This window comes from Sorex fumeus, unplaced genomic scaffold, assembly GCF_029834395.1.
Source record: "Sorex fumeus unplaced genomic scaffold, SorFum_2.1 ptg000098l, whole genome shotgun sequence".
NCBI lineage: Eukaryota > Metazoa > Chordata > Mammalia > Eulipotyphla > Soricidae > Sorex > Sorex fumeus.
Genome location: NW_026606155.1, coordinates 73,518,351 through 73,586,216, shown reverse-complemented (window position 1 = coordinate 73,586,216; position 67,866 = coordinate 73,518,351). Strand labels below are relative to the sequence as shown.

Sequence of the window (67,866 nt, the reverse complement as noted above, 5' to 3'; positions counted from 1 at the left end):
GACCTGATGGTACAAGCGCGAATGATCAAGTACGACATCATTGGTCTGACTGAGACAAGAAGGCACGAATCTCACCATGCTGTTTTCGACACTGGAGAAGAATTGTTCCTGGAACATGTGATAAAAGAGGTGCTGGAGGTGTCGGTGTCCTTGTCAACACAAACTTGGCCAAGAGCATTGATTCATTCGAATGCCTAACAACCTGAATCGGACGTTTACATTTGAATAGATGTGGTTCACTGCCTGCAGTTTCTATTTTCGTTGTCTACACACCAACATCTCATTATGATGAAAGAGAAATCAAGAAGTTCTACATGGAGCTAGAGAAGTTCTATAAAGAAGACCACACCTTCTACAAGATCATTGTGGGTGATTTTAATGCCAAGATAGGACCGAGAAGATCAGCTGAAGAACTTCACATTGGGACCCATGGCCTAGAATGGAACGAACAGGGTGAGAGACTGTCTGAGTTCATCATGTCGACCAAGACCGTTCACGGTAACTCACAGTTCCAGAAGGCAGAATCTAAACGATGGACATGGGAGTCTCCCGGTGGACGATTCCACAATGAAATAGACCACATCATGTTCAATCGACGGTTTTGCCTGACTGATGTCGCTGTTGTCCCAAAATTTCGAACGGGATCGAACCACCGTCTCCTTCGTGCAAAATTCTACTTCACAGAGCAGGGAGAAAGGGCTGCAAAGTTCAAAAAGAGAACTCCCAGAATGACCACCAACTGGGAACTCTTTGGTACTATTGAGGCAACATGGGAAGATGCCATTGTTGATAACATTGACGAGGAATACGATTGACTGGTTCAGCACCTCCATGAATGTGCGAGGAACGCCAAGAGAGAGATAGCCACAAAAAATCACCTATCTTCGAAAACTCTTGAGCTAATTCGCCAGCGTGGTTTGGCGCATGCCTCAGGCAACCGCAAGCTAATGTCCGAGCTTGCAAAGCAGTGCAGAGATGCGATCAAGGAAGACCTCAAAGAGAGAAGAGCAGAAGTACTGGTAGATGCGGCAGAAGCCGGGAAAAGTATTCGTAACGCCCGCCTGTTCTTCGCCAACTATAAGACCAAGATGACTGCCCTCCGACGTCCTAATGGATCCATCACATCCTCCAGAATGGCAATGGAGAAGATTATCCATGACTTCTACTCAAATCTCTTCGATAGCCATGTCCACTTGCCGACATAACAAATTCCACAGGATGGATATGTCGTTCCCAACGTTCTCCCTTCTGAAATCTGACATGCCATTTCATCGGTAAAGAAACAAACAGCACCCAGCCCAGACAAGGTCAGACCTGAACACCTGAAGAACCTGCCGTCAGTACTCATCAATACACTGGCTCGGCTCTTCACTCGCTACCTGTCTGAATGCAAGGTTCCGTCCCAATGGAAAACCAGCAGGATTGTACTACTGTTCAAGAAGGGAGACATCCATGACATTGGCAACTATCGCCCGATCTGCCTATTGTCTGTCATCTACAAGTTGTTCACTCGAGTCATCCTAAATAGGATTGGCAGAACACTAGATGAAGGACAACCATGCGAGCAAGCCGGGTTCCGCAAAGGATTCAGCACCATCGACCATATCCACACAATAACCAAGCTCATTGAGGTTTCTCGGGAGTTCAAGATGCCGCTCTGTTTAACGTTCATTGATTTAAAGAAGGCCTTTGATTCTGTTGAGACGGAAGCAGTCATTGAAGCCCTAGCCAATCAGGGCATTCAAGCCCAATACATCAGGATCCTCCATGAGCTGTATTGCGGATTCACTACCAGGATCTCAGCATTCTACAAAGAAGTGATCGTTGATGTCAAGAGAGGGGTTCGGCAGGGTGATACCATTTCACTAAAACTCTTCAGTGCCACCCTCGAGAACATCATGGAATGACTGGAATGGGAAGGAATGGGAGTGAAGATAGATGGTTGGCAACTACATCACCTCCGCTTTGCTGATGACATTGTTTTAATAACACCAAACATCAACCAAGCGGCACAAATGCTGGCCGACTTTGACTGTGAGTGTGGAAAGGTAGGACTACAGCTGAATCTTACGAAGACAATGTTTATGAGAAACAGCCTCATTCCTGACGCCCCATTCGCTCTCAATGGAACGACCATCTCCGAATGCAACAGCTATGTGTACCTAGGTCGAGAGGTCAACATGACAAATGACCTGGCACCCGAGCTGCGCAGGAGGAAGAGAGCAGCTTGGAACGCCTTCAAGAACGTCCAAGAAATAGCTAAGAGGACGATGAACCTCCGGCTCCGGGCACATCTCTTTGATTCCACTGTTCTTCCTGCATTAACATATGCCTCAGAGACCTGGCCCCTACGCAAACAAGATGAGAACGCTATTCAGGTCTCCCAAAGAAGAATAGAAAGAGCTATGCTTGGAATATCACGTTTCACTCAAATGAGAGAAAGAATCCGGAGTTCTGACATCCGTCGACGATCAAGAATCGAAAATCAGATGGGCTGGTCACGTAATGAGATTTAAAGACGACCGCTGGACTAGAGCTGTTACCGATTCCAGGGGATGTCAAAAGACCGCGTGGCCGCCCACCTACCAGATGGTCAGACTTCTTCGTCAAGATCACGAAAGATCGGTTTGAGGCTCTTCATGTTCCCAGAGCAAACAGATGCCATTGGGCTACACTAGCACGCGACAGGGAGAAATGGAGAGGTTACTGGTGCCCGCTTGAGCAAATCAACGACTAACGGGAAGTTAAGTGATTAAGTGATGCCCAGGAATAGATATATTTCAGGATCAATCAACTCCTTAATGTTAGGAGCATAGCATTAAAGTCTTTCTGTGTTTAAGCAAAGAACATTGCTCTATAGTTAAAATATGAAAAGGGAAAATAGAAAAGCAAGTAATTCACTACAAATACAAAAGCCAGAATTACCAGAAAGTTTGGCTTAGAAGTAACCAAGACTGACTTGGGGAACAGTGACTATTAGGTGTAAAACACATAGGAAAGGTTAAAGATAAACTCAGGAGATTAGGGATGCTCACAAGAGCACTGTAAGCTTTTCTGGCAGGAGGAAAAGGGGCAATCCACTGATGAAGCCTAAAACACTTAGGGTTAATATCCAACAAAACCCCACCAAATTTGGTGTGCTACTCTTGAAATATTAGTGGTGTGAGGTATGACTTATTGTGAAGCCACCTTCATGGCTGAGTGGTCCAGGAGAAAGTTCACTGTGGTTGAAGCTCGGCCCGAGCATGTGGAAAGCGGCCATGAGCATGGGAGAGGTTGAGTTCTGGAGGTTTTCAGCTATGAGGTCTGGGTCCCTTGTAGTGGAGAGGGGCCTCACTTCCCCCCTCTGGGATACCGCAAATGAGACAATCTGGTGCTGGGTCCTGCATTATGGCTATGGCAGTGTCATTTTATGATAGCTTCCAAGAGAGGACAATGAGTCTCTTGATCATGGCCATCTTTCCTTCCTTCCTTCCTTCCTTCCTTCCTTCCTTCCTTCCTTCCTTCCTTCCTCCCTCCCTCCCTCCCTCCCTCCCTCCTCCCTTCCTCCCTCCCTCCCTCCCTCCCTCTTTCCTTCCTTTCTTTTCTTTTTTAATGTGTTTTTTCTTTGTCACACTTGACAATGCTCAGGGTATATTCCCTTCTCATTATTTCTGTGCATAGAATAATTATTTACAATGATGAGTTTGTAAACATTTATGACTCATACATTCTTTTTCCTGTGCCCAGGGTGTTATAGTATAGTGTATTATTTGCATTTATTTTTCCTCTTTGGTTGTACTTTTTCTATACCTGATTTGTTATATTTAGAATTATGTCAGTAGTTCATTGGAGCAAGTTTCATACTAGTTATATTATTAGCACAGTCAGTCTGAGAGAATTTATCAAATGAATTATATTTCCTGTAACCATTAACAAAATAATTAAATTGAAAACATTTCAATACAATAATAGAAAAATGAATGTACTCCATTCTCCCTTAAGCCTTTTATCAGGTCTTCTCTCTTTCTAAACTGATTTTCATGTCTTACACACCCGGCTTCTTCTCCCCCCTCCATTTTATTTTGGCAGCATGACTTAAAATAATGTTAATAATAGTGTTTCACGCATACAGTTTTCCAACCCTGCACCGTCCACCAGCGTTAGTGTCCCTTCACCAATGTTCCTGTTCCCCTTCCCTCCTGAGTTTGGCAGACTCAGTTTTTGATGTTTTTAATTCCTTTACTATGTTTTTTTTATACATATGTGAGGGAGATTGTTGTGCATTTGTCCCTCTGATGGACTTCACTCAACATGACAACTCTATTTCATCCATGTAGAGGTACATATATCCTCTATATATGTATGTATATATTTCTTTATCCACCTCATCTGGTCTTGGATACTTGGGTTGCTTTCAAATCTTGACTACTGTGAATAGAGCTTCAATAACACAGGAGTGCAAATGACTTTTTCAAATACTGTTTTGCTTTTCTTTAGATAGATTCTAAGAAATGAAATTTCTGGGCCATATAAAAACTTAATTACTAAATTTTTTCTTGAGATATCTCCACACCGTTTTTCATAGAGGCTGAAATAGAGCACATTTCCACCAAAGTGAATGAGGGTTAGTTTTGCCCCACATCCCTGCCAGTACTGATTCTTTCCATTTTTGTAGTGAGTGTTTGGGCCATACTTTGTTGTTCTAAGGACTTACTACTTGCTGTGTGCTTAGGAATTGCTACTGCTAGTACTCAGTACTATGTGGGGTGCCAGAGATCTAACCCAGGTCAATCACATGTAAGGCACTTGCCTTACCCACTGAACTATCTCTCTGGGTACTCTCTCTATCTCTGTTTCTATATTTTTTGGTGTGTGACAACCTCACTAGTGGGGATGATATATCATTGTTTTGAGCTTTATTTATCTCATTGTTTTTCTCTGATGATTAAAGATAAAGACCATTGTATCATATACCTCATTCTCTAACTTCTTTCTGCACCCTGTTTTTAGAGAAACAAGTGCTCGTGGTAATATATGAGGTTGGCTTTTTACGGTTTGTGTCATAGATTAAAGATCAGCTTCTGAACAGTTAGTCATGAGAAACGAATGTAGGAAAGGTAGTACACCTACAGTGTGAAACATGATGCATCAGAAGAACCTATGGGTGTTCAAAAAGAACAATAGAGATTTACTGGTGGGTTTATCAAACAAGTTACAGAAATGTATGCATAAAATGTATATTTAGTGTTTAATTGAAAACTATAGAAAGTTCTATATAGTTTCTGTTGTTCAATTTATAGTAAAATAGCAGAAGCAGAAACTCTAAATTGATTTAGAAGAAAAGAGAAGAAAGGATCAATTTTAGGAAATGAAGTCAGAAGGGATTTTTGTCTAAACCTGGGTGGTAACTCAAAGGCTGAGGAACCTGCTGTGCCTATGGGAGTCCCGAACTGATCCCTGGTTCCACACGGTCTTACAAGCATAGCCATAGGAGAAACTGAACACCATACCGTGAGTAGTGTGGGTATGAACCTTTAACCAAAACCCCACAAAAACTAAAGCAAAACACAAAACCCTAAAAAATCTGAAAACAAAAGAGATTTTTAAATAAAGTTAGGTTCAAAAGATATAATAAAACATCCAATGTGTTATTATATTAGCACTGCCCTATAGCACTGTCCTCCTGTTGTTCATCGATTTGCTCGAGCGGGTCCAGTAACGTCTCCATTTTGAGACTTGCTGATACTGTGAAATTCTTATATTCATCAATCTCTTTTAGTGCTAAAATAGTCCAAGAAACAATAGTTATCATAAAGCCTTTTTTCTATTTCTTACTTTGTGCTTCAAAGAAGGAGGAAATTATTACTTTCTTACTAAGATTTTGTCTGACCATCCAAGTATAAGTCTTTCCCCTCCTTTGAGAATATATAACTTTTATTTTATACTCTTCTTTGGGGGCTAATTACTTGACTCTGTGTTATAATTACCTATCCTTTTCATATCCAGCATTATATCCCCTTTTTATTATTCTTAAAACCTAGGAAAACTCCAAAAATGTTTGTGAACTTGTCTTGTACCTTGGTAGTGAAATCAAACAGCACAAAGTGAGATTTTCTAAATTATTTTTCTATATAAATCTCTATAAAATATCATTTTATTTATCTATTTATTTATTTTGGTTTTGGGGTCACACTCGGCAGTGCACAGGGATCACTCCTGGCTCTGCACTCAGGAATTACTCCTGGCTGAGATCAAGGGACCATAGCAGATGCTGGGAATCAAGCCCAGGTCGGTAGCGTGCAAGGCAAACGCCCTACCCCCTTTGCTATCACTGCAGCCCTTAAATAACATTTTAAAGGTAGAAACAGATTCATTTTTAATCTTACTTTTTGAAAAATCAGGAATTTTGTTGCCCAACCAAATGCATTTCTTTCTTTAGGAACAAGAGGTTGTGGTTTTTGAATTTGAAATTGTTTTTATTGATGCTCTCATCCCACTAGGGGGCATTCTAAGCTATAAAAGAAACACATGAGCTGTTCAGAGAGGAGACCAGAAAAAAAAAGTGGCTCAATCAAATTAAAGACAGCGGAAATGGGACAGGAAACCAGTGTATCAGGTTTTCAAATCTGCCATTACAATGTAAACTGCAGAACACTGGAGCCATACCTCTATACGTCCATAATGAGGCTGAATCTCTGAGCAGAGGTGCAGGAGTAGGAATATTATTACTAGGTGTTGAGTATAAGTCAATGGAGAAAAAGCAAGAGCGGGTAGGAGAGGCGGATTATAAATAGAAAGAGCCGGAAAGAACAATATTTAGCTTTTCAGGCACTGTGTGAGTGGTGTGAGTGAAGATTGCAGAGCAGATTGTCAGAATCTTAGTTTATTCTGAAAATAAGGTTTACAAAGTCATTGGGAAAATTTTCCTGCCAGATGGCAGTTCTTATGCCCTGAGTTTCTACCAATCTCCTGATTTCAAGAAAATGTACTAACCTCTTTAACTCATAATGAAATATACAAGAGTTTCCCTACATAAGAATTTTTTAAACTGAATTTTAAATTAGATGCCCGAATAAGTTATTTAATAAATGGGGTTCCTCTGTTTCTTTTGAGGTTCCCGTTATGCTAATGGAAACCATCTTCTCCTCTCCCAGCCTCCCCCAACCATCCAGTCAGATATCATCTTCTCTTCCTAAAGGTGAGTTTCAAGGAAAACATCATGGTAACTTCATATACTGTAAAGAGTTCTCTTACCCCCTGCTCAGTTTGCACCCACAGTTCATAACTAATCACTGGCAGGTCTCTGGATTCAGGGGGTGGAGTTTCCTGTCAGGTGAATGACAGCTCAGATAGGGCTTATTGTCAGTGTTTCAGGGAACCCGGCATGGTTCTAAGAACGTTTGCCTGGCCCTGCGTATTGAAACTTTTTAGAGCAGCGTGCAAGTCAACCCAGCACCTGGACAAGCGACTATGACACGCTGGCGAACTCTGCTGGGACTCCTGTGGATCCAGGTTTGCTGTGAGTTGGGGCGTCCCAGATGGAGCTGGGGGAGTGTTCACTGCCAAGAGTGAAGAAGAGGAGAGGGGGGACACGCAGGGAGCTCTATGGGACACGCAGGGTCCCATATCCTCATGGGCATTTCTGGGATATTTTCGAGATTCAGAAGCTGCATCAAGGTCACCCCAGTGACTTCATATGCGTTTTTCTCTTTCTAAACAGTGGTGAGAGGGATGAAGGTGGAGCAGACTCCTCCCTCCCTGATTCTCCAGGAGGGAACCAGCTCTACTCTGAGATGTAACTTTTCTACAGCAGTGAATAATGTGCAGTGGTTCCGACAGAATCCCGGGGGAGGCCTTATCAGTCTCCTTTACATCGCTTCAGAGGCGAAGGAGAGTGGAAGGTTAAGAGCCACAATGAATTTTAAGGAGAGGTTTAGCACCCTGAACATCGCGGCCTCCCAGCTGCAGGACTCAGCCACCTACTTCTGTGCAGTGGAGCACAGTGCTCCCAGGTGAGCTGCAGCCTGAGCGCAAACTGCAACTGAGCCGGCAGCCTCACCCTTCACGGGGCAGAATCCTCACAGTAGCTTCTGCACAGGAAGTTGGGGTAACTTGGGACTCTTCAGGGCCTTAACTAGGTGACAGTAAACTTTATTGATAAATTATTACACATTGAAAGTACATATATCCACGAGTTGTCCCCCCAAAGCAGCTCTCCTGCACGAACATGGCCCCACAGGCACACGGACCTAATTTGGAACCCAGCAGCTATGGGCAGAAATGTGAATGGACTATGCATTAAGCTACAGCACCGTGCCCCCTCTCCCGGAGGTAAAGGGTGTCTGTCTCTTCCACCTTCCCCCACCCCCACCCCTACGGCAAGGTGGCCACTGCCTCTGAGCTTATTGGACAGCCAGGTATGAGCTGGCGGTGATGGGGCAACTGTGGCTTCATGACATGGGGGGCGGAATCTGCACATTCTTCTTGCCCTGCCAAGACCACAAGTTGCCCCCCACGAGCGAGTGGCTCTCTGGCACGGCCATGGACCCAGAGGCACACGAACCAATCTCGGAACTATGCAACTTTTGGCAGAAATCCCTCCAGACTTAATTAGTAAAATATCAGAAATCTAAAATCTAAAATCTAACATCATAACCAGCATAACCAGCAATAGAAAACAAATTATAAGCAATAGAAAACAAATTATTTCATGACGCCTCTTCAGCAGGTCTGATTGTTAGGGGGAAATTCCAAATAATAATGGGTGCATCTTTTGTCGAAGTAATGAATGTAGTCAAAGTAGAGAGAGAGTTAAATGGAAATCATCTGCCTCACAGGCATCGTGAGGGGTGGGGTGGGGGGTATAATAGGATTATTGGTGGTGGAAAATGTGCACTGGTGAAGAGATGGATGTTTGATCATTGCATGACCGAGCCTTAAACCTGAAAGCTTTGTAACTTTTCTCACGGTGATTCAATAAATAAATTTTTAAAAATAAATAAATAAAAGTATCTATAGGTGTGTGTGTGTGTTTCACAATAAAGTGTATTGAGGTGTTATTAGGATTCTCAATAAGTCTAATTACTGGAAGCAGAAATTAAAAGTAAAGATACTAGCTTCAATGAGAAGATACACCATTTTCATGAGAAGTTATGAATATTTGAAGAGGAGGTCTCTGATGGAAGTTGCAGTGTTGGAATATTGCACGTATGAAACTATATCATTAACAATATTGCAAAACTCCATGCCTAACATCAAAGAAGAATGAAGAATATCCAAGATCAAAACAAAAAAGAAATGTTTCAATGAACCATTTATTAATACAAAAGGCAATTGAAAATTATTTTCCCTTGTAACTAAAACCAGTGTGGGGGTTGGAGCAATAGCACAGTGGATAGGGCATTTGCCTTGCATGAGGCCAACCCAGGTTCGATTCCCAGCATCCCATATGGTCCCCTGAGCACGCCAGGGTTAATTCCTGAGTGTAGACCCAGGAGTAACCCTTGTGCATCTCCAGGTGTGACCCAAAAAGACAAAAAAAAAAAAAAAACAAACACAGTGTGCATCAACAAGCATTCCGAATTACATAGAAGCAAAGTGTCACATTTAGTTCTTTAAACACAAGTCCCAGCAAATGTTATGAAAACATTAGAATGTTAGTGCATATACATGCATTTAAAATTCAATGCAGATTCATATGAACCGGTTAAATAGCTGAAACATAGAAACATTGTCTTACTAGAGACATCATCTCTCACTAGGTTAACCAAAATTTATAAGTCTTATTTATCAGTTTTATGCTAATTCAGCAGCATGTAGAATTATCTAAAGAACTTTTATCAGTTAAAACATAAATTTGAATTTAAAAATGAAAAAATACAGAATTAGGCAGGAGAGATATACAGGAGATAAGGCTCTTGCCCTGCATTGACTAGCTGTGATTTGAATCCTGATACACATATTGTTCCTTGAGCACTGTTAGGAGTGCTCCTGGGTCACAGAACCACCAATAAGCCCTGAGCACTGCCAGGTATGACCCACAAACCAAAAAACATAAAGTAAAACAACACAGAAACAAACCTTCAAAATTGATTTGGATCTTGTGCTTATGTATAGTACCTGACATTTTTATTATATTAAATCACTTAATCACTTAATCACTTAATCCCCGTTATTCATCGATTTATTCGAGCGGGTGCCAGTAACGTCTCCATTCATCCCGGTTGCGTGCTAGCGTAGCCCAATGGTATCTGTTCGTTTTAGGAACATGTAGAGCCTCAAACCGATCATTTAGGGTCTTGACGAAGAAGTCTGACCATCTTATAGGTGGGCGTCCACGTGATCTTTTGATATCTCGTGGAATCCAATCAGTAATGGCTCTAGTCCATTATATTATATTAAATTATATAATATTAAATAAAGTTATAAAAGTATAAATTTCAGTAAGCTATTTTATTTGAGAAACAAAAGTTAAATAGCATCCAGGAATATCAGTAACAAACATTAGCTATTATTTCACATGAATTTATGATGTTTCAAATTTTATTATATAATTAAAGTGTTTATTGTTGAGCCTCACGCATGAAAGAACCGGCCAAAGAACCCAGGTGCGCGGGACCCGGGGTTGAGATCTCCAAGCTTGCTCACATTGGGACTGGGCCTCCTCCATCCAGATCCCCCATCTTCCAGTAGCTATGCGTTACACCCACCAACTGCCCTTGGTGTGACCTCTTGTCTAGTTCTCACTCTTGGAGAACCCGACAGGCTACTGAGTGTATCCTGCCCGCACAGTAGAGCCTGACAAGCTCCCCGTGGCATATTCGATATGACAAAACCCAGTAACAATGATGGGTCTCATTCACCTCACCCAGAAGGAGCCTCCAACGTGGCACCTGCTAAAATCTCAGGGCTAGGACGAATGGAGACCTTACTGGTACCTACTCGAGGAAATCGATGAACAACAGGATGACAGTGATACAGTGATAGTGATTGTTGAATACGTATCACCAAGTGTTATGTTTATGAAGATATGAAGAAAATATTTTTTAAAGAGCTTTATGTTTTATTATTGAATGACATGGGGCTGGAGCGATAGCACAGCAGTAGGGCGTTTGCCTTGCACGCAGCCAACATGGCCGACCGAGTTCGATTCCTCTGCCCCTCTCGGATAGCCCGGCAAGCTACTGAGAGTATCTCACCCACACGGCAGAGCCTGGCAAGCTCCCCGTGATGTATTCGATATGCCAAACACAGTAACAACAAAGTCTCCAATGGAGACGTTACTGGGCCGCTCGAGCAAATCGACGAACAACGGGAGGGCCTTTACCTTTACCTTTACCTTTACCTTATTGAATGACACATTTTTTCCTGGGTTTTGAATCATGGACACAAATTTTCGATTTCATTGATTCTGACAAATGTTTATAGTCATCCCTGTCTGGGAATTTTGAATGTGTAAACTTACTTAGAAGGAAAGAGTTAAAATCTAGGACAATCTAGTTGTTTAAGAAAAGATTTATTTTTTTGCTTTGCATTTGAGTGTAGTCATTCATTAACTCCAGTTTCTACAATTTTGTCATTTTATTGTTTTAGTAAACTTTAATTGAAATTACACCTACCAATTGCCCCTCGTGCCATGCTATCCCATCAACGGCCAAGACCCAGGAACTACAAAACCCAGCTCCAGGAAGAGAACAGTGCAGAGTCTCCTGCCCCTGTGCCTGGCTGTCCTCACCGAAGCCCCTTGGAGGGGGTGGGTTGAGTTTCCCTCCCCGCCCCAAGTAGAGCCCCAGTAGCTGAAGACCTCTGGAACCAGCCACAGCCATGTTTAAGAGCACTCTCCACACGTTCGGACAAGCCTCACGCAAGAAGGAAATGGCAGAGGAACCAAGGCAAGTGGATCCACGCCTGCTCAGATCGGGACTGGGCCTCCTCCACCCAGATCCCCATCTTCCAGTAGGTAGGCGTTACACCCACCAACTGCCCCCGGTGCCGTGCTATCCCATCAATGGCCAAGACACAGACACTATAAAACCCAGCTTCCAGAAGCACATGACCGCATTTGAGGCCACACAACCTCTCATTATCTAGTTCTTACTCTTGGAGAGCCTGGCAGGCTACCGAGAGTTTCCTGCCTGCACAGCAGAGTCTGACAAACTCCCACGGCATACTTGATATGCCAAAACTCAGTAACAATGATGGGTCTCATTAACCTGACTTTGAAAGAGCCTCAATGTGGCACTTTCTAAAATCTCAGGGCTAGGATGAAGGAGATGTTACTTGTGCTTGCTCAAGGAAATTGATGAACAACAGGATGAAAATGATGCAGTGAATTGAAATAACATTGTATTGCAGTATTATATAAATTTATGTAAACATCATTATAAGCCAGCACATCACTTAATCACTTGACATCCCATTACTCATCGATTTGCTTGAGCGGGCGCCAGTAACGTCTCCATTTGTCCCTGTCACATGCGAGTGTAGCCCAATGGTGTCTGCTCATTATAGGAACAAGAACAGCCTCAAACCGATCATTCAGGGTCTTGATGAAGAAATCTGACCATCTCATAGGTTGGCGATGTGATCTTTTGACGTTCCATGAAATCCAGTCAGTAATCGCTCTAGTCCAGCGGTCATCTCCAAATCTCATTACGTGTCCAGCCCATCTGATTTTTGATGCCTTGGCAAACGAGAAAGTGTCCCTGATTCTTGATTGTAGGCAGAGGTCAAAACTATGGATTCTTTCTGTCATTGGCGTGAAGCGTGATATTCCAAGCATAGCTATTTTGATTCCTCTTTGGGAGACCTGAATAGCTTTCTCATCCTGTTTTCGTAGGGCCCAGGTCTCTGAGGGGTATGTTAATGCAGGAAGAACAGTGGGATCAAAGAGATGTGCCCATAGCTGGAGTTTCTTTGTCCTCTTAGCTATTTCTTCGACACTATTGAAGGCATTCCAAGCTGCTCTTTTCCTCCTGCGCAACTCAGGTGCAGGTCATTCGTCATGTTGACTTCTTGACCTAGGTACACACAACTGTTGCATTCGAAGATATTTGTCCTGTTGAGAGTGAATGGAACGTCAGGAAAGAGTCCGTTTCTCATAAACATTGTCTTCGTGAGATTCAGCTGTAGTGCAACCTTTCCACGCTCACAGTTGGAAGTCGGCCAGCATTTGTGTCACTTGGCTGATGTTTGGTGTTATAGAACGATGTCATCAGTGAAGCGGAGGTGGTGTAGTTGCCAACCATCTATCTTCACTCCCATTCCTTCCCATTCCAGTAGTCACATGATGTTCTCGAGGGTGGCACTGAAGAGTTTCGGTGAAATGGTATCACCCTGCCGAACCCCTCTCTTGATGTCAATGATCATCTACCTGTAGAATGGTGAGATCCTGGTAGTGAATCCACAATATAGTTCTTGGAGGATCCTGATGTATTAAGTTTGAACGCCCTGTTTGGCTAGGGCTTCGATGACTGCTTCAGTCTCAGCAGAATCAAAGGCCTCCTTTAAATCAATGAACGTTAGACAGAGCAGCATCTTGAACTCCCGAGAAACCTCAATAGGCTTGGTTATCATGTGGATATGTTTGATTGTGCTGAATTCTTTTTGGAAACTGGCATATGATACTGATAAAAAGAATAAGTACATCGTTTCTGTCTTAAAATGTGAATTTTTGCATTACAAATCCCCCAATTTTATTTGAGATAATATGATTTGTAACAATTCCCACACTATTATTTATACTTGGAATGCTGCCTTCCACTCCCTCCACCAGAGTTGGTAATGGAAAACCATCCACCATTGTCCCATTGTCTTTTCCCTTTTTGAACTTTTTCTAAGATAAGAAATATTTAAATTACCAAGGTGAAAAGGAAAATTTCACAGTAGGATGGAGGACAAGATTGTTAATTCAGAACCTTATAGGCAGTTTCAAAGAAAACAAAATATTTTATTTATTTATTAATTTAATTTTTTTGTATTGAATCACCATTTCAAAACGTTCATGTTTAAGTCTTGGTCATACAATGATCAAACACCCATCCCTCACCAGTGCACATTTTCCACCACCAAGAACCCCAATATACCCACCTCCCACCCCTCCCCCTGACAGTGTGGCAAATGTTTTCTACTTTACTCTCTCTCTACTTTGATATATTCAATCTTTTGACAGAAGACCTACCATTATTATTTGGAATTTCTCCCCAATATTCAGATCTGCTGAGAAGACATCATTAGATAATTTGTTTTCTATTTCTAATAATGACGAGCATCTGATGTCACGCGGCCCAATAGCGACTGCGCAATTTTGGATTTTTGATATTTTAGTAATTAAGCCACTAGGTTCTGGGATTGGTTTGTGTGCCTCTTGGATCATGGCCATTCAGGAGCCGGAGGAGCCGTTTGTGGGTGGCAACTCGGGGTCTTGTCAGTTCCAGCCCCCATCCTGTGAGATCCCACGTGTCTCATCACTGCAGGCTCATACCTCTCGGTCCAATAGGCTCTGAAAGATGGAGGTCACCATGCCATCATGCCATCGAGGGGAAGAAAGAAGGGACAATGCACTTCCCCACACCCCCTCCCCGGAGGCGGCACAGGGCCTTAGCTTATTTCACAGTCCAGAAGCATGAGTCACAGTGATAGAGTTACAAAGCTTTCATGTTTGATATTCAGCTATCCAACAATCAATCACCCATCCCTCCACCAATGCAAACTTTCCACCAACAATATCCCCATTATCTCCTCCATTTCCATCTCAGTTCTTACCCTGCCTCTACAGCAGACAATTGTTCCGATACTCTCACTATAGTTTTGGGCATTATATTTTGCTTGGATATTCCCACCACCATTCAAGCCTGCCTTCTTGAGATAGATGCTAGATCATCTATTTTCCATTGCTCACTTTGTATATCGGGAAAGGTCGCATGGCCGCATTAGATCGGAGGAATACTCCTGGTGCCCACATACTGGAGCCATGCTTGTAGAAGCTTATGGTCGCCGGGATTCCATCTGGAGAAGGCTGGGAGACTGCACCTGCTCCATCTGGGGCACCCCAGTGATATGGGCTCAGTTTGGGGCCCAGAGGATTCTCCGATGTCGTGGTGCCCACTGGGTTTCTTCACTGCTGAGAGAAAACTAAAAATATTTGACATCAGATCAAAATTTCAAAAATGGTGTTCTTAGTAAAAACCTGGAAGAGTGACTTTTCTAACTGCATGGGAACAGACAGTTTATAATCACTTTTATTTCTGCTTCATCTTTGTCCAAGCGTTTCACCACTTCTATAATTTAATATTGTGCACTAGATTGTTGTACATATACACAGAATTTTTTTTGGGGGGGGTCACACCCAGCGTTGCTCAGAATTAACTCCTGGCTCATGCACTCAGGAATTACTCCTGGTGGTGATCGGGGGACCATATATAAGATGCTGGGAATTGAACCCAGGTCGGCCACGTGCAAGACAAACATCCTACCCACTGTGCTATCGCTCCAGCCCCCAACACAGAAAATTTTAGAGCATATCATCCCTTAATTTCATTGCATATAATTTTTCTTAGCCGCAGATTTGCTTTTTTTTAATTGGTAAAGCTCAACAATATATTTTCACAATATTAAAAAACTTCCCTTGAATATATTCAACTTAACTTTTGGCATAAGTACTAACAAAAATGAAAAGCAATTCATGAAACCAGCATGACAGCTGAAATATCATATAGAAAGAAATGAACATCATGGGATAGATGTTGGAACTTGGTATGACTGAAACTCAGTCATGAACAACTTAGTAGCTGTGTACGTCAGAGTGAATCAAGTAACACTGTAGCACCGTAGGACTGTCCTCCCATTGTTCATTGATTTGCTTGGGTGGGCCCAGTAATGTCTTCATTGCGAAACCTGTTGTTACTGTGTTTGGCATATCAAATTCGTCAAGGATAGCTTGCCAGGCTTTGCCATGCGGGCGAGATACACAGTATACATATTTGTGCATGTAGAAAATATTTCTTCTAGTTCACGTGAGACAGAAATATTTATCATAGAATATTGATTTCTCCGCCCCTCTCGGAGAGCCCGGCAAGCTACTGAGAGTATTCGATATGCCAAACACAGTAACAACAAAGTCTCCAATGGAGACATTACTGGGCCTGCTCGAGCAAATCGACGATCAACGGAAGGGCCTTTACCTTTACCTTTATTGATTTCATCCAGGTGGTGAAATAGGTTATGTCTGCGTCCAGGTTCTATCACCATAAAACCAAATGGGAGTCATCATTTGATATAAACTGCTACTTTATCAAATATCAGAATTTAGAAGGTGAAAGTGAATACAGAGATCAGTAAGGAAGGCAATAGTTTGTTACAATTTTTCAGTCTTGATGGGACTAAAAACTAAGGGGCAACTCCCGGTATAATGCTCTGGGTTCTGTTCCAAAGGTACTTGGAGATTCACGCAGTGTGGGAGATTGAACTCAGGTCTCCTGCATGCAAAACATTAGTCCTTTGAGTAATCTTTTTGTCAGGAAGGACATTATTTTATAGGAGGCTTTCAATATTCCTCCGAGTTGGCTTAAATGCAGCAAATGTCTTCAGTGTTTTCTGACAATGTTTTGTATTTCCTTCTACTTTTTTGGTTTGTTTGCTTTGGGGCCACACCTGGCTATGCTCAGGGATTGCTCCTGACTCTGTAGTCCTAGAAGTGCTCAGGGGACCATATGTGATGTCGACCATGTGCCAGGCAAGTGCCTTAAACCCTGTACTACCTCCTTGGCCCCATCTGGGAATGTTTTATCCCTTCCTCAAATCTAAATGACTTAGTCCTAGGATAAAGAACTCTAGGCTGAAGGATTTTTTTTCTCTCTAGTACTTTGAATATATCATTCAATTCCTTGCCTGTAGAGTTTTAGGTGAGATATCTGTTGTGAATTTTCTTTTGTTTCTCTGTGACTCAATGTTTTGTTTCTCTCTCGCCATTTTAACTAATCTCTTTCTTTGGTTTTTGCCTCTTAATGAGCAATGTGTCTTGGTGGTGAATTTATTTTGCTTGGTACTCTCTAGGCATCCTGAGTCTGTGCTCAGATATCCCTTCTCAGAATACAGAAGTTCTCAGCTTGATTAGAAAATTATTTCTCTAAATATTCTACTAAATATTTCATATTTTCTTCACTTTTTTAAACATTAAAACATTAAACATTTCCATTGCCTTTTATTTGGGGGGATTTTCTTCTGTTTTGCCTCTTTGCACATGAATTTGGTTATCAGTATTGAGGTTTTCATCTTAAGAAAAATTTGATATGTTATAATTATAAAAGGGCTGGAGCGATAGCACAGCGGTAGAGTGTTTGCCTTGCTCGCAGACAGCCCAGCTGAGCTGGGTTTGATTCCCCCGCCCCTCTTGGAGAGCCCGGCAAGCTACCAAGAGTATCTCAACTGCACGGCAAAGCCTGGCAAGCTACCCACGATGTATTCAATATACCAAACACAGGAATAAGTCTCAAGAAAATGGAGACAATACTGGGCCCGCTCCAGCAAATCGATGAACAACGGGAGGACAGTGACAGTGATATAGTTATAAAAACTACTTGGCTGGAGAAATAGTACAGCAGGTAAGGTACCACATATGATCTTTTGAGCACCACTAGGAGTGATCTTTGGGCTGCTGGGGCTAACTCCATTGGGGCAGGGAGGGGAACTCAGCTGCTCTGCTCTGGGTGGCCCCAGATGAAACAGCCGGGGTTGGGTATAAGGCATCTTTAAGGCATATCTCTCAAAGCACTTTCAGATGATAGCATTCAATGCTGGGTACAGTGATAAAAAAGGCAAAATATTGACCTAAAGTATATGTCTCTAATGAGAGAGAAATCTGTCCATTGAAGGGTTTCTCTATAGAATAATATTGAGGATGGATGATAAATTTAACAAAGGTCATTAAAATAAAGAAGTTTTATATAAACACATTTTTACACAAAAATTGACATTTTGATTTGTCATTCTTTATTAATAGTTTTCCTTAAGTATTGATGTTGTAAAATTGTGAATAAAGAATTTTATTTATTTCCCTTATTTCTAGAAAAGCAGAAAGTACAAATCACAGGAAAGGAGTTCTTACTTATGGAAATGCAACAGTCCTGGTGCCCCAGAGATCATATCTCAAGGTCAATTCTTTAGAATCATTTATTTATTTATACACATACCTTGGAATAGATTTAATCATACCAAATTTCTCGTGGCAAATCATCCAAATCTATTGGTCAAGCTATTTTCTATAGTTGAAATATAAAAATAACGAAGCTATCCCTTTGCTTCCTTATCATTGAGATTTGATCTTTTCCTTTTATCACAGTAGTCTTTATTGAATAAAGAGTCCACATTTTTTATTATTGGATCTAGGTTCTAGAAAAGAGCAATGCTATGTATTGGGCAAGACCTCTTTTCTTCTAAAAAAGAGGATTGGAGATAAAAGACCTTTGAAATATTGAGTGTTTTTAAACACCATACTCATGTTCGGTTATATTTCCATTTAGAAAAATACATTCTTCATAAAACACGAGGCTAAAAGGCTAATTTGACCAAAAGGAAGGAATATATTTTTTTAGTTTAAGTGAATGAACATGACGTTTTTTTGAGTTATCGTTTATTTGTAAACCATATCTGCCGTTAAACACCAAGGGTATTTACCTATTTCCTACTTACTCACTATGACCTAGTAGTGCGCAGATATTTAACTCCTGGTCTCTCCATTTAGATTTTGAACCCAGTCCTAATTTATGCAACCTTTGCTTTCTTTTTGTGTCTGAGTCCCTCAAAGGCGCTACAAAACACACGGGAGCTGCAAGTTCAGTAGTTGTAGATGTTACCACAAGATGGCAGTGCACCCTGCTGCTGCAGGACAATGGCTTAAAAAAACAGGCTGTGGCAGAAGCACTGTCTCATTGGTTGAATAGCTCAAGCTAGAAAACACTGGCTGTTAGGAAAAGGACTAACTTGACACTGGAAGCAATTGGTGTGCTGGGCATTGCAGACCCCGTTTGGTCTCTAAAGGGAGCGACAATGAAGCCATCTATTGGAGCTGGATTCGTGTTCTTGTGGCTGCAGATGGGCTGTGAGTTGAGAGATTGGGAGAATGAGTGAGAAGATAAACTTTAGCAGCCAAAGAAGACTTGATCGAGGTTTTCTCTAGTCCTATAATTCTGGTATATAGCGACCTATTTTCCTAGTGTCACGTTTTCTTTCTCTTTAGGTGTCAGTAGAGGCGAGCAGGTGGAGCAGAGTCCTTCCACCCTGAGTGTCCAGCAGGGAAGCAAGGCTGTTGTCAACTGTAACTATTCGGACAGTGCCTCAAGCTACTTTCCCTGGTATAAGAAAGAACCTGGGAAAAGTCTCCAGCTGATAATATACATTCTTTCAACAAAGCCAAAAGAACAAGACAAAAGATACACGATTTTTCTGAACAAGAATGAGAAACATCTTGCCCTGCACATCGCAGACACGCAGCCCGAAGACTCAGCTGTGTACTTCTGTGCAGCAAGCACACATTGCTTCCCAGGCACCTGCAACCTGTGCTGAAACCCAAGTTTTGGGGGCAGCCCCCTTTTCTTTGGTTCTGTTAGGTTTGTCTGCAATGGAAGCTAATGTATGAGACAGTAAATTATAAAAGAAGTCAGATTCATGCAGATGTGAAAGAGTTAAAAATTTTGTTAAGTAAATGTTGCTGAATGAATCCTTGAAGAAATTTTGTTATGTTTTATTTTAAAATAAAGTACTTAAAGATAATTCTACATTTTTTTAGTCTCTGCTAATTAACTAATCCTTTGTAACAAGGTCTAATTTCTTTATAAGGAAAGGTAAGGTAAGGTAAAGGCCCTCCCGTTGATCGTCGATGTGCTCGAGCGGGCCCAGTAACGTCTCCATTGGAGACTTTGTTGTTACTGTGTCTGGCATATCGAATACTCTCGGTAGCTTGCCGGGCTCTCCGAGAGGGGCGGAGGAATCGAACTCGGGTCGACCATGTTGGCCGCCTGTAAGGTGAACGCCCTACCACTGTGCTATGAATGAGTTTTTATCTTTTGTCTTCAGTAAGGTAAGGTAAGGTAAAGGCCCTCCCGTTGATCGTCGATTTGCTCGAGCGGGCCCAGTAACGTCTCCATTGGAGACTTTGTTGTTACTGTGTCTGGCATATCAAATACTCTCTTTGTCTTCAGTAATGCATGCTATTTAGTAGAACATAAGATAAACATGAACAAAACGCTGTCTCGTTTGCCAATGCGTCAAAAATCAGATGGACTGGACATGTAATGAGATTTGAAGATGACCGCTGGACTAGAGCCGTTAACCGACTGGATTCCACGGGACATCAAAAGACCACGTGGCGGCACCTACCTGATGGTCAGACTTCTTCATCAAGATCCTGAAAGATCGGTTTGAGGCTCTTCGTGTTCCTAGAATGAAAAGACGCCATTGGGCTACCCTAGCACGCGGCAGGGACAAATGGAGACATTACTGGCGCCCGCTCAAGCAAATAGGTGATAAACTGATAGCATGCCAAATATAAAATATAAATATGTTAAATGCATAATAAACTCAGATAATTTATTGCTTATATTTAGTTTTACTGTCATTGCAAATTACTGTACAATTAGAATTTAATTTTTTTCCTAGCTAATATTCTATCTTGAATTGAGTAATCTAAATTTATTTGATTTCTTCTCCAGATTTGTAATGGGTTTGTAAGTACTTGTCAACATAAAAAGTAACTTTTGCTGTTATTTATTTGTGATAAAATTTTATATATTTATAGATCTCTGGTGGGCTGGAGCAATAGCACAGCGGGTAGGGCGTTTGCCTTGCACGTGGCCAACCGGGTTTGATTCCTCCATCCCTCTCAGAGAGCCCGGCAAGCTACCGAGAGTATCCTGCCTGCACGGCAAAACCTGGCAAGCTCCCCGTGGCGTATTTGATATGCCAAAAACAATAACAAGTCTCACAATGGAGACATTACTGGTACCCACTCGAGCAAATCAATGAACAACAGGACGACAGTGCTACAGTCCTTCTTCTCTGGTAAAAATTTGACAGCTCTTCTTGTAAGCTCTGGGCCACTTTCTTGTTAAAATAGGGTCTGTGCTGGCCCAGAGAAAGGTTTTATCAGGTCTTAGTTCCTGTGCTCACAAGGTGGCTTTTTTCAGCCCTGGGGCTATTGGATACTTTACTTCCCAGGATTCACCAGCATTTTCCACTAGATCCTAGTCATGTTTATATTTCTTGTGTATCTGAGGGAACTTACTAAGTGAAACTATGTATTGTAGAACATGAAATTCAGATTCAGTTCACAAATATGCTTTTAATTCTCCATATTGTATTAATACTGTTTTATATTTACTTTAAACATTTAGAAAAGTTATTTGTTTTTTTGAGAATTTAGTCTTTTAATTATGAATACAGAGAACAAAGTTTTAATGTAAGCCTTGTGATTAAATTTAAATTTTTTGTGAATAAGAAACATCTGAAAGTTTGACATTTAATTATTCAAAAAATTTAGCAAGAACATGACCCATAAATCTTTATTACTTTAGGATTTATCCCCACTTTATTTTTATTGTTATATTTATAATATGAAATCATTGTCATTTGTATATGTGAAAATTTTATTCGTATTTGTTGTTCATTTTACTGAACTCAAGAAAATGAATGGAAATTATATATTTTTTTATTAAGATTAATTCCTAAACCATTTTCCCATGCGACAGGAATTAGCTGCTCTTCAGATTCTTTTAACATTCCCTCATATTCTTACTACGCATAAATTGGCAGCTGCTATGCTGAGCTGATACATCTTGGCTGAGTCTTGGCTGACAATTATTTGCTAGTAAATTTAAGCTTACAGGGAAACTTAAATTGAAATGAACACATTTGAATAAGAAAATCAGTATTACAGTCCTCAAACACAATTGGCTTTATATTTCTCTCAGGGTAACAACTAGCACCTGTGACAGAAAACATGATGATTCCTTTTTTTTGTTTTGTTTTTTGGGACACACCCAGAGATACTCAGGAGTTACACCTGGCTCTGCACTTAGGAATCACTCTTGGTGGTGCTCAGGGGACCATATGGGATGCTGGATATAGAACCTGGGTCGGCCGCATGCAAGGCGAATGCTGTGCTATTGCTCCAGCCTGATGATTTTTAGTTAGACTGTTTCTTAGAGAATCCTCACAGAAGGAGAGGGAACCTACACTCAGTTTACTGGTTTCGTCTTTAATTCAAATTAGGAGAGAGAAGGTTCTGATACCATGGCTTTGAAGTGCCTTACCACACTTGGGGAGAATTTATTGTATGCAAGGAAAAGAAAATCTCTAGGGTGAGAATCTAGATTGATTCAGATACAGATAATTTAAGTTTAAACTTCCCCCAGGCCTGATTTTTTTTCTACTCTCTGGATAATTTGCCATAATCTTGGTGAATAAAAGCAATAAAAGGCCTTTCCTGGGTCTGGAGGTCAGGAGTTGAAAATTGTTTTTCTTGTGCTGAATGAAATGGAGGTGTTAGCAGGGATGCCTCTTTCCAGAGGCTCCAGGACAGAACCTGCCCCTTTCCTCTGGCAGCATTTCTTAGTGGGTGGGTGTCATTCCAATCTCTGTCTCCATGATCTTGCTTTGATGTCTGTGGGATCCCTGGGTGACTTAGGTGGAGTGGGGAGGAGAGAGGGGGCAGCCTGTAGAAGGGGATCTGCTACGTCCTCTTGATCTACCTCTGCCCTGTGGGAACAGCTGGAGAAATCTAGGACTGCCAGGAATCAGCTGTGAACCTTGCTCCTTGCAGGAAAGGGAAGTCGGTCCTGGACCTTCCCCAGGCCTTTTCGGTTTTCATTTTCCCCTCAGAGAAAAGAATTTCAGCAGACTAGCAGTAAAGTATAAGGTTTTCTTTAAGTTTTTATGAAGGGGAAAGCGGGGGAGGGGGGAAGGAGAGGGAGGGAGAGAGAGAGCAAGAGAGAGAGAGAGAGAGAGAGAGAGAGAGAAAGAGAGACAGAGACACCGAGAGACAGAGAAAAGGGAGAGAGAGACAGAGAGATACATGAGAGGGACAGGGAGAGAGAGAGAGAGAGAGAGAGAGAGAGAGAGAGAGAGAGAGAGAGAGAGAACATGGGAACCCCAGTACACCCCATCATAACACATGGGCACAGACAGTACATGGGCGTAGGCAGCACATGTGAGTACTTCCTTTGTTCAAGTTGACTATTATAGTGTTTTCCCAACCTGCCCATGTATGTCTTTCTACCTAGGTAAGAGATTGTTGCTAGAGTTGATTGCCAAGGGGGTAGAGTTGGGAGTAGTTGATGGTCTTCTTTGATATTCCTTTCCAGGCCTTTGTTTTGCTGGAGCTTCTCTCTGAGAGGGATCCAGTCTTTTCTGGGTCTGTGCTGGCCCAGAGAAAGGTTTTATCAGGTCTTAGTTCCTGTGCTCACAAGGTGGCTTTTTTCAGCCCTGGGGCTATTGGATACTTTACTTCCCAGGAACTCATTGTCCTGAGGGGCCCTTTCCTAGCTACCTGTTACCTGCTTCAATTTCATTTCTTCCATTAGCAAATCTCCCACTGTGTCCCACTTAAATTATGCATGTCATTGAATTTAGAACAAATAATCCAGGAATTTTCCCCCCATCTCAGGATCATGACTTAATCAGAACTTCATTTACCCTCTTTAGCACCTATATAGTTGAGGACATTTGAAGACTGGGAGATTTAGGATCTGATTTCATTTTATTTGTTATTTTACCCTTCAAGGCTGAGGATTTTCCAAGTTGGAAAAACAAGATAATGTACTTACTGGTACCCAGTAATAAAAATAGATCTCAGTGCCTTATCATCTCAATGATTTCACCTCTCAAAAATCATGTAGAAATTGATTCTATTTCTGTGCAACTATATGTGTGACTTTCAAATTCTCATATAGTGTGTAGGTCATGTAAGCATCACACAATTATGGTACAAAACCCCAGTGCTTGTTCTGGGAAGTTATCCTCATATTATCATTTTCTTTCTCAGGCTTACCTCCTGGAAAGGCATAATTCATTCTTTTTTATATTTTTATCTTATTGAGAATGTCACATTAATGTAAACATAAATTTCTCCCTGCCTCTCCCATATAATTATGTGCAAAGGAGGATGTGGTTAATGAATGTGAGGGGAATGTGGGTTGGAGGAGCTTCTCAGTGCAGGGACTTGATCTGACACACACCAACTTGCTGTACCAGGAACCCCCTGTTTCCTGTTAGGGGGCAGCAGCAGCACAGACTCAGCAGTGTTTCCCTCACCCAGTCAGACTCACCTCACAGTGCAGAGCCCTGTTACTGAAGATATTTTCGGCCTGGTGGAAGAACGGAGGCATGTTGCTCTGCGGTGCTCTGAAGGTGTTCCTGGCTTCCATGTGGCTAGGTGAGCATGGCCCCAGTGGGAATGTGCCTCCTCCATGGCCAAAGGACTGGATGCAGCAGTGTCCTGTGGGTAACCTGGGTTGCAGGGTAGCAGAGTGCAATACGGAATCTCTTTGGCCCACACCTCTTATCTTTTTTCTCCCCTCCAGGATCCAGTATTGCCCAGAATGTAAATCAAACTTCGTCTTCCATACTAGTGCAAGAGACAGAGACTGTGACCTTGGACTGCACGTATGATACCAGCTCCTCCAGCTACGGTCTCTTTTGGTACAAGCAGCCTAGCCATCGGGAAATGATTTTCCTTATTCGTCAGGACTCCTATAGTGAGGAAAATGCAAGAGAAGGTCGCTACTCTCTGGATTTCCAGAAGACAAGCAAATCCATCAAACTTGTCATCTCAGCCTCCCAGGTGGAGGACTCTGCAGTGTATTTCTGTGCACTCAGAGAGACACAGTGAGTGGTGTGCCAGAGGGAGGCGTACCAGAATAGCAGAGCTCTGCTTGATGCATCCACCTGCTGCAGGGACCAAAACACAGAATCGCAGGTTGCAGACAGGAAGTGGCTGGGCTGTGGCAGCTTAAGAGTAGAGTTAAAGAGAAACAGTGAGTTTAAGTGAGAACCTCACCAGAGTGTGAGTGCCCTGATTTATCCTCAGCACCACATGGTCCATCTAGTAATTCTGGGTATGGCCTAGAAGTCTCTGAGCACTGCACTCCATGCTCCTGAATGCCAAGGAGCACTGCTTGAAGTAATGCTTGATACTACAGGGCTGGAGGACCACTGCCTCATCAGGGCTTATACTGAGGTGATTGCTGGTTGGATAAAAACTGACAGGAGAGCTTCCAGGGCCACCTGATCATTTCTGTGAGGCTAAAATAAAACAAAAATACTGCTATCCTGGGTCCATCGCCCATGTCCAGAATTATCATTCACCTGTCACATTCTTACTCTTGAAATCTTGCTTTGATTAGAGATATACAGAATTTTGTACTAGATTCAAGAGCTACCCAGCTGAATAACATTCTAAGAACCTTCACACTTTTTCAAAGGGGCCACTCCATTTCGGATTACTGCCAACAGTACAGATGGGTTCAAATAAACCCATATCTCTAAAAACTGGACTGTAGCACTGCCCTCCCATTGTTCATCAATTTGCTTCAGCAGGCCCAGTAACTTCTCCATTGTGAGACTTGATGTTACTGTGTTTGGCATATCGAATACATCATGGGTAGCTTGCCAGGCTTTGCTGGGCGGGCAAGATGCTCTCAGTAGCTTGCTGAGCACTCCAAGAGGGGCAGAGGAATTGAACCTGGCTTGGCCAGGCCCGTGGTTTGCAAGGCAAATGCCCTACTGCTGTCCTATCACTGTAGCCCCATCCCTAAAAATCACTTGTCTTTTTTACTTTTGATAATAATCCTTTCTGAGAGATATCTCATTGTTTAATCACTGTATCACTGTCATCCCGTTGTTCATCGATTTGCTCGAGTGGGCACCATTAACTTCTCCATTGTGAGACTTGTTACTGTGTTTGGCATATTGAATACGTCACGGAAGCTTGCCAGTCTCTGCCATGAGGGTAGGATAATCTTGGTAGCCTTCCAGGTTCTCTGAGAGCGAAAACTAGACAAAAAGAGGTCACATGGCCTTGCATGTGGCCATGCACTTCCGTGAGCTTGGTTTTATAGTCTCTGTATTTTGGCCTTTGATGGGATTACACAGCGGCCGTGGCAGCTGGTGGGTGCAACTGCCTAGCTACTAGAAGATGGGGGATCTGGGTGGAGGAAGCTCAGTCCAGATCCGAGCAGGCTTGAAGATCTCAGCCCTGGGTCCTGTACACCTGGGTTTCTCTGCTGGTTACTTCATGTGTGAGGCTCGTTGAGCATGTGGAGAGTGGTCTTGAGCATGGCAGTGGCTGGGTTCCGGAGGTCTTCAGCTGCAAGGGCTCTGCTCGGGGCCGGGAGGGAAACTCAACCCGCCCCCCTCCAAGGGGCCCCAGTGAAGAGAGCCAGGAGTGGGGGAAAGAGACTCTGCATTTTTCTCTTCCGGGAGCTTGGTTTTATAGTCTCTGGATCTTGGCCATTGATGGGATTACACAGCGCTGTGGTAGTGTTTAATCTGATTGTTTAATCTAATTTGTATTTTCTGAGATTTTTTTATATTGAGCATTTTGCACTTATTTGTTGGTTTCTGAATGTCTTATGTGGGGGATTGTCTATTTTGTTCCTCATCTGCTATTTGTTTGTAAGTTTAGTGGTCTGTTGTGCTGGTGATCCCAGCTACACCTTGTTGCTGGGGGTCATCACTGGGGAATCACATCATGCTGAGAAATGAACCTGAACTTCCTGCTTGTAAGAGATATATGTGGTTTTTGAGGTATCCTCTGACCAATTAGTCTACTTTTTAAAAACTTGTTTTGCTTGTTTTTGAAAATAATTTTATTGGATGATTTTCTTATATATATATGTATGTTTTTCTTTTGTGATAGCACAGCGGGTAGGGCGTTTGCCTTGCACGCAGCCAACATGGCTGACCCGAGTTCGATTCCTCCGCCCCTCTCGGAGAGCCCAGCAAGCTACCGAGAGTATTCGATATGCCAGACACAGTAACAACAAAGTCTCCAATGGAGACGTTACGGGGCCCGCTCGAGCAAATTGATGATTAACGGGAGGGCCTTTACCTTTACCTTTATATATGTATGTTATTCATAGACACACACACACACATATATACACATATATATATATATATATATATATATACACAGGTTTGCAAATATTCTTCCCTTCCCATGGCTTGATTTTTAGCACTGTTAATGTTTGTTTGAATATATAGAAACCTTTAGTTTCCTTTAGAACTACCACCAGAGTTAGTTCTGATAATAAATCTCCTTTTAAATCTCTATGTATTTATATACATGTGCTCTGCCTAGAAAAGTGTTTATTAATGTGCAGATAGACATAAAAATTGATGGTGGTGTAATTCAGTCTGAGTCAAAAGGTTTGAGAATTGGGATGCTGATAGTGTGAGTCTCAGTCTAAGACTAAAGATCTGAGGACAAAAGATCTGAGTCTAAATATCTGAGTTGTGCCAATGTTTGAACAAAGCATAAGATAGATATATCTTCTCACAAGGAAAGAGAATTCCCCCATTCTCTCTTTGTTCTGTCCAGAGTTTTATTGGATTAGATTATGTTTACCCACTTTGGTGAAGGAGTTGTTTACCCATTCTATGATTCAAATACTAATCTATTCCAGCACACCCAGAAAAAAATTGTTTGGTAAGATATCTGTGTATTCCACATCACAATTAAGTAAGTATATAAAATTACCTATCACAGTTCCTATAATATTTTTGACAGACATTGATCATTAGGTCCCTTATTAAGTGCCTTTATAAAGTGTATTATTGTGGGGTGCTATTAGGTGCTGTGGGGTTCCGACCTGCAGGACTCCACCTATGAGGGGTATCCTGGGCGAGGGAGTCTTGAATGAGAAGGAATGGACGCACCTCTTGGATGGAAGGTATAGGACCAGCCTTATTGTCTGCAAGGCACTTGTATACCTTAAGGTGGTGCAAGCACGAAACAGAATGGGCTGATCTCTGTCATAGCTAAGACTCAGTGGACAGTGGACGGACAGTCAGGATGGATAGTCAAGATAGCCATAAAAGGAGTGGAGACTTAAAGAGGGGCTAGCCAGATTGCATCATTCAAGGGCCACGTGGTGGGATGCCATGTGCTTGTGAGGAATGTACAGGCCCACAAAGCCAAGATGGAGACCTCTCGCTCCCCACATTTGACTTGATCACTTGATTTCCCATTACTCATCGATTTGCTCAAGTGGGCGCTAGTAATGTCTCCATTCGTCCCTGTAGCATGCTAGTGTAGCTCAATGCTGTCTCTTCATTCTAAGAACATGAAAAGCCTCAAACTAATCGTTCAGGGTTTTGACGAAGAAGTCTGACCATCCTGTAGGTGGACGGCCACACAGTCTTTTGACATCACGTGGAATCCAGTCAGTAACAGCTCTAGTCCAGTGGTTATCTCCAAATCTCATTACGCGTTCAGCCCATCTGATTTTCGACACCTTAGCAAATGAGACAGCATCCCTGATTCTTGACTGTCGACGGAGGTCGGAACTCCGGATTCTTTGTTTCATTTGAGTGAAGCGTGATACTCCAAGCAAAGCTCTTCCGATTCCTCTTTGGGAGACCCGAATGGCATTCTCATCCTGTTTTCGTAGGGTCCAGGTCTCTGAGTTATATGTTAATGCAGGAAGTACAGTGGAATCGAAGAGATGTGCCCAGAGCTGGAGGTTCTTCGTCCTCTTAGCTATTTCTTTGACGCTCTTGAAGGCATTCCAAGCTTCTCTCTTCCTCCTGTGCAACTCAGGTGCCAGGTCATTCGTCGTGTTGACTTCTAGACCTAAGTACACATAACTGTTGCACTCGGAGATGGTCATTTCATTGAGAGCGAATGGAACGTCAGGAACGAGACTGTTTCTCATAAACATTGTCTTTGTGAGATTCAGCTGGAGTCCAACCTTCCCACACTCACGGTTGAAGTTGGCCAGCATTTGTGCTGCTTAGCTAATGGTTGGTGTTATTAGAACAATATCATCAGCAAAGCCAAAGTTGTGTAGTTGCCGACTGTCTATCTTCACTTTCCTTCCCATTCCAGTCTTCGCATGATGTTCTTGAGGGTGGCACTGAAGAATTTCGGTGAAAAAGTATCCTCATGCTGAACCCCTCTCTCTTTTTTTTTTTTTTTTTGCTTTTTGGATCACACCTGGCGATGCACAGGGGATACTCCTGGCTCTGCACTCAGGAGTTTCTCCTGGCGGTGCTCAGGGGACCATATGGGATGCTGGGAATTGAACCTGGGTCGGCTGCGTGCAAGGCAAAAGCCCTACTCGCTGTGCTATCTCTTCAGCCTCTGAACCCCTCTCTTGACATCGATGATCACTTCTTTGTAGAATGGTAAGATCCTGGTAGGGAATCCGTAATACAGCTCACAGAGGATCCTGATGTATTGAGTTTGAATGCCCTGACTGACTAGGGCTTCAATGACTGCTTCCGTCTCAACAGAATCAAAGGCCTTCTTTAAATCAATGAACGTTAGACAGAGCAGCATCTTGAACTCCAGAGAAACCTCAATGAGCTAGGTTATCGTGTGGATATGGTTGATCATGCTGAATCCTTTGTGGAACCCGGCTTGCTCGCATGGTTGTCCTTCATCTAGTGTCCTGCCAATCCTATTCAGGATGACTCAAGTGAACAGCTTGTGGATGACAGATAATAGGCATATCAGGCGATAGTTGCCAATGTTGTGAATGTCTCCCTTCTTGTACAGTAGTACAGTCCTGCTGGTTTTCCACTGGGACGGAACCTTGTATTCAGACAGGCAGTGTGTGAAGAGCCAAGCCACTGTATTGATGAGTACTGATGGCAGGTTCTTCAGGTGTTCAGGTCTGACCTTGTCTCAGTCAGGTGCTGTTCGTTTCTTTACCAACGAAATGGTATGTCAGATTTCAGAAGGGAGAACATTGGGAACGACATATCCATCCTGCAGAATTTGGTATGTGGGCAGGTGGACGTGGCTATCAAAGAGATCTGAGTAGAAGTCACGGACAATCTTCTCTATTGCCCTTCTGGAAAATGTGATAGATCCATCAGGATGTCAGAGGGCAGTCATCTTGGTCTTGTAGTTGACAAAGGACAGACAGGCGTTAGGAATGCTTTTCCCGCCTTCTGCCACATCTACCAACACTGCTGCTCTTTTCTCTTTGAGGTCTTTATCGCATCTCTGCACCGCTTTGCGAGCTCATAAATTCGTTTGTGGTTGCCTGAGGCATGTGCCAAGCCACTTTGCTGAATAAGTTCAAGAGTTTTCAAAGACAGGCTTTTTTTTTGTGGCTATCTCTCTCTTGGCATTCCTCACACAATCATGGAGGTGCTGAACCAGTCGATCATATTCCTCGTCAATGTTGTCAACGACGGCATCTTCCCATGTTGCCACAATAGTGCCAAAGAGCTCCCAGTTGATGGTCGTTCTGGGAGTTTTCTTCTTAAACTTTGCAGCCTTTTATCCCTGCTCTGTGAAGTAAAATTTTGTACAAGGGAGATGTTGGTCAGATCCCATTTGGAATCTTGGGAAAACAGTGAAACCGGTCAGGCAAAACTGTCGATTGAATATGATGTGGTCAATTTCGTGTGGAACCGTCCACCGGGAGACTACCATGTCCAACATTTAGATTCGGCCTTCTGGAACTGATTTACCATGGATGGTCTTGGTGGACATGATGAACTCAGACAGTCTCTCACCCTGTTCGTTCCATTCTAGGCCATGGGTCCCGATATGGAGTTATTCAGCTAATCTTCTCTGTCCTATCTTAGCATTAAAATCACCAACTATGATCTTGTAGAAGATATGGTCTTCTTTATAGAACTTCTCCATCTCCATGTAGAACTTCCCAACATACCAGGAATTTGTCAATAAAAACTCCAATCTGCTATATTATATGTGATTATGTAAAATTTGGGTACTGCTTAAGTATAGATATTCAAACTGTGATGTATAACCTGTCACAGTTTCCTGTTACAAAATTAGCTGACAACTGGAACTGGAGTGATGGTACAGTGGGTAGGGTACTTGCATGCAGCCCACCTGCGCTCAACCCTTGGCATTCCTTATGGTTCCCTGAGCCCACCAGGAGTAATCCCTGAATGCAGAGTTAGGAGTCAACTCTTGAGCACTGCTGTGTGTGAACCCCAAACTGAATCACCCTCCACCTGTGTGATCACAAAATAAATGATTCACAGTGCCAGTGGCGACGTGGATTTTTTTTCCCACCATGTGCTTTCAGTGGCCATGAGCCGCTTCCCCACCGAAGCCTGCAGCTGCAGCCACCCAATGCAGGAAGGAGGAAACATGGCCAATAAGCTGGTTGATGATCAGTTGCCATTTATTCCATTTTCCCCATGTGCCTGTTTCAGTCTCACTAAGTTCCACATTCCAGACACAGACTGCCCCTCAATTCTGTCTCCTCCTGTCCCCCATGCTAACCTCTCCAGCTTCCATCTCACAGCCTTGGTCTTACGCCCAACCTCCAAGCATTGGGGGTAGCAACTACACCCAAGTGAGGTAATACAATCAACATATGAAATCCCTTCCTTCCAGGGAAGCTCTCCTAAGATAAGATGACAATTTCCTGCAGCCAGGAGTTCAGTCAAGAGTGAAATACCACCTAGGGATGTGTTTGTCCTTTCCTTAGTCCAATAACCATCTTAGATTTACTTACTTCTAAATAATCTTTCTAGTTGTTTTGTATGGAAAAAGTAAGAGATACATTAAGCTTGTAAGGTGGCTCTCCCGGGGACATCTTGCTATACATCCCAGTGTCTAGTACTTAGGCCAGATTAGTCTTTCCCAACCCTAAGAGCGTCCTAACCCAGTTATTACTCTTTGGATCATGACAGAATTTGTCCATGACCATACTCTTAACTTAGAGTTAAGTATTATTACACTTGGCCTTGCCCATTTCAATGCCAGGGTAGCTCACAGCTTGCCCTGGGTCCATCCATTTCCTTGTCGGGAATGTTTTGAGGTGGTAAGAACTAAGGGCAACTGAGGCTTAGTCGAGAAAATAGATGCCCAAGAGTGAATATGTTTGGCGTCAATTAACTCCCAAGTTGCAAAATCAGATTATTAACTATCTTCCTTTGTCTAAACAAAAAGGACATTGCTCTGAAGTAAACTATGCAAAGGACATAAGGAGAAGAAAAAAGCAATATTTCACTTAAAATTACAAATCAACAGAGTCTGATCTGGGGATAAAGGTAATTGACCAGTTGGGAAAGAGATCACAGAAAAGAGGTTAAAGATAAACACAGAGGAATGGGAGTGTCTAGGTAGCACTGTGTTGGGTGTAACCCAATAAACCTAAGCTCCCTGCAGTCAGGGAGAAACACAAACCAATGTTATCCTACGTTCACCCAAAACAACCACAATAATTAGCTGACAATCTTGGGAATTTGCCTTGTTGATTAGGACAACCTACTTTCCTAGTAGTTGAAGTTAATTTTAACTTGCTTAAGTAAATGATATCTAATGATCTGTGTTAAAAAAAATTTTAATGTAAATTACACATCCTAGCACTTTGGTCCATGCATTCCCAATTGGTAAATAATGCATAGTTACTGTGAAAAATTTGTAGGCGATTATTGCTGAAAATATGCCATTTAACTACAGTTCATTCTAATTAGCTATTTCATGGCTTTTTTAGAGTTTAAAATTTAGACACAATTTGCTCTAAGTGAGCATTAAAATATTAAAAATCTCATTTGGTGACATTAAGACAATTGCACTATTTTATTACTAGCATCAAATACACAATGCATTCTTTAAAATTTCAAACACTTTAGCACATTAAGGAAGCTGTAGAACAATTAGTTTTTCATACAGAATAACAAAAGAAGCAAATGCTTTTACTCAGGAAATAATAAACTAAAACATAAATATAAAAAAACATTGTAATGACAATGTTTAAGATATTTAATTTGTATAGTCAATATTTAAGATATTTTATTTGTATAAGATATTTTATTTTTATTACATATTTCACATTGCAAGATATTAAATTTGATCCTCTTAGAAATGTGAAATTCAAAAACAAGAAAATTGAAGTCCCTGCTGCCTCTATTCATCTTTTCACACTAATTTCTCTCTCCTTTCCCTCCTTCCTTCCTTCCTTCCTTCCTCCCCTTCTTTTAAAAATTTTTTAAATTTTATTTTTATAAAGTAGTTCACGGGGTGTGGGGTGGGTCAACGGCAGGTGAGAGCCCTCTCCACTCCAAGAGACCCAGCCCCAGCAAGCTGACATCCACTACCCAACTATTGTCACGCTCGAGGTCACTTTCCACAAACTCAGGCTGAGCCTCACATATGAGTGAAGTTCCAAGGAACCCAGGTAATGCGGAACTTTGTGACCTTGGACTCTGAATTCAATGGGACCTGGGAGCAGAGAACCTCTGCCTGCTTCCACCAGTCTCCAGTGACCCAGGGATCACACCCATAAGCCATACCCTGCTGGTGCCAGATAATCTCCTCATCAGCCACTCTCCAGAACTTAAGGCTGCTCCTCCCAGATGGGAGTATAAAAGGAGGCCCACATAACCAATCCACTGTACTCCATGCCAGGTTGTTTTTCACTCGGGACGCCCAAGGGGGATTGGGTGAGAGCCCTCCCCACCCCAAGGGATCCAGTCTCGGCAGCCAACCTCCAACTACCCAACCAACATCACACTCCAGGCTGCTTTCCACATGCTTGGGCCGAGCCTCACATATGAGTGAACATATTCCTGGACCACATCATAAGACACTCTACCCATTTTCTATAATTACCACACCATATTTAATAAAGAAATATATATATATATATATATATATATATATATATATATATATATATACCTCTAGAGAGCCCAGCAAGTTACCGAGAGTATCCTGTCCTCATGGCAGAGCCTGGAAAGCTAGCCGTGGCATGTTCGATATGCCAAAAACAGCTATAATAATGGGTCTCATTCCCCTGACCGTGAAAGAGCCTCCGATATGTTGGGAAAAATGAGTAAGGAGAGGCCGCTAAAATCTCAGGGCTGAGACTAATGGAGACATTACTGGCACCTGCTCAAGTAAATAGAAGAATAACGGGATGACAGTGAAACAGTGATACAAAGTAGTTCGCAATACTGTATTTAATATTCAAACAACAATCTCACCACCATAACACCTTCCCACCACCTTATTTGGGATGTTCCCATTCCAATCCCCTACCCCTGCTCTAAAACAGAACCAAAATAATTCATTCTGTATTGTCTGTTACGAATAAACCACTGAAATTGATCCAAGAAAGTTTCCTTAGAGGAAAGTATGGGAAGATTGTTGAATTCACCCATGGATCATTAAGCCCTTCTATGAGGTTATTAACATGTTGTTGAAGGTTAAATCTTGTGTGTATATATATATAATATATTATATGTATATATATATCTGTAAAAATCTGTTTTCCTCTAAAATTGGTTGCCTTCTACTTTAAACCCTGTGAGTTAAAATAATGTGTGGGTGCTGCGACAATGTGTGTGCGTTTGGTGGCCGAGAGCAGCCTCTCATCTTCCCCAGGCCTCCCCAGAAGAGACAGAGAGATTGGGACCACAGCCTGATAGTGAAAACGACGCGTTTAGTGCAGACTGCTAGCTTACTTATAGAACATCTGAAGGGGCCAGAGTTGTAGAACTGCATAACCGTAGAGGGAATTGTCTGGGGGAGATAAACTCAAGGAGACGCTCTGATTCCATGGAATATCTATATTGCTTCTCTCTTTTCCTCTAGATATATATATATATATATATATATATCAAAAAATAAGTTAAACAATTAGTCAAACAGTTAAATTCTACTTCTTACCAATACTTGCATAAACACAATAAGAGATAAAGTTTCCAAAACTTAGTGTTTTGGGTTCTGAGAGCAAGTAAGGCTTTTACTGAAATTCTCAGACCAAGTCCTCAGGTCAGTTCAGCTTGTCCTTCCCTATGGAAGTCCTGTCTCTTAAGTCATAACAGCTGGCAACAAGACCAGGCATTTACCCTTTCTAGACTGTCCCATTACGGTGCTGGGGTAGCTTTGTCATTCGCCCCAGGTCCATCTCCGTCTGACATTGGGACCTCCTTTTTGGGGTGTTAGGCACTACAAAAACCAGAGCCTGAGTCAAATAATTATGACAGATGCCCAGGAATAGATATATTTCAGGATCAATCAACTCCTTAATGTTAGGAGCATAGCATCAAGGTCTTTCTGTGTTTAAGCAAAGAACATTGCTCTATAGTAAAATATGAAAAGGGAAAATAGAAAAGCAAGTAATTCACTACAAATACAAAACCCAGAATTACCAGAAAGTTTGGCTTAGAAGTAACCAAGACTGACTTGGGGAACAGTGACTATTAGGTGTAAAACACGTAGGAAAGGTTAAAGATAAACTCAGGAGATTAGGGATGCTCACAAGAGCACTGTAAGCTTTTCTGGCAGGAGGAAAAGGGGCAATCCACTGATGAAGCCTAAAAAACTTAGGGTTAATATCCAACAAAAGGTAAAGGTAAAGGTAAAGGCCCTCCCGTTGATCGTCGATTTGCTCGAGCGGGCCCAGTAACGTCTCCATTGGAGACTTTGTTGTTACTGTGTCTGGCATATCGAATACTCTCGGTAGCTTGCCGGGCTCTCCGAGAGGGGCGGAGGAATCGAACTCGGGTCGGCCATGTTGGCCGCGTGTAAGGCTAACGCCCTACCGCTGTGCTATCACTCCAACAAAACCCCACCAAATTTGGTGTGCTACTCTTGAAATATTAGTGGTGTGAGGTATGACTTATTGTGAAGCCACCTTCATGGCTGAGTGGTCCAGGAGAAAGTTCACTGTGGTTGAAGCTCGGCCCGAGCATGTGAAAAGCGGCCGTGAGCATGGGAGAGGTTGAGTTTTGGAGGTTTTCAGCTATGAGGTCTGGGTCCCTTGTAGTGGAGAGGGGCCTCACTGCCCCCCCTCTGGGATACCGCAAATGAGACAATCTGGTGCTGGGTCCTGCATTATGGCCATGGCAGTGTCATTTTATGATAGCTTCCAAGAGAGGACAATGAGTCTCTTGATCATGGCCATCTTTCCTTCCTTCCTTCCTTCCTTCCTTCCTTCCTTCCTTCCTCCCTCCCTCTCTCCCTCCCTCCCTCCTTCCTTCCTTTCTTTTCTTTTTTAATGTGTTTTTTCTTTGTCACACTTGACAATGCTCAGGGTATATTCCCTTCTCATTATTTCTGTGCATAGAATAATTATTTACAATGATGAGTTTGTAAACATTTATGACTCATGCATTCTTTTTCCTGTGTCTAGGGTGTTATAGTATAGTGTATTATTTGCATTTACTTTTCCTCTTTGGTTGTACTTTTTCTATACCTGATTTGTTATATTTTGAATTATGTCAGTAGTTCATTGGAGCAAGTTTCATACTAGTTATATTATTAGCACAGTCAGTCTGAGAGAGTTTATCAAATGAATTATATTTCCTGTAACCATTAACAAAATAATTAAATTGAAAACATTTCAATACAATAATAGAAAAATGAATGTACTCCATTCTCCCTTAAGCCTTTTATCAGGTCTTCTCTCTTTCTAAACTGATTTTCATGTCCTACACACCCGGCTTCTTCTCCCCCCCTCCATTTTATTTTGGCAGCATGACTTAAAATAATGTTAATAATAGTGTTTCACACATACAGTTTTCCAACCCTGCACCGTCCACCAGCGTTAGTGTCCCTTTACCAATGTTCCTGTTCCCCTTCCCTCCTGAGTTTGGCAGACTCAGTTTTTGATGTTTTTAATTCCTTTACTATGTTTTTTTTTATACATATGTGAGGGAGATTGTTGTGCATTTGTCCCTCTGATGGACTTCACTCAACATGACAACTCTATTTCATCCATGTAGAGGTACATATATCCTCTATATATGTATGTATATATTTCTTTATCCACCTCATCTGGTCTTGGATACTTGGGTTGCTTTCAAATCTCGACTACTGTGAATAGAGCTTCAATAACACAGGAGTGCAAATGACTTTTTCAAATACTGTTTTGCTGTTCTTTAGATAGATTCTAAGAAATGAGATTTCTGGGCCATATAAAAACTTAATTACTAATTTTTTTCTTGAGATATCTCCACACCGTTTTTCATAGAGGCTGAAATAGAGCACATATCCACCAAAGTGAATGAGGGTTAGTTTTGCCCCACATCCCTGCCAGTACTGATTCTTTCCATTTTTGTAGTGAGTGTTTGGGCCATACTTTGTTGTTCTAAGGACTTACTACTTGCTCTGTGCTTAGAAATTGCTACTGCTAGTACTCAGTACTATGTGGGGTGCCAGAGATCTAACCCAGGTCAATCACATGTAAGCCTTACCCACTGAACTATCTCTCTGGGTACTCTATCTCTGTTTCTATATTTTTTGGTGTGTGACAACCTCACTAGTGGGGATGATATATCATTGTTTTGAGCTTTATTTATCTCATTGTTTTTCTCTGATGATTAAAGATAAAGACCATTGTATCATATACCTCATTCTCTAACTTCTTTCTGCGCCCTGTTTTTAGACAAACAAGTGCTCATGGTAATATATGAGATTGGCTTTTTACGGTTTGTGTCATAGATTAAAGATCAGCTTCTGAACAGTTAGTCATGAGAAACGAATGTAGGAAAGGTAGTACACCTACAGTGTGAAACATGATGCATCAGAAGAACCTATGGGTGTTCAAAAAGAACAATAGAGATTTACTGCTGGGTTTATCAAACAAGTTACAGAAATGTATGCATAAAATATATATTTAGTGTTTAATTGAAAACTATAGAAAGTTCTATATAGTTTCTGTTGTTCAATTTATAGTAAAATAGCAGAAGCAGAAACTCTAAATTGATTTAGAAGAAAAGAGAAGAAAGGATCAATTTTAGGAAATGAAGTCAGAAGAGATTTTTGTCTAAACCTGTGTGGTAACTCAAAGGCTGAGGAACCTGCTGTGCCTATGGGAGTCCCGAACTGATCCCTGGTTCCACATGGTCTTACAAGCATAGCCATAGGAGAAACTGAGCACCATACCGTGAGTAGTGTGGGTATGAACCTTTAACCAAAACCCCACAAAAACTAAAGCAAAACACAAAACCCTAAAAAATCTGAAAACAAAAGAGATTTTTAAATAAAGTTAGGTTCAAAAGATATAATAAAACATCCAATGTGTTATTATATTAGCACTGCCCTATAGCACTGTCCTCCTGTTGTTCATCGATTTGCTCGAGCGGGTCCAGTAACATCTCCATTTTGAGACTTGCTGATACTGTGAAATTCTTATATTCATCAATCTCTTTTAGTGCTAAAATAGTCCAAGAAACAATAGTTATCATAAAGCCTTTTTTCTATATCTTACTTTGTGCTTCAAAGAAGGAGGAAATTATTACTTTCTTACTAAGATTTTGTCTGACCATCCAAGTATAAGTCTTTCCCCTCCTTTGAGAATATATAACTTTTATTTTATACTCTTCTTTGGGGGCTAATTACTTGACTCTGTGTTATAATTACCTATCCTTTTCATATCCAGCATTATATCCCCTTTTTATTATTCTTAAAACCTAGGAAAACTCCAAAAATGTTTGTGAACTTGTCTTGTACCTTGGTAGTGAAATCAAACAGCACAAAGTGAGATTTTCTAAATTATTTTTCTATATAAATCTCTATAAAATATCATTTTATTTATCTATTTATTTATTTTGGTTTTGGGGTCACACTCGGCAGTGCACAGGGATCACTCCTGGCTCTGCACTCAGGAATTACTCCTGGCTGAGATCAAGGGACCATAGCAGATGCTGGGAATCAAGCCCAGGTTGGTAGCGTGCAAGGCAAACGCCCTACCCCCTTTGCTATCACTGCAGCCCTTAAATAACATTTTAAAGGTAGAACCAGATTCATTTTTAATCTTACTTTTTGAAAAATCAGGAATTTTGTTGCCCAACCAAATGCATTTCTTTCTTTAGGAACAAGAGGTTGTGGTTTTTGAATTTGAAATTGTTTTTATTGATGCTCTCATCCCACTAGGGGGCATTCTAAGCTATAAAAGAAACACATGAGCTGTTCAGAGAGGAGACCAGAAAAAAAAAGTGGCTCAATCAAATTAAAGACAGCGGAAATGGGACAGGAAACCAGTGTATCAGGTTTTCAAATCTGCCATTACAATGTAAACTGCAGAACACTGGAGCCATACCTCTATAGGTCCATAATGAGGCTGAATCTCTGAGCAGAGGTGCAGGAGTAGGAATATTACTTGGTGTTGAGTATAAGTCAATGGAGAAAAAGCAAGAGCGGGTAGGAGAGGCGGATTATAAATAGAAAGAGCCGGAAAGAACAATATTTAGCTTTTCAGGCACTGTGTGAGTGGTGTGAGTGAAGATTGCAGAGCAGATTGTCAGAATCTTAGTTTATTCTGAAAATAAGGTTTACAAAGTCATTGGGAAAATTTTCCTGCCAGATGGCAGTTCTTATGCCCTGAGTTTCTACCAATCTCCTGATTTCAAGAAAATGTACTAACCTCTTTAACTCATAATGAAATATACAAGAGTTTCCCTACATAAGAATTTTTTAAACTGAATTTAAAATTAGATGCCCGAATAAGTTATTTAATAAATGGGGTTCCTCTGTTTCTTTTGAGGTTCCCGTTATGCTAATGGAAACCATCTTCTCCTCTCCCAGACTCCCCCAACCATCCAGTCAGATATCATCTTCTCTTCCTAAAGGTGAGTTTCAAGGAAAACATCATGGTAACTTCATATACTGTAAAGAGTTCTCTTACCCCCTGCTCAGTTTGCACCCACAGTTCATAACTAATCACTGGCAGGTCTCTGGATTCAGGGGGTGGAGTTTCCTGTCAGGTGAATGACAGCTCAGATAGGGCTTATTGTCAGTGTTTCAGGGAACCCGGCATGGTTCTAAGAACGTTTGCCTGGCCCTGCGTATTGAAACTTTTTAGAGCAGCGTGCAAGTCAACCCAGCACCTGGACAAGCGACTATGACACGCTGGCGAACTCTGCTGGGACTCCTGTGGATCCAGGTTTGCTGTGAGTTGGGGCGTCCCAGATGGAGCTGGAGGAGTGTTCACTGCCAAGAGTGAAGAAGAGGAGAGGGGGGACACGCAGGGAGCTCTATGGGACACGCAGGGTCCCATATCCTCATGGGCATTTCTGGGATATTTTCGAGGTTCAGAAGCTGCATCAAGGTCACCCCAGTGACTTCATATGCGTTTTTCTCTTTCTAAACAGCGGTGAGAGGGATGAAGGTGGAGCAGACTCCCCCCTCCCTGATTCTCCAGGAGGGAACCAGCTCTACTCTGAGATGTAACTTTTCTACAGCAGTGAATAATGTGCAGTGGTTCCGACAGAATCCCGGGGGAGGCCTCATCAGACTCCTTTACATCGCTTCAGAGGCGAAGGAGAGTGGAAGGTTAAGAGCCACAATGAATTTTCAGGAGCGGTTCAGTACCCTGAACATCGCGGCCTCCCAGCTGCAGGACTCAGCCACCTACTTCTGTGCAGTGGAGCACAGTGCTCCCAGGTGAGCTGCAGCCTGAGCCCAAACTGCAACTGAGCCGGCAGCCTCACCCTTCACGGGGCAGAATCCTCACAGTAGCTTCTGCACAGGAAGTTGGGGTAACTTGGGACTCTTCAGGGCCTTAACTAGGTGACAGTAAACTTTATTGATAAATTATTACACATTGAAAGTACATATAACCACGAGTTGTCCCCCCAAAGCAGCTCTCCTGCACGAACATGGCCCCACAGGCACACGGACCTAATTTGGAACCCAGCAGCTATGGGCAGAAATGTGAATGGACTATGCATTAAGCTACAGCACCGTGCCCCCTCTCCCGGAGGTAAAGGGTGTCTGTCTCTTCCACCTTCCCCCACCCCCACCCCTACGGCAAGGTGGCCACTGCCTCTGAGCTTATTGGACAGCCAGGTATGAGCTGGCGGTGATGGGGCAACTGTGGCTTCATGACATGGGGGGCGGAATTTGCACATTCTTCTTGCCCTGCCAAGACCACAAGTTGCCCCCCACGAGCGAGTGGCTCTCTGGCACGGCCATGGACCCAGAGGCACACGAACCAATCTCGGAACTATGCAACTTTTGGCAGAAATCCCTCCAGACTTAATTAGTAAAATATCAGAAATCTAAAATCTAAAATCTAACATCATAACCAGCATAACCAGCAATAGAAAACAAATTATAAGCAATAGAAAACAAATTATTTCATGACGCCTCTTCAGCAGGTCTGATTGTTAGGGGGAAATTCCAAATAATAATGGGTGCATCTTTTGTCGAAGTAATGAATGTAGTCAAAGTAGAGAGAGAGTTAAATGGAAATCATCTGCCTCACAGGCATCATGAGGGGTGGGGTGGGGGGTATAATAGGATTATTGGTGGTGGAAAATGTGCACTGGTGAAGAGATGGATGTTTGATCATTGCATGACCGAGCCTTAAACCTGAAAGGTTTGTAACTTTTCTCACGGTGATTCAATAAATAAATTTTTAAAAATAAATAAATAAAAGTATCTATAGGTGTGTGTGTGTGTTTCACAATAAAGTGTATTGAGGTGTTATTAGGATTCTCAATAAGTCTAATTACTGGAAGCAGAAATTTAAAATAAAGATACTAGCTTCAATGAGAAGATACACCATTTTCATGAGAAGTTATGAATATTTGAAGAGGAGGTCTCTGATGGAAGTTGCAGTGTTGGAATATTGCACGTATGAAACTATATCATTAACAATATTGCAAAACTCCATGCCTAACATCAAAGAAGAATGAAGAATATCCAAGATCAAAACAAAAAAGAAATGTTTCAATGAACCATTTATTAATACAAAAGGCAATTGAAAATTATTTTCCCTTGTAACTAAAACCAGTGTGGGGGTTGGAGCAATAGCACAGTGGATAGGGCATTTGCCTTGCATGAGGCCAACCCAGGTTCGATTCCCAGCATCCCATATGGTCCCCTGAGCACGCCAGGGTTAATTCCTGAGTGTAGAGCCAGGAGTAACCCTTGTGCATCTCCAGGTGTGACCCAAAAAGACAAAAAAAAAAAAAAACAAACACAGTGTGCATCAACAAGCATTCCGAATTACATAGAAGCAAAGTGTCACATTTAGTTCTTTAAACACAAGTCCCAGCAAATGTTATGAAAACATTAGAATGTTAGTGCATATACATGCATTTAAAATTCAATGCAGATTCATATGAACCGGTTAAATAGCTGAAACATAGAAACATTGTCTTACTAGAGACATCATCTCTCACTAGGTTAACCAAAATTTATAAGTCTTATTTATCAGTTTTATGCTAATTCAGCAGCATGTAGAATTATCTAAAGAAATTTTATCAGTTAAAACATAAATTTGAATTTAAAAATGAAAAAATACAGAATTGGGAAGGAGAGATATACAGGAGATAAGGCTCTTGCCCTGCATTGACTAGCTGTGATTTGAATCCTGATACACATATTGTTCCTTGAGCACTGTTAGGAGTGCTCCTGGGTCACAGAACCACCAATAAGCCCTGAGCACTGCCAGGTATGACCCACAAACCAAAAAACATAAAGTAAAACAACAACACAGAAACAAACCTTCAAAATTGATTTGGATCTTGTGCTTATGTATAGTACCTGACATTTTTATTATATTAAATAAAGTTATAAAAGTATAAATTTCAGTAAGCTATTTTATTTGAGAAACAAAAGTTAAATAGCATCCAGGAATATCAGTAACAAACATTAGCTATTATTTCACATGAATTTATGATGTTTCAAATTTTATTATATAATTAAAGTGTTTATTGTTGAGCCTCACGCATGAAAGAACCGGCCAAAGAACCCAGGTGCGCGGGACCCGGGGTTGAGATCTTCAAGCTTGCTCACATTGGGACTGGGCCTCCTCCATCCAGATCCCCCATCTTCCAGTAGCTATGCGTTACACCCACCAACTGCCCCTGGCGTGAGCTCTTGTCTAGTTCTCACTCTTGGAGAACCCGACAGGCTACTGAGTGTATCCTGCCCGCACAGTAGAGCCTGACAAGCTCCCCGTGGCATATTCAATATGACAAAACCCAGTAACAATGATGGGTCTCATTCACCTGACCCAGAAGGAGCCTCCAACGTGGCACCTGCTAAAATCTCAGGGCTAGGACGAATGGAGACGTTACTGGTACCTACTCGAGGAAATCGATGAACAACAGGATGACAGTGATACAGTGATAGTGATTGTTGAATACGTATCACCAAGTGTTATGTTTATGAAGATATGAAGAAAATATTTTTTAAAGAGCTTTATGTTTTATTATTGAATGACACGGGGCTGGAGCGATAGCACAGCAGTAGGGCGTTTGCCTTGCATGCAGCCAACATGGCCGACCCGAGTTTGATTCCTCTGCCCCTCTCGGAGAGCCCGGCAAGCTACCGAGAGTATCTCGCCCACAGAGCAGAGCCTGGCAAGCTCCCTGTGACGTATTCGATATGCCAAACACAGTAACAACAAAGTCTCCAATGGAGACGTTACTGGGCCACTCGAGCAAATCGACAAACAACGGGAGGGCCTTTACCTTTACCTTTACCTTATTGAATGACACATTTTTTCCTGGGTTTTGAATCATGGACACAAATTTTCGATTTCATTGATTCTCACAAATGTTTATAGTCATCCCTGTCTGGGAATTTTGAATGTGTAAACTTACTTAGAAGGAGAGAGTTAAAATCTAGGACAATCTAGTTGTTTAAGAAAAGATTTATTTTTTTGCTTTGTATTTGAGTGCAGTCATTCATTAACTCCAGTTTCTACAATTTTGTCATTTTATTGTTTTAGTAAACTTTAATTGAAATTACACCCACCAATTGCCCCTGGTGCCATGCTATCCCATCAACGGCCAAGATCCAGGAACTACAAAACCCAGCTCCAGGAAGAGAACAGTGCAGAGTCTCCTGCCCCTGTGCCTGGCTGTCCTCACCGAAGCCCCTTGGAGGTGGCGGGTTGAGTTTCCCTCCCCGCCCCAAGTAGAGCCCCAGTAGCTGAAGACCTCTGGAACCAGCCACAGCTATGTTTAAGAGCACTCTCCACACGTTCGGACAAGCCTCACGCAAGAAGGAAATGGCAGAGGAACCAAAGCAAGTGGATCCACGCCTGCTCAGATCGGGACTGGGCCCCCTCCACCCAGATCCCCATCTTCCAGTAGGTAGGCATTACACCCACCAACTGCCCCCCGTGCCGTGCTATCCCATCAATGGCCAAGACACAGACACTATAAAACCCAGCTTCCAGAAGCGCATGGCTGCATTTGAGGCCACACAACCTCTCATTATCTAGTTCTTACTCTTGGAGAGCCTGGCAGGCTACCGAGAGTTTCCTGCCTGCACAGCAGAGTCTGACAAACTCCCATGGCATACTCGATATGCCAAAACTCAGTAACAATGATGAGTCTCATTCACCTGACCCTGAAAGAGCCTCAATGTGGCACTTTCTAAAATCTCAGGGCTAGGATGAAGGAGATGTTACTTGTGCTTGCTCAAGGAAATTGATGAAAAACAGGATGAAAATGATGCAGTGAATTGAAATAACATTGTATTGCAGTATTATATAAATTTATGTAAACATCATTATAAGCCAGCACATCACTTGATCACTTGACATCCCATTACTCATCGATTTGCTTGAGTGGGCGCCAGTAACATCTCCATTTGTTCCTGTCACATGCGAGTGTAGACCAATGGTGTCTGCTCATTATAGGAACAAGAACAGCCTCAAACCGATCATTCAGGGTCTTGATGAAGAAATCTGACCATCTCATAGGTTGGCGATGTGATCTTTTGACGTCCCATGAAATCCAGTCAGTAATCGCTCTAGTTCAGCGGTCATCTCCAAATCTCATTACATGTCCAGCCCCTCTGATTTTTGATGCCTTGGCAAACGAGAAAGCGTCCCTGATTCTTGATTATAGACAGAGGTCAAAACTATGGATTCTTTCTGTCATTGGCGTGAAGTGTGATATTCCAAGCATAGCTATTTTGATTCCTCTTTGGGAGACCTGAATAGCTTTCTCATCCTGTTTTCGTAGGGCCCAGGTCTCTGAGGGGTATGTTAATGCAGGAAGAACAGTGGAATCAAAGAGATGTGCCCAGAGCTGGAGTTTCTTTGTCCTCTTAGCTATTTCTTCGACACTATTGAAGGCATTCCAAGCCGCTCTCTTCTTCCTGCGCAACTCAGGTGCCAGGTCATTCGTCATGTTGACTTCTTGACCTAGGTACACACAACTGTTGCATTCGAAGATATTTGTCCTGTTGAGAGTGAATGGAACGTCAGGAAGGAGTCCATTTCTCATAAACATTGTCTTCGTGAGATTCAGCTGTAGTGCAACCTTTCCACACTCACAGTTGAAGTCGGCCAGCATTTGTGTCGCTTGGCTGATGTTTGGTGTTATAGAACGATGTCATCAGTGAAGCAGAGGTGGTGTAGTTGCCAACCGTCTATCTTCACTCCCATTCCTTCCCATTCCAGTAGTCACATGATGTTCTCAAGGGTGGCACTGAAGAGTTTCGGTGAAATGGTATCACCCTGCCGAACCCCTCTCTTGATGTCAATGATCATCTACCTGTAGAATGGTGAGATCCTGGTAGTGAATCCACAATATAGTTCTTGGAGGATCCTGATGTATTAAGTTTGAACGCCCTGTTTGGCTAGGGCTTCGATGACTGCTTCAGTCTCAGCAGAATCAAAGGCCTCCTTTAAATCAATGAACGTTAGACAGAGCAGCATCTTGAACTCCCGAGAAACCTCAATAGGCTTGGTTATCATGTGGATATGTTTGATTGTGCTGAATTCTTTTTGGAAACCGGCATATGATACTGATAAAAAGAATAAGTACATCGTTTCTGTCTTAAAATGTGAATTTTTGCATTACAAATCCCCCAATTTTATTTGAGATAATATGATTTGTAACAATTCCCACGCTATTATTTATACTTGGAATGCTGCCTTCCACCCCCTCCACCAGAGTTGGTAATGGAAAACCATCCACCATTGTCCCATTGTCTTTTCCCTTTTTGAACTTTTTCTAAGATAAGAAATATTTAAATTACCAAGGTGAAAAGGAAAATTTCACAGTAGGATGGAGGACAAGATTGTTAATTCAGAACCTTATAGGCAGTTTCAAAGAAAACAAAATATTTTATTTATTTATTTTATTGAATCACCATGAGAACAGTTACAAAACTTTCAAGTTTAAGTCTTGGTCATACAGTGATCAAACACCCATCCCTCACCAGTGCACATTTTCCACCACCAAGAACCCCAATATACCCACCTCCCACCCCTCCCCCTGACAGTGTGGCAAATGTTTTCTACTTTACTCTCTCTCTACTTTGATATATTCAATCTTTTGACAGAAGACCTACCATTATTATTTGGAATTTCTCCCCAATATTCAGATCTGCTGAGAAGACATCATTAGATAATTTGTTTTCTATTTCTAATAATGACGAGCATCTGATGTCACGCGGCCCAATAGCGACTGCGCAATTTTGGATTTTTGATATTTTAGTAATTAAGCCACTAGGTTCTGGGATTGGTTTGTGTGCCTCTTGGATCATGGCCATTCAGGAGCCGGAGGAGCCGTTTGTGGGTGGCAACTCGGGGTCTTGTCAGTTCCAGCCCCCATCCTGTGAGATCCCACGTGTCTCATCACTGCAGGCTCATACCTCTCGGTCCAATAGGCTCTGAAAGATGGAGGTCACCATGCCATCATGCCATCGAGGGGAAGAAAGAAGGGACAATGCACTTCCCCACACCCCCTCCCCGGAGGCGGCACAGGGCCTTAGCTTATTTCACAGTCCAGAAGCATGAGTCACAGTGATAGAGTTACAAAGCTTTCATGTTTGATATTCAGCTATCCAACAATCAATCACCCATCCCTCCACCAGTGCAAACTTTCCACCAACAATATCCCCATTATCTCCTCCATTTCCATCTCAGTCCTTACCCTGCCTCTACAGCAGACAATTGTTCCGATACTCTCACTATAGTTTTGGGCATTATATTTTGCTTGGATATTCCCACCACCATTCAAGCCTGCCTTCTTGAGATAGATGCTAGATCATCTATTTTCCATTGCTCACTTTGCATATCAGGAAAGGTCGCATGGCCGCATTAGATCGGAGGAATACTCCTGGTGCCCACATACTGGAGCCATGCTTGTAGAAGCTTATGGTCGCCGGGATTCCATCTGGAGAAGGCTGGGAGACTGCACCTGCTCCATCTGGGGCACCCCAGTGATATGGGCTCAGTTTGGGGCCCAGAGGATTCTCCGATGTCGTGGTGCCCACTGGGTTTCTTCACTGCTGAGAGAAAACTAAAAATATTTGACATCAGATCAAAATTTCAAAAATGGTGTTCCTAGTAAAAACCTGGAAGAGTGACTTTTCTAACTGCATGGGAACAGACAGTTTATAATCACTTTTATTTCTGCTTCATCTTTGTCCAAGCGTTTCACCACTTCTATAATTTAATATTGTGCACTAGATTGTTGTACATATACACAGAATTTTTGGGGGGGGGGTCACACCCAGCGTTGCTCAGAATTAACTCCTGGCTCATGCACTCAGGAATTACTCCTGGTGGTGATCGGGGGACCATATATAAGATGCTGGGAATTGAACCCAGGTCGGCCACGTGCAAGACCAACATCCTACCCACTGTGCTATCGCTCCAGCCCCCAACACAGAAAATTTTAAAGCATATCATCCCTTAATTTCATTGCATATAATTTTTCTTAGCAGCAGATTTGCTTTTTTTTAATTGGTAAAGCTCAACAATATATTTTCACAATATTAAAAAACTTCCCTTGAATATATTCAACTTAACTTTTGGCATAAGTACTAACAAAAAGAAAAGCAATTCATGAAACCAGCATGACAGCTGAAATATCATATAGAAAGAAATGAACATCATGGGATAGATGTTGGAACTTGGTATGACTGAAACTCAGTCATGAACAACTTAGTAGCTGTGTACGTCAGAGTGAATCAAGTAGCACTGTAGCACCGTAGGACTGTCCTCCCATTGTTCATTGATTTGCTTGGGCGGGCCCAGTAATGTCTTCATTGCGAAACCTGTTGTTACTGTGTTTGGCATATCAAATTCGTCAAGGATAGCTTGCCAGGCTTTGCCATGCGGGCGAGATACACAGTATACATATTTGTGCATGTAGAAAATATTTCTTCTAGTTCACGTGAGACAGAAATATTTATCATAGAATATTGATTTCTCCGCCCCTCTCGGAGAGCCCGGCAAGCTACTGAGAGTATTCGATATGCCAAACACAGTAACAACAAAGTCTCCAATGGAGATGTTACTGGGCCCGCTCGAGCAAATCGACGATCAACGGGAGGGCCTTTACCTTTACCTTTATTGATTTCATCCAGGTGGTGAAATAGGTTATGTCTGCGTCCAGGTTCTATCACCATAAAACCAAATGGGAGTCATCATTTGATATAAACTGCTACTTTATCAAATATCAGAATTTAGAAGGTGAAAGTGAATACAGAGATCAGTAAGGAAGGCAATAGTTTGTTACAATTTTTCAGTCTTGATGGGACTAAAAACTAAGGGGCAACTCCCGGTATAATGCTCTGGGTTCTGTTCCAAAGGTACTTGGAGATTCACGCAGTGTGGGAGATTGAACTCAGGTCTCCTGCATGCAAAACATTAGTCCTTTGAGTAATCTTTTTGTCAGGAAGGACATTATTTTATAGGAGGCTTTCAATATTCCTCCGAGTTGGCTTAAATGCAGCAAATGTCTTCCGTGTTTTCTGACAATGTTTTGTATTTCCTTCTACTTTTTTGGTTTGTTTGCTTTGGGGCCACACCTGGCTATGCTCAGGGATTGCTCCTGACTCTGTAGTCCTAGAAGTGCTCAGGGGACCATATGTGATGTCGACCATGTGCCAGGCAAGTGCCTTAAACCCTGTACTACCTCCTTGGCCCCATCTGGGAATGTTTTATCCCTTCCTCAAATCTAAATGACTTAGTCCTAGGATAAAGAACTCTAGGCTGAAGGATTTTTTTTCTCTCTAGTACTTCGAATATATCATTCAATTCCTTGCCTGTAGAGTTTTAGGTGAGATATCTGTTGTGAATTTTCTTTTGTTTCTCTGTGACTCAATGTTTTGTTTCTCTCTCGCCATTTTAACTAATCTCTTTCTTTGGTTTTTGCCTCTTAATGAGCAATGTGTCTTGGTGGTGAATTTATTTTGCTTGGTACTCTCTAGGCATCCTGAGTCTGTGCTCAGATATCCCTTCTCAGAATACAGAAGTTCTCAGCTTGATTAGAAAATTATTTCTCTAAATATTCTACTAAATATTTCATATTTTCTTCACTTTTTTAAACATTAAAACATTAAACATTTCCATTGCCTTTTATTTGGGGGCATTTTCTTCTGTTTTGCCTCTTTGCACATGAATTTGGTTATCAGTATTGAGGTTTTCATCTTAAGAAAAATTTGATATGTTATAATTATAAAAGGGCTGGAGCGATACCACAGCGGTAGAGTGTTTGCCTTGCTCGCAGACAGCCCAGCTGAGCTGGGTTTGATCCCCCCGCCCCTCTTGGAGAGCCCGGCAAGCTACCGAGAGTATCTCAACTGCACGGCAAAGCCTGGCAAGCTACCCACGATGTATTCAATATACCAAACACAGGAATAAGTCTCAAGAAAATGGAGACAATACTGGGCCCGCTCCAGCAAATCGATGAACAACGGGAGGACAGTGACAGTGATATAGTTATAAAAACTACTTGGCTGGAGAAATAGTACAGCAGGTAAGGTACCACATATGATCTTTTGAGCACCACTAGGAGTGATCTTTGGGCTGCTGGGGCTAACTCCATTGGGGCAGGGAGGGGAACTCAGCTGCTCTGCTCTGGGTGGCCCCAGATGAAACAGCCGGGGTTGGGTATAAGGCATCTTTAAGGCATATCTCTCAAAGCATTTTCAGATGATAGCATTCAATGCTGGGTACAGTGATAAAAAAGGCAAAATATTGACCTAAAGTATATGTCTCTAATGAGAGAGAAATCTGTCCATTGAAGGGTTTCTCTATAGAATAATATTGAGGATGGATGATAAATTTAACAAAGGTCATTAAAATAAAGAAGTTTTATATAAACACATTTTTACACAAAAATTGACATTTTGATTTGTCATTCTTTATTAATAGTTTTCCTTAAGTATTGATGTTGTAAAATTGTGAATAAAGAATTTTATTTATTTCCCTTATTTCTAGAAAAGCAGAAAGTACAAATCACAGGAAAGGAGTTCTTACTTATGGAAATGCAACAGTCCTGGTGCCCCAGAGATCATATCTCAAGGTCAATTCTTTAGAATCATTTATTTATTTATACACATACCTTGGAATAGATTTAATCATACCAAATTTCTCGTGGCAAATCATCCAAATCTATTGGTCAAGCTATTTTCTATAGTTGAAATATAAAAATAACGAAGCTATCCCTTTGCTTCCTTATCATTGAGATTTGATCTTTTCCTTTTATCACAGTAGTCTTTATTGAATAAAGAGTCCACATTTTTTATTATTGGATCTAGGTTCTAGAAAAGAGCAATGCTATGTATTGGGCAAGACCTCTTTTCTTCTAAAAAAGAGGATTGGAGATAAAAGACCTTTGAAATATTGAGTGTTTTTAAACACCATACTCATGTTCGGTTATATTTCCATTTAGAAAAATACATTCTTCATAAAACACGAGGCTAAAAGGCTAATTTGACCAAAAGGAAGGAATATATTTTTTTAGTTTAAGTGAATGAACATGACGTTTTTTTGAGTTATCGTTTATTTGTAAACCATATCTGCCGTTAAACACCAAGGGTATTTACCTATTTCCTACTTACTCACTATGACCTAGTAGTGCGCAGATATTTAACTCCTGGTCTCTCCATTTAGATTTTGAACCCAGTCCTAATTTATGCAACCTTTGCTTTCTTTTTGTGTCTGAGTCCCTTTTCAAAGGCGCTACAAAACACACGGGAGCTGCAAGTTCAGTAGTTGTAGATGTTACCACAAGATGGCAGTGCACCCTGCTGCTGCAGGACAATGGCTTAAAAAAGGCTGTGGCAGAAGCACTGTCTCATTGGTTGAATAGCTCAAGCTAGAAAACACTGGCTGTTAGGAAAAGGACTAACTTGACACTGGAAGCAACTTGGTGTGCTGGGCATTGCAGACCCCGTTTGGTCTCTAAAGGGAGGGACAATGAAGCCATCTATTGGAGCTGGATTCGTGTTCTTGTGGCTGCGGATGGGCTGTGAGTTGAGAGATTGGGAGAATGAGTGAGAAGATAAACTTTAGCAGCCAAAGAAGACTTGATCGAGGTTTTCTCTAGTCCTATAATTCTGGTATATAGCGACCTATTTTCCTAGTGTCACGTTTTCTTTCTCTTTAGGTGTCAGTAGAGGCGAGCAGGTGGAGCAGAGTCCTTCCACCCTGAGTGTCCAGCAGGGAAGCAAGGCTGTTGTCAACTGTAACTATTCGGACAGTACCTCAAGCTACTTTCCCTGGTATAAGAAAGAACCTGGGAAAAGTCTGCAGCTGATAATATACATTCTTTCAACAAAGCCAAAAGAACAAGACAAAAGATACACGATTTTTCTGAACAAGAATGAGAAACATCTTGCCCTGCACATCGCAGACACGCAGCCCGAAGACTCAGCTGTGTACTTCTGTGCAGCAAGCACACATTGCTTCCCAGGCACCTGCAACCTGTGCTGAAACTCAAGTTTTGGGGGCAGCCCCCTTTTCTTTGGTTCTGTTAGGTTTGTCTGCAATGGAAGCTAATGTATGAGACAGTAAATTATAAAAGAAGTCAGATTCATGCAGATGTGAAAGAGTTAAAAATTTTGTTAAGTAAATGTTGCTGAATGAATCCTTGAAGAAATTTTGTTATGTTTTATTTTAAAATAAAGTACTTAAAGATAATTCTACATTTTTTTAGTCTCTGCTAATTAACTAATCCTTTGTAACAAGGTCTAATTTCTTTATAAGGAAAGGTAAGGTAAGGTAAAGGCCCTCCCGTTGATCGTCGATGTGCTCGAGCGGGCCCAGTAACGTCTCCATTGGAGACTTTGTTGTTACTGTGTCTGGCATATCGAATACTCTGGGTAGCTTGCCGGGCTCTCCGAGAGGGGCAGAGGAATCGAACTCGGGTCGACCATGTTGGCCGCTTGTAAGGTGAACGCCCTACCACTGTGCTATGAATGAGTTTTTATCTTTTGTCTTCAGTAATGCATGCTATTTAGTAGAACATAACATAAACATGAACAAAACGCTGTCTCGTTTGCCAATGCGTCAAAAATCAGATGGACTGGACATGTAATGAGATTTGAAGATGACCGCTGGACTAGAGCCGTTAACCGACTGGATTCCACGGGACATCAAAAGACCACGTGGCGGCACCTACCTGATGGTCAGACTTCTTCATCAAGATCCTGAAAGATCGGTTTGAGGCTCTTCGTGTTCCTAGAATGAAAAGACGCCATTGGGCTACCCTAGCACGCGGCAGGGACAAATGGAGACATTACTGGCGCCCGCTCAAGCAAATAGGTGATAAACTGATAGCATGCCAAATATAAAATATAAATATGTTAAATGCATAATAAACTCAGATAATTTATTGCTTATATTTAGTTTTACTGTCATTGCAAATTACTGTACAATTAGAATTTAATTTTTTTCCTAGCTAATATTCTATCTTGAATTGAGTAATCTAAATTTATTTGATTTCTTCTCCAGATTTGTAATGGGTTTGTAAGTACTTGTCAACATAAAAAGTAACTTTTGCTGTTATTTATTTGTGATAAAATTTTATATATTTATAGATCTCTGGTGGCTGGAGCAATAACACAGCGGGTAGGGTGTTTGCCTTGCATGTGGCTGACCGGATTTGATTCCTCCATCCCTCTCGGAGAGCCCGGCAAGCTACCAAGAGTATCCTGCCTGCACGGCAGAACCTGGCAAGCTCCCCGTGGCGTATTTGATATGCCAAAAACAGTAACAAGTCTCACAATGGAGACATTACTGGTACCTACTTGAGCAAATCAATGAACAACAGGAGGACAGTGCTACAGTCCTTCTTCTCTGGTAAAAATTTGACAGCTCTTCTTGTATGCTCTGGGCCACTTTCTTGTTACAATAGTTTCACCAGCATTTTCCACTAGATCCTAGTCATGTTTATATTTCTTGTGTATCTGAGGGAACTTACTAAGTGAAACTATGTATTGTAGAACATGAAATTCAGATTCAGTTCACAAATATGCTTTTAATTCTCTATACTGTATTAATACTGTTTTATATTTACTTTTAAAATTTAGAAAAGTTATTTTTTTTGAGAATTTAGTCTTTTAATTATGAATACAGAGAACAAAGTTTTAATGTAAGCCTTGTGATTAAATTTTAAATTTTTTGTGAATAAGAAACATCTGAAAGTTTGACATTTAATTATTCAAAAAATTTAGCAAGAACATGACCCATAAATCTTTATTACTTTAGAATTTATCCCCACTTTATTTTTATTGTTATATTTATAATATGAAATCATTGTCATTTGTATATGTGAAAATTTTATTCGTATTTGCTGTTCATTTTACTGAACTCAAGAAAATGAATGGAAATTATATTTTTTATTAAGATTAATTCCTAAACCATTTTCCCATGCGACACGAATTAGCTGCTCTTCAGATTCTTTTAACATTCCCTCATATTCTTACTATGCATAAATTGGCAGCTGCTATGCTGAGCTGATACATCTTGGCTGAGTCTTGGCTGACAATTATTTGCCAGTAAATTTAAGCTTACAGGGAAACTTAAATTGAAATGAACACATTTGAATAAGAAAATCAGTATTACAGTCCTCAAACACAATTGGCTTTATATTTCTCTCAGGGTAACAACTAGCACCTGTGACAGAAAACATGATGATTCCTTTTTTTTGTTTTGTTTTTTGGGACACACCCAGAGATACTCAGGAGTTACACCTGGCTCTGCACTTAGGAATCACTCTTGGTGGTGCTCAGGGGACCATATGGGATGCTGGATATAGAACCTGGGTCGGCCGCATGCAAGGCGAATGCTGTGCTATTGCTCCAGCCCTGATGATTCTTAGTTAGACTGTTTCTTAGAGAATCCTCACAGAAGGAGAGGGAACCTACACTCAGTTTACTGGTTTCGTCTTTAATTCAAATTAGGAGAGAGAAGGTTCTGATACCATGGCTTTGAAGTGCCTTACCACACTTGGGGAGAATTTATTGTATGCAAGGAAAAGAAAATCTCTAGGGTGAGAATCTAGATTGATTCAGATACAGATAATTTAAGTTTAAACTTCCCCCAGGCCTGATTTTTTTTCTACTCTCTGGATAATTTGCCATAATCTTGGTGAATAAAAGCAATAAAAGGCCTTTCCTGGGTCTGGAGGTCAGGAGTTGAAAATTGTTTTTCTTGTGCTGAATGAAATGGAGGTGTTAGCAGGGATGCCTCTTTCCAGAGGCTCCAGGACAGAACCTGCCCCTTTCCTCTGGCAGCATTTCTTAGTGGGTGGGTGTCATTCCAATCTCTGTCTCCATGATCTTGCTTTGATGTCTGTGGGATCCCTGGGTGACTTAGGTGGAGTGGGGAGGAGAGAGGGGGCAGCCTGTAGAAGGGGATCTGCTACGTCCTCTTGATCTACCTCTGCCCTGTGGGAACAGCTGGAGAAATCTAGGACTGCCAGGAATCAGCTGTGAACCTTGCTCCTTGCAGGAAAGGGAAGTCGGTCCTGGACCTTCCCCGGGCCTTTTCGGTTTTCATTTTCCCCTCAGAGAAAAGAATTTCAGCAGACTAGCAGTAAAGTATAAGGTTTTCTTTAAGTTTTTATGAAGGGGAAAGCGGGGGAGGGGGGAAGGAGAGGGAGGGAGAGAGAGAGCAAGAGAGAGAGAGAGAGAGAGAAAGAAAGAGAGACAGAGACACCGAGAGACAGAGAAAAGGGAGAGACAGAGAGATACATGAGAGGGAGAGGGAAAGAGAGAGAGAGAGAGAGAGAGAGAGAGAGAGAGAGAGAGAGAGAGAGAGAGAGAGAGAACATGGGAACCCCAGTACACCCCATCATAACACATGGGCACAGACAGTACATGGGCGTAGGCAGCACATATGAGTACTTCCTTTGTTCAAGTTGACTATTATAGTGTTTTCCCAACCTGCCCATGTATGTCTTTCTACCTAGGTAAGAGATTGTTGCTAGAGTTGATTGCCAAGGGGGTAGAATTGGGAGTAGTTGATGGTCTTCTTTGATATTCCTTTCCAGGCCTTTGTTTTGCTGGAGCTTCTCTCTGAGAGGGATCCAGTCTTTTCTGGGTCTGTGCTGGCCCAGAGAAAGGTTTTATCAGGTCTTAGTTCCTGTGCTCACAAGATGGCTTTTTTCAGCCCTGGGGCTATTGGATACTTTACTTCCCAGGAACTCATTGTCCTGAGGGGCCCTTTCCTAGCTACCTGTTACCTGCTTCAATTTCATTTCTTCCATTAGCAAATCTCTCACTGTGTCCCACTTAAATTATGCATGTCATTGCATTTAGAACAAATAATCCAGAAATTTTCCCCCATCTCAGGATCATGACTTAATCAGAACTTCATTTACCCTCTTTAGCACCTATATAGTTGAGGACATTTGAAGACTGGGAGATTTAGGATCTGATTTCATTTTATTTGTTATTTTACCCTTCAAGGCTGAGGATTTTCCAAGTTGGAAAAACAAGATAATGTACTTACTGGTACCCAGTTATAAAAATAGATCTCAGTGCCTTATCATCTCAATGATTTCACCTCTCAAAAATCATGTAGAAATTGATTCTATTTCTGTGCAACTATACGTGTGACTTTCAAATTCTCATATAGTGTGTAGGTCATGTAAGCATCACACAATTATGGTACAAAACCCCAGTGCTTGTTCTGGGAAGTTATCCTCATATTATCATTTTCTCTCTCAGGCTTACCTCCTGGAAAGACATAATTCATTCTTTTTTATATTTTTATCTTATTGAGAATGTCACATTAATGTAAACATAAATTTCTCCCTGCCTCTCCGATATAATTATGTGCAAAGGAGGACGTGGTTAATGAATGTGAGGGGAATGTGGGTTGGAGGAGCCTCTCAATGCAAGGGAAGTTTGATCTGACACACACCAACTTGCTGTACCAGGAACCCCCTGTTTCCTGTTAGGGGGCAGCAGCAGCACAGACCCAGCAGTTTTTCCCCTCACCCAGTCAGACTCACCTCACAGTGCAGAGCCCTGTTACTGAAGATATTTTCGGCTGGTGGAAGAACGGAGGCATGTTGCTCTGCGGTGCTCTGAAGGTGTTCCTGGCTTCCATGTGGCTAGGTGAGCATGGCCCCAGTGGGAATGCGCTTCCTCCATGGCCAAAGGACTGGATACAGCAGTGTCCTGTGGGTACCCTGGATTGCAGGGTAGCAGAGTGCAATACGGAATCTCTTTGGCCCACACCTCTTATCTTTTTTCCCCCTTCCAGGATTCAGTGTTTCCCAGAATGTAAATCAAACTTCGTCTTCCATACTAGTGCAAGAGACAGAGACTGTGACCCTGGACTGCACATACGATACCAACTCCTTCAGCTACGGTCTCTTTTGGTACAAGCAGCCTAGCCATCGGGAAATGATTTTCCTTATTCGTCAGGTCTCCTATAATGAGGAAAATGCAAGAGAAGGTCGCTACTCACTGGATTTCCAGAAGACAAGCAAATCCATCAAACTTGTCATCTCAGCCACCCAGGTGGAGGACTCTGCAGTGTATTTCTGTGCGCTTAGTGAGACACAGTGAGTGGTGTGCCGGAGGGAGGCGTACCAGAACAGCAGAGCTCTGCTTGATGCATCCGCCTGCTGTAGGGATCAATACACAGAATTGCGGGTGCAGACAGGAAGTGGTTGGTCTGTGGCAGCTCCAGAGTAGAGTTAAAGAGAAACAGTGAGTTTAAGTGAGAACCTCTCCAGAGTTAGTACCCTGATTTATCCTCAACACCACATGGTCCATCTAGTTATTCTGGGTGTAGCCTAGAAGTCTCTGAGCACTGCACTCCATGATCCTGAATGCCAAGGAGCACTACTTGAAGTAATGCTTGGTGCTACAGGGATAGAGGACCACTGCCTCTTCAGAGCTTACACTGAGGTGACTACTGGATGGATAAGAACTGCCAGGAGGGCTTCCAGGGCCACCTGACAATTTTTGTGAAGCTAAAACAAAATTATTGCTATCGTGGGTTCATTGCCCATGTCCAGAATTATCATTCACCTGTCACATTCTTTCTCTTGAAATTTTGTTTTAATTAGAGATATACAGAATTTTGTAGTAGATTCAATAGCTACCTGGCTAAATAGAATCTTTGCAATAGGTGATTTGATTGAGCTATGAAATTTGGCTGATGAATTTGAGAACCATCTCATAGAAAAATCAGCTCTGCCTGCGAATTGTATTTTAGATATTAAGATCTACTCAGTGTCTCTATATCTTCTTTTTTAGTTCATATCATGAATAGGAAGAAAAATTCTCTATCATGTTTGGGTCTCTAACAATTAAACTATCATGAGGCAGATTAATGAGATAATAGCATATGAATTTTTTTGAAATAATTTTGGAGGCTTGCCACGCTCTGACGTGTGGCCAAAATACTCTTGGTAGCTTGTCGGGCTTTCCGAGAGGGGTGGAGGAATCGAACTCGGGTCGGCCATATAGACTGTGTGCAAGGCAAACGCCCTACCGCTGTGCTATCGCTCCAGAGTGGTAGGGCGTTTGCCTTACAAGCGGCCAACTTGGCCGACCCGAGTTCGATTCCTCCGCCCCTCTCGGAGAGCCCTGCAAGCTACCGAGAGTATCTAGCCTACACGGCAGAGCCTGGCAAGCTACCCGTGATGTACTCGATATGCCAAACACAGTAACAACAAGTCTCATGATGGAGATGTTACTGGGCCGGCTCAAGCAAATCAATGAACAATGGGAGGACCGTGACCATGAATTTTGGAGGAGGTTTAGGGCACACTCTCAGATGCTCTGGGATTATTCTGGCTTTGTACTCAGGAATCACTTCTGTCCTTTCTTGGGGGACCATATGGGGTATATCCATACTTTCATCTTAACAAAAATTTTTTTGAGACTGAAAATTATTTCACTGTATATAACAATATACTTACTATTTACCTTGGTCGAGAAGTCAACATGACGAATGACCTGGCACCTGAGTTGAGCAGAAGGAAGAGAGCGACTTGGAATGCCTTTAAGAGTGTCAAAGAAATAGCTAAGAGGATGAAGAACCTCCAGCTCTGGGCACATCTCTTCAATTCCACTGTTCTTCCTGCATTAACATATGCCTCAGAGATGTGGGCACTACAAAAACAGGATGAGAACGCTATTCAGGCCTCCCAAAGAGGAATCCAAAGAACTATGTTTGGAGTATCACGCTTCACTGAAGTGAGAGAAAGAATCCGGAGTTCCGACTTCCATCAACGATGGAGAATCAGGGACTCTGTCTTGTTTGCCAAGGTGTGGAAAATCAGATGGGCTGGACATGTGATACGATTTTGAGATGACCACTGGACTAGAATTGTTACCATCTGGATTCCATGGAACATCAAAAGATTGCGTGGCTGCCCACCTAGGAGATGGTCAGACTTCTTCATCAAACCCTGAACGATCAGTTTGAGTCTCTTCGTGTTCCTGGAGCGAGCAGACGCCATTGGGCTACACTAGCATGCCATAAGGACGAATGGAGATGAGCAAATCCATGAGTAATGGGATGTCAAGTGATCAAGTGAACAATATATGCTCATTATTACTTTTCTTCTTATTATTATCATTATCATTAGTTTTGGGACCAACCTCATGATGCTCAGGGGTTATTTCTGTTCTATACTTAGGGATCATTCCTGGTAGGTTCTAGGGACCCTTTGGGGTACTGGGGACCAAACTCGGGTGGGCCGTCCATGTGCAAAGCAAGTGCCCTTCCCATTGTACTATTGCTCCAGCCCCTATATATGCTCAATAAATTACTTGGTGAATTCTGTAGTTGCTTCCATTTTTTTACTATCTTGAATAATACTGTTTTGAACATAGGTTGAAAACAGATCTATAAATATACTGAATATATAGTTAGGTTATTTCCATTTTGGTAAGGACTATTTTCATAATTATTGGATAATATAGTCACTCTATCCAAGTTTTTTAAAGGAACTGTCGTACTGTTTCCTTCACTGACTGACACTTTATGCTTCACCAACAATACAACAAGGTTCCAATTGTTCCATGGTTTTCTCATTTATGCTGACCAAATGGGATGGACTGCGTGAGGAGTAAGTATGTTGTACAGTCAAGAGTTAGCAGGTGGGTTGGGCTGGCATTGTGGGGCTGGCAGTCTTGTAAGGCTACAGTGAGAGGAGGGAGTAGTTGGTGCACCTACTGACCTGCACAGTGAGGCAGGGGTGGGGGTGGGAATTCTGGAGCAGAAGTTTGCTGGGAGTTATAGCAGTGCTTGGCCTTGTTGACCCCCTTCAACCATTTTTAAGATTTGTTTGTTTTGGTCTTTTTTGTTCTTGAGTAGTAGAAAGTTTTGATTAGTATTCTAAATGCTAACCTCCTACAGATATTGGATTTGAAAATATTTTCCACAATTCTGTAAATTAGATAATTCAAAATTTCACTGTGTTGCTTGTTTCCTTTATGTAGAGAATTTTAACATTTTGATATAGTGCAAATATCTGCTCTTTTATTTTCTTTGTTCTTAATTTTTTTGTGTGAGGTGTAGGAATAAAACCCAGCATATACTACATACCCCATGTACTCTACCACTAAGTCATATCTTCAGCCTTCCCATTTCTTTTTCTTGTGTTACAGGGTAGTGCGATGCTATTAACTAGATAGTGTTTCATTTGATGCATCAGAAAGATTTTCCTTCATGTTTTCTTCAAGTAGTTTTTGGTTTTATGTTAATGTTTTGTCTTTTAGCCATTTTGATTTATATCATTTTTTTTATATGGCATAAGGTAAGGGTCTAGCTTCATTCATTTGATGCTGCTTCTCTATTTTTCTAGCACCTTTTATTGTGGAAGTGTGTTTTCACCACTAAATAGTCTTGGGGCTCTTGTTGAAAGTTTATCTGACCATGATGTGATGATTTATTTCTGAGCTCCCTGTTCAATTCCATTGGTCCATATATCTGTCTTTATGTCAGTATTCCACTAGGGTTTCACTTCTGGTTTGTAATAAATTTTGCAGTCATGAAGCATGAGGCCTTCACTTTATTCTTTATTTTATATATTTGCTATTTGGGCTTAGGTCCACAAAATGTTGTGTTTTGTTCTATTTCTGAAAAACATCTCTGGGATTTTAATAGGGAATACAATGAATGTGCTTATCACATTTATCAGTTCCGTGCCATTAATTATGTTTCAGTTAATGACTGAGCTAATATACTGTGATGCTTTTGATATGGTCTGTGTGCAGGCAGTAAGCAATACTATCTAGGTAATATCATAGTACTACCCTATAGCACAAAAATGAGAATACCTAATCACATATTTCTGCATGTATGTTCCCTAGTAAGCAATGTATGATTATATTACAATATATGATTATATTTTATATGTAATAATGAGTATATTACAATATATTAAAAGAAACTCTCTTCCCAGTATTTGAATTTTCTTACTTGTTTTCAGTACTGCATAGTTTTCAGTGTATAGTCTTACACTGCATAACAATGTTTGGTTAATGACAGGCTGACGTATATGAAAGCTACTCCTGTATTCCTGTTGCCTATTGATGATGTCGCCATTGTCAACTTGTAGTGCTTTATGCTGGCAGCAGTCTCATTTTTCATATTTGCCCTGTCTCTTGATGACGTCATTTTTACTCATGCTTGATTTAACCTTGTGTTTTTTCACCATGCCACCAAAATGTATGAACACTCCTAACGATGTGTTAGCAGCTTGTTGAGTGATTGACCTAGAAACAAAATTAAAACTGATAAAGAATGACAAGAGTAAAATTAGTAGTGATTATTGTTGTCTCTATTAAGTTATGGTCCATTCCACCATAGTTATAAACTTGATGACCTAGAAAAAGTGAGAGAAGCTGTTATAAAGCTGCTTCAATGAACACAAGGAGATTAACAAATTATAAAGCTTATATATCTATAAGATATGATGAAACTTATAATGGCCTGATTGAAACCTGACATAGTTTTACCTCTCTCAGTAACTAAATGATTGCAACCGAAACAAAAATCTTGTTGGACAATGAAAAAATCTTTCCTGAAAAATAGTATTATCTTTGGCGGTTCAATCAATGTCAGAGTCAGTTTTCCTTACAAAATGTTTAAGTGAGTGGTATGTCTGCAAGTGCTCATGTAAAAGTCCCTCAAGAAAAAAAAAAAGGAAGAAAGAAAAAATTCTAGAGGAGCTGAATGTGTAGGAAAATCACTTTACAGCAAATCTTTAATATGGATGAAAACTTATTAACCTGATTTTGTGTGTCCACATGTCGGGAGAAACACAACTCTCACACACATAAAGTACGCACTTTACCAATCAGCTACATTTCATTCCTAAAACTTCCTAATTTGGAACATATGCTCCGAAGGTTTTTCTTTTGTAAGGAGAATGCCAGACATTCAGGATTTTTTTTTTCTTTTTTGGTCATACCTGATGATGCTCAGGGGTTATTACTGGCTCTGCACTCAGGAATCACTCCTGGCGATGCTCAGGGGACCATATGGGATGCTGGGATTCAAACCCGGGTTGGCTGCGTGCAAAGCAAACACCCTACCTGCTGGGCTATCGCTCCAGCCCCATAACATTCAGGTTTTTAAGGGCAAGAGAGCAATATTGTTTGTGGGCAAAAGTTGTGGGCTAATACTTGGTGATTTGGCACAGTGAGAGCCCTAAGGCCTTCTGGCATCAATAAGCTGTTTGCTACAGAGTTATGAGGCTGTGTGTGACCCTGCTTCTCTTCCAAGATTTCCCTACTGAATTACAATGCCAGTGAAATGTAGAAGTGCTTTTTGGAGAATAATATCTTTTATGATTGAGTTTATTGCTTATAATGCCCCCCAGATACACGCTTTTATTGGTGATCTTCATCCCAATATCAAAGGTGTTTCTCATTCCAAACACCACTTTGGTTCAATGGTGGTTAAGAATCACTTAATCACTTAATCACTTAATCCCCGTTATTCATCGATTTATTCGAGCGGGTGCCAGTAACGTCTCCATTCATCCTGGTTGCGTGCTAGCATAGCCCAATGGTATCTGTTCGTTCTAGGAACATGCAGAGCCTCAAACCAATCATTTAGGGTCTTGACGAAGAAGTCTGACCATCTTATAGGTGGGCGTCCACGTGATCTTTTGATGTTCCATGGAATCCAATCAGTAATGGCTCTAGTCCAGCAGTTGTCTGTAAACCTCCTTACGTGTCCAGCCCATCTGATTTTTGATGTCTTGGCAAATGAGACAGCGACCCTGATTCTTGAGCGTTGACGAAGATCAGAACTCCGGATTCTATCTCTCATTTGAGTGAATCGTGATATTCCAAGCATAGTTCTTTCGATTCCTCTTTGAGAGACCCGAATAGCGTTCTCATCCTGTTTTTGTAGGGTCCAGGTCTCTGAGGCATATGTTAATGCAGGAAGAATAGTGGAATCAAAGAGATGTGCTCGTAGCTGGAGGTTCTTTGTCCTTTTAGTTATTTCTTCAATGCTCTTGAAGGCATTCCAAGCCGCTCTCTTCCTCCTGCGCAACTCAGGTGCCAGGTCATTCATCATGTTGATTTCTCGACCTAGGTATATATAACTGTTGCATTCGGAGATGGTGGTTCCATTGAGAGCGAATGGAGCGTCAGGAACAAGGCTGTTTCTCATAAACATTGTCTTCGTAAGATTCAGCTGTAGTCTGACCTTTCCACATTCACTGTCAAAGTCGTTCAGCATTTGTGCCGCTTGGCTGATGTTTGGTGTTATTAGAATGATGTCATCAGCAAAGCGGAGGTGGTGTAGTTGCCGACCATCTATCTTCACTCCCATGTTTTCCCATTCCAGTCGTCGCATGATGTTCTCGAGGGTGGCACTGAAGAGTTTTGGTGAAATGGTATCACCCTGCCGAACCCCTCTCTTGCTATGGATGATTACTTCTTTGTAGAATGGTGAGATTTTGGTAGTGAATCCGCAATAGAGCTCACGAAGGATCCTGATGTATTGAGTTTGTACGCCCTGATTGGCTAGGGCTTCCATGACCGCTTCTGTCTCAACAGAATCAAAGGCCTTCTTTAAATCAATGAACATTAGACAGAGAGGCATCTTGAACTCCCGAGATACCTCAATGAGCTTGGTTATTGTGTGGATATGGTCGATGGTACTGAATCCTTTTCGGAATCCAGCTTGTTCACATGGTTGTCCTTCATCTAGTGTTCTGCTAATCCTATTCAGGATGACTCGAGTGAATAGTTTGTAGATGACAGATAATAGGCAGATTGGGCGATAGTTGCCAATGTCGTGGATGTCTCCTTTCTTGTATAGTAGTACAGTCCTGCTGGTTTTCCATTGGGATTGGACCTTGCATTCAGACAGGTAGCGTGTGAAGAGTCGAGCCAATGTATTGATGAGTACTGATGGTAAGTTCTTCAGGTGTTCAGGTCTGATCTTGTCTGGGCCAGGTGCTCTTTGTTTCTTTACCGACGAGATGGCATGTTGGATTTCGGAAGGGAGAACATTGGGAACGACATATCCATCATGTGGTATGTGGTATGTGGGCAAGTGGATGTGGCTATTAAAGAGATCTGAGTAGAAGTCATGAATAATCTTCTCCATTGCCCTTCTGGAAGATGTGATAGATCCATCATGATGTCGGAGGGCAGTCATCTTGGTTTTGTAGTTGGTGAAGGACAGGCGGGCATTACAAATGTTTTTTCCAGCTTCTGCTGCTCTCCTGTTTTTGAGGTCATCCTTGATGGCTTCTCTGCACTGTTTTGCCAGTTCAGATGTTCGCTTGTGGTTGCCTGAGGCATGTGCCAAGCCACGTTGGCGAATAAGTTCAAGAGTGTTCGAAGAAAGACGGTTTTTGTGGTTATCTCTCTCTTGGCATTCCTTGCACAATCATGGAGGTGCTGAATCATTCGATCGTATTCCTCATCAATGTTGTCAATGACGGCATCTTCCCATGTTGCCGCAATAGAGCCAAAGAGCTCCCAGTTGGTGGTTTTTCTGGGAGTCCTCTTCTTAAACCTTGCATTCTTTTCTCCTCGTTCTGTGAGGTAGAATTTTGCAAGAAGAAGACGGTGGTCTGATCCCGTTTGGAATTTTGGGTAATATTTGTGATAATCTCTGGATCCTGGCCGTTGTTGGGGTTACACGGCAGTTGGAGGGTGTAACTGTCTAGTTACTGACAGGTCCAGTCCCAAAACCGTGCAGGCTTGGAGATCTCAGCCCCGGGTCCCACACACCTGGGTTCCTCTGCCAGTTCTGTTATATCTGAGGCTTATCCAAGTGTGTGGAGAGTGGCCCCAGTAAGGCCTTGCTTGGGGCCTGGAGGTCTTCAGCTGTTGGGCCCTGGCGAGGATAGTCAGACACAGGGTAGGAGACTCTGCCTTGTGCTTTCCCGGGAGCTTGTTGTGATAATCTCTGGATCCTGGCCATTGTTGGGGTTACACGGCAGTTGGAGGGTGTAACTGTCTAGCTACTGACAGGTCCAGTCCCAAACCGTGCAGACTTGGAGATCTCAGCTCCGGGTCCCACACACCTGGGTTCCTCTGCCAGTTCTGTTATGTCTGAGGCTTATCCAAGTGTGTGGAGAGTGGCCCCAGTAAGGCCTTGGTTGGGGCCTGGAGGTCTTCAGCTGTTGGGCCCTGGCAAGGATAGTCAGACACAGGGTAGGAGACTCTGCCTTGTGCTCTCCCGGGAGCTTGTGGTTAAGAGGTGGTTAAGAAACGGGTTTTTTTTGTGAGTTAAGAGGTCAAGGAATTCCGGTAAAACTTTGATGGAAATGGCACCTTTCTCCATCCTGTGTGTGGATGATCATGGAGTTAAGCTTGTAGGAGCAGTTCCTAAGGACCTGTTGATCAATGTGGAGGTATTAGTACTGCAACAGGAATACATAGCTGAATAAGAGATGAGAGAAAAGAAAGTGTGGAGGAAAAAAAAAAGAATTCACAGTAAAGGGTCTAGTGAAAGATTTTGCAGTTATCAACAGTTTGAAAAAATATAAAACATAAACTCTCACACAGAAATAATTTTATTAGAACAGCGAAATATTTTTTTAAATTTTATTTATTTTTTTATTAGCAAAACACCATGAGGTACAGTTGTAGACTTACAAAATTTCATGCTTGGGTTTTAGTTATACAATGATCGAGTACCCATCCCTCTACCAGTGCCCATTATCCACAACCAATGATCCCAGTAGCCCTCCCACCCGCCCCCCCACCCCATCCTCCCCCCACTGCACCTCTGGTGGCAGGGCATTCCCTTTTGCTTACTCTTTCCTTTAGGGTGTATATTTTGCAATAGAGGTTTTGAGTGACCATTATGTTCGGTTTATAGTCTATTTTCAGCATGCATCTTGCATCCCAAGCATTCTTTACTTGGTATTCCCTTCTCTATCTGAGCTGCCTTTTCCCCCAGCATGTGCTGCCAGCTTCCAAGCTGTGGAGCAAACCTCCTGGTACTTATCTCAACTATTCTCAACAATAATATTTTAACAATAATAACAATAATATTATAATTATTTCTCAACAGCAAAATATTAAGGAGAATCATCTGTTTAAAAGCAAACCTATGTATGATGAAAAGAAGCGAACCATCAAGTTTCCTTGGGCATATTTCTAAAAAGAGCAACACCTTCTCAAGAAGCACCTCAGGAAGGTCCTTCAGGATTATTCAAGAAGTCATTTAATCTTAGGAGATGGCGGCTTCAAGCGACTTACTGCACCTGAAGACCCTCCACTGAGATGAGAAGTGGAGGTGGAAGACCATGATATTTATGATCTGACCTTATGTAGGTTTAGGCCACTGTGTCTGTGTGCTCGATTTCATTTTTAATAAAAATATTAAAACATTTAAAGATAAATAATAAAAACTAGAGACTGTCTTTAAATATTAAGAAAATTGTTATTCAGTTTTAACAAAAAGGTATTAAAACATTGAAAAATAAGCAATAAAAATTAGATAAAAGGACTGTCCTCAAAATTAAATAAATTGTTATTTAGTTTTAACAAAAAAGTATCAAAACATTGAAAAACAAGCAATAAAAATTAGATAAAAGGATTGTCCTCAAAAATTAAGTAAATTGTTATTGAGTTTTAACAAAAATATTAAAACATTTAAAAATAAGTAACAAAAATTAGATAAAAGCTTATAATGTGATGATATAAAATACTTAATGTGTTTCTGTTTTAAGCAATTATTTAAAGGTAAAGTAAAGTAAAGGCCCTCCCGTTGATCATCGAGTTGCTCGAGCAGGCCCAGTAATGTCTCCATTGGAGACTTTGTTGTTACTGTGTCTGGCATATCGAATACTCTCGGTAGCTTGCCGGGCTCTCCGAGAGGGGCAGAGGAATCAAACTCGGGTCGGCCATGTTGGCTGCGTGCAAGGCAGACGCCCTACCCACTGTGCTATCGCTCCAGCCCATGGCCTGTTAGCTCAGTTGGTTAGAGCGTGGTGCTGATAACGCCAAGCAATTATTTAAACAGTTAAAAATAGCTTATAAAATAGAAATGCTTTAGGAATTTTAGATTAATTTATTATTGAAGAACAACATATTTAAAATGAGTTTAGCTCCTTCACGCCCTACCAAGGTCACCAGTTGCCCCCCACGAGTGGCTCTCCGGCATGGCCATGGCCCCAGAAGCACAAGGACTTAATGTAGAGCCCAGCAGCTTGGAGCAGAAAAGTGAACGGACTATGCGTTAATCCACGCCACCATGTCTGCCCGGAGGGGAAAGCGTGTTGGTCCCTTCTGCCTTCTCTCCTCTGGAAAGAAAGGTGGCAGCCGCATGGGAGCCTTGTGGAGAGCTAGGTATGAGCTGGTAGTGATGGGGCGACTAAAACCTCATGGGAAGGGGGGCGTTCCTGGCTCGTCCTTCACGCTCTACCGAGGACACCAGTTGCCCCCCACGAGCGGCTCTCCGGCACGGCCATGACTCCAGAGGACAGAAACCAATCTCTTAATTATCTGACTCTCAGTAGAAATACTTCCAGGGTTAATAAGTAAAATAGCAGAAATCCAAAACCGCGACATCATTTAATTCTTGAACCCAGCTGTAGAAAGCAAATCATTTCACAATGCTTTTTAAGCAGGTCTGATTTAGGGGGGTAAACTCTAAATAATAATGGTGCATCTATTATTGAAACAATGAATCTAGTCAAAGTAGATAGAGTGTTAACTAGAATTCATCTGCCTCACAGGCATTTGAAGGGGTCGGGGTTGGGGGTTTATTGGGGTTCTTAGTGGTGAAAAATAAGTATTAGTAAAGGGAAATGTGTTTGATATTTGCATGACCGAGACCTAAACCTGAAAACTTTGTAACTTTTCCCACAGTGATTCAATAAATAAATAAATTACGTAAAAAAATAAAAGTAAAATGAGTTTAGCTGAGTGTATACTATTCAGTAAGTTTACAGTTGTGTAAAGTAATTTTCTAGACCTTCACATTCACTTACCACTTCCACACCAACTCATGCAGATCTATTTCTAAATCTGATGTGCCATTCATT

At 41.8% G+C, this 67,866-nt stretch overlaps 6 gene segments (V, D, J or C); all 6 read left to right on the top strand.

Annotated features, from left to right (window-relative positions):
* Nucleotides 1-7,452: 7,452 nt before the first annotated feature.
* LOC130042017 (T cell receptor alpha variable 22-like) lies at nucleotides 7,453-7,998 on the top strand. The segment is given in 2 exon segments: nucleotides 7,453-7,501; nucleotides 7,703-7,998. Coding segments are annotated over 2 exon segments (345 nt in total).
* An 11,028-nt stretch (nucleotides 7,999-19,026) lies between these two features.
* On the top strand, nucleotides 19,027-19,542 carry LOC130041662 (T cell receptor alpha variable 13-1-like). The segment is given in 2 exon segments: nucleotides 19,027-19,078; nucleotides 19,217-19,542. Coding segments are annotated over 2 exon segments (378 nt in total).
* Nucleotides 19,543-24,357: 4,815 nt separating this feature from the next.
* On the top strand, nucleotides 24,358-24,862 carry LOC130042001 (T cell receptor alpha variable 14/delta variable 4-like). The segment is given in 2 exon segments: nucleotides 24,358-24,406; nucleotides 24,555-24,862. Coding segments are annotated over 2 exon segments (357 nt in total).
* A 15,181-nt stretch (nucleotides 24,863-40,043) lies between these two features.
* Nucleotides 40,044-40,589, top strand: LOC130042028 (T cell receptor alpha variable 22-like). The segment is given in 2 exon segments: nucleotides 40,044-40,092; nucleotides 40,294-40,589. Coding segments are annotated over 2 exon segments (345 nt in total).
* A 10,743-nt stretch (nucleotides 40,590-51,332) lies between these two features.
* Nucleotides 51,333-51,848, top strand: LOC130041661 (T cell receptor alpha variable 13-1-like). The segment is given in 2 exon segments: nucleotides 51,333-51,384; nucleotides 51,523-51,848. Coding segments are annotated over 2 exon segments (378 nt in total).
* A 4,585-nt stretch (nucleotides 51,849-56,433) lies between these two features.
* LOC130041660 (T cell receptor alpha variable 14/delta variable 4-like) lies at nucleotides 56,434-60,951 on the top strand. The segment is given in 3 exon segments: nucleotides 56,434-56,482; nucleotides 56,631-56,934; nucleotides 60,882-60,951. Coding segments are annotated over 3 exon segments (423 nt in total).
* The last annotated feature ends 6,915 nt before the right edge of the window (nucleotides 60,952-67,866 follow it).